The 72,089-nt window shown below is 40.9% G+C and overlaps 1 protein-coding gene, 1 long non-coding RNA gene and 2 pseudogenes across 2 annotated transcripts; 2 read left to right on the top strand and 2 right to left on the bottom strand.

Moving 5' to 3' along the window:
- Positions 1-16,503: 16,503 nt before the first annotated feature.
- Positions 16,504-17,469, bottom strand: LOC147822073 (olfactory receptor 2G3-like; annotated as a pseudogene).
- A 12,758-nt stretch (positions 17,470-30,227) lies between these two features.
- On the bottom strand, positions 30,228-31,188 carry LOC101699142 (olfactory receptor 2C3-like; annotated as a pseudogene).
- Positions 31,189-41,867: 10,679 nt separating this feature from the next.
- Positions 41,868-43,642, top strand: LOC147822072 (uncharacterized). The gene is made up of 2 exons (XR_015446078.1): positions 41,868-42,952; positions 43,033-43,642. It is a non-coding gene; the product is annotated as an uncharacterized LOC147822072 (long non-coding RNA).
- Positions 43,643-59,375: 15,733 nt separating this feature from the next.
- Positions 59,376-59,729, top strand: LOC147822071 (olfactory receptor 14I1-like). Its single transcript, XM_087197542.1, has one exon. It carries the CDS (start codon positions 59,376-59,378, stop codon positions 59,727-59,729), a length of 354 nt encoding a protein of 117 aa, XP_087053668.1.
- Positions 59,730-72,089: the final 12,360 nt, after the last annotated feature.

The following is a 72,089-nucleotide window of genomic DNA, read 5'->3' as shown; positions in this document are numbered from 1 at the left end:
CCTGGGCTGGAATGGGTGGCATGGTGTAGAGCTGGGGAGTGGCTGAGTACCTCATACCTGGGATTGAATAGTTTTCTGTACCTGTTGGAGAGGCTGGAGATACTTTAACAGGACTAGTTGGAAAATTCTTCTGGTACCTCACTTTTAACCTTTGGGACCAGGGGAAGGGGTCTTCCAAACATAATTTCATGAGGAGTAAACCTGCTTTATAAGGGGTTCATCTAACCCTAAGGACAGCCAAAGACAGCAGGCTGACCCATCCTTCACCAGTTTCCAACATCAGTTTAGTCATAGTAGATTTTAGGGTCCAATTCATCTATTCCACCTGCCTTGAGCTTTGCAGAGGATAGGAACAGAGAAGTTTCCAATTTATATCCAGTGCCTACTGATTAACTGAGTTCTAGAAGCTACAATGATGGTGCCATTCTCAGATCCAATGGACACTGGTAGTCTGAACCTGGGAATTAATTCCTGAAGAAGTTTCTTTGCCATCATAGTGGCAGTCTCCCTCAGAATAGCATAGACCTCTGCCCAACCTGAGAAGGTATCTATGAAAACCAGGAGGTAGCAATAGCCACCTGCTGGTGGTTTGATCTCTGTGAAATCTACTTCCCAGTGTTCTCCAGGATTACTACCCTGCAGTCTGACCCCAAAGAATGCAGATGGCCCCTGGTGGGGATTTACATCTACACAAGTTGGACTCCTAAGAGAGGCCTGGTGGGTCATTTCTTGTAATTTTGTAAAGCAGTATCTTGGAGCTAGAAGCTTGGCCATCTTGGAGCCCTCCAGGTGGTGACTGAATGCAGCTGCTGGATGAGCTGTTATCCTAATGCCTGGGGGAGGTAAATGTGACCATCTGGACAATTCCATCAGCCTTGGGGATCTTTCTTTGCTTGCAGCTGTCTTGCTTCTTTACCTTCCTCTTCATCATAGGAAGGGCTAGCCTGGAGAAAAGGGGGAGGGGGACTCATGATAGGCAGGATGACTAAAGGTTCAGCTGGCTTCAGGGCTGCCTCTCTGGCTGCATAGCCTGCAAGTTGATTTCCCTTAGCCTTGGGTGTATTGTCCTTTTGGTGACCCTGAACACGAATGATGGCCACCTTCTTTTGAAGCCAAACTACCTCTAGGAGAGACAGTATCTCTTCTTTGTTTATGACAGTCTTTCCTTTAGATGCTCGTGTGGACATGTAAAGTAGCAAAGGCATACCTACTGTCAGTGTACACATTTACATTCTTTTCCTTTCCTCATCTCAAGGCCTAGCCCAAGAGTATCAGTTCTGCCTTTTGGGATGAGGTCCCCTTGGGCAGAAGCTTGGCCCAAATGACTTGATTAACTGTAGTTACTGCCTCTCCAGCTCTCCATACCCCACTTCCCACCATTCTTCTTCTCTCTGTGAAGAGGGTGGCATCTGCCTCAGCCAAGTGGGCATCTGCTAATCTGATCAGCCACCCTGGGTCTGTTCCAGCACTTCCTCACTGTTGTGAATTGTGATTTTGGGGTCATCATCTGCATCATTGTAGTCAAATTGAGAACTTGTCCTGGTGAGAAGACTATGGAAGGCTAGTTGAGCAAGAGGCTTTGATAGTGAGTGAGGCCAGCATTTGGCATCCATTTGTTAGTGGCCCCCTTGAGCAGAGTCTCTACTGAATAAGGGGCAGTTAGGACTAGGTCCTGTCCAAGGGTCAACTTATCAGCCTTCTTGAGCAATGAAGCTGTGGCAGCTAATACCTGAAGACATAAAGGCCATCATGAGGTTACAGGATGTAATCTTTCAGAGAGATAGGCCACAGTGTGCTTCCAGGGTTCCAATGACTGTGCTAGGACTCCCTTAGCAATCCTTCTTACCTCATGGATGAATAGATGAAAAGGCTCAGTAACATCGGGTAAGGCCAGAGCCAGAGCTGATACCAAAGCTCTTTTTAGATTCTGGCAGACTTCTTCATCTATTCCCCATTTTAGGGGTTGATTTCCTCCCTTGACAGAATGGAGTAGCCGTGCTCTCTCAGAAAACCCAGTTATCTACAGTCAACAGTACTCAGCTGCACCTAGGAATTCTTGTACCTGTTTCTTGGAAGTTGGTGTGGGTATCTGGAGAGTGGCCCTTTTCCTGGTGTGGAACAAAGCTCTTCTTCCTTCTGAGATTTCATACCCCAGGTACAATACTTTAGAGGCACAGAGTTGTACCTTCTTGGGTGAAACATGGTAGCCTAACTCCTCTAGTAGCTGAAGAAGTTCTCATGTCCCATGCAGCCATTCTAAATAGCTAGTAGTAGCTAATAAGAAGTCATCCACACATTGAAGCAGGGTGAATTTGAGGTGGTAGGATGGAAAACTCACCAAGTCTTTCTGGATTGCCTCACTGAACAGGGCGGGTTCATGTGTGAATCCTTGAGGCAGCCAGGTCCAGGTAAACTGGAAGAAATTGCTGGAAATTGGATTAGTCCACTAAAAAGTGAAGATAGGATGGCTGGCTGGGGCAAGGGGCACACTAAAAAACGCATCCTTTTTATCTAACACAGTATAAACTTGGTGCTCAGGAGGCAGTAAACTCAGGAAGGTATATGAATTTGGGACAGTAGATGCAGAGTTACCATTCACCAGTTAACTTCTCTCAAGTGCTGAACCATCCTGTAATCTGATATCCCTGGTTTCTGTACTGGAAGGTATGGGATGTTCCATGGAGACTTGCAGGGATTTAATATCCCAAAGTCCATCAACCTCTTAAAGTGAGGGCTATCAATTGTCTGACCTTTTGAGAGATGGGGCATTGTTGAGGTCTCACACCAGCAAGGGGAATGAGCAGTCTGGTATCACCAGAAAAGAGTGAGTAACTTGTTTTGATCCCAGGCTCACCAGTCACTCACTAATGAGGGGGCAGTTTTGGACTGCTCCTGTGATGCCCTTGATGGGAATGGTTTATGATGAAAGCTTTCCCAGGGGATTTTTTAACACTGACCTCTTGGCTCCAGTGTCCACCAGGAAATGGACTCATTTGCTTCCTACATCAGTGTTTACCATGGGAACCTTGGGACAAAGAGAGAAGGAGCCCTGGCATCCTCAGTCTGAATCTTCCTTTCCCCTGGGTGTGAGGAGAGATATTACCTTGGCCAAGGGCCTGAGGGGGCATTCATTTTTCCAGTGCCCTTCCTTTGTGCAATAGGCAAGCTGATGCCAGCCCAATGGCATTTGTCCTCCTGGTTTTCTAGGCATCCACCCTTTGGGCTCCCCAGGGATGGGTCCATGGGACCCCCTCTGATGGCTGCTGCCAAGATCTTTGCTTGTTTCTTTGCCAATGCTCAGCCATGGCTGTGGCCAATTTTTGTCTTTCTGAATCCCTATTGTCAAAAACTTTTTGAACTACTTCTAACAGCTGAGGTGTGTTCATTTCTGGGAATCCCTCTAATTTTCATAATTTCTTCCTAATATCAGGTGCAGACTGAGTAACATAAGTCAAATTTATAGCTCTATTGTTCTCTGGAGCAAAAGGGTTGAATGGGGTATAAACCTGGAAGACCTCACTGAGTCTCTCCAGAAATGCACTGGGGGACTTCTCCAGTCCTGTGTCACTTCAGTGGTTTTTGACAGACTTATGGGTTTCAGAGCTGCTGCTTGAATCCCTTTTAACAAGTATTGGTGAAAGGTGAGTAAAGCTACCCTCCCCCATGAAGAATTTGGATCCTATTCAGGCCACTCTCAGGGGAACCCTTGCTTCAGCAATTTTTGGGCCTCCTCTTCTGAGCATCCCCATGATAAGGGCTTTCTAGTTTCAAACCTAATCCTGTCCCATTCCTTAGCAGTGAACAGAATCAATAACAATTGATGACAGTCATCTTAGGTCAGTAGATGAGTCCTACAGATTGACTCTATCAGGGAAATCAGAACCTGGGGCTTCTCAGAGAATGTTGGATTCTGGGTTTTCTGATTGTAGAGGTCAGAAGTGGAAAAGGGAATATATACCAGGAATTGGTGGGTTCCCAGTCCTGCCCCATTGGGAGTACAGGCCTCCCTCAAAGTCAAGAGAATCTGTGGACTGCATTTTCCTGAGGTGTTGACCCACTGCCAGCATCAGAGACACTCTCCTATGGGGGGGAGAGGTAGCAGAGGAAGTAGAGGAAGAAACAAGAGAGTCAGGGGCAGAGGGGTCAGGACAGACAGGAGAGGGAGGTGAACAAGGGTTATATGGAGGTGGACGGGAGAGGACTTCCACAGCATCTGACTGCTTCAGAACTGGTTTCTGTCTCTCCAGAGTTCACTCATGAGAGGGAGAACTGCTTTTGGAAACATGCAGCTTTGAACAGGCTTTTGTAGCACAACTCTTTAGGCATGGAAGAGGGTGCTGCACTAGAGTAAACCAGGAATCAATGTAAAGAAATTGACCATGGTGTCCCAGTGACCTGGTAACAACCTTTCAAACTGCTTGAGCCAAGACAGGGTCCAGGGAGACCTCAGAGGGCCTTCACATACCAATAGAGGGCCACCCAAGCTTGCAAAAAGTGTGCAGTTTATCCTTTGACAATTTCTCTCCATAATCATCAGAAAATCCTGAAGAAAAATATTCTAAGCTTGAAAAAAATAAAAAGAGAAGATGTCCAGACATAGAGAAAAACCTTAGTGTTTATGTGGTGCACCCTTGAATGATGGCTATCATGACAGACAAAGGTAGGGGGTGTTCCTCTGTGGGTGGAACCACTCCGTCAGTTGACTGGCCATGGCCCTCTCAGACACTTTAAGGAGGAATCCATGGAATCACACTACAACCCATCAAGTTCCATAACTCAGAGGGGGAATCCCCCACTTTGACATGGGACACAAATGGAGCAGTCTATTGTTTGCACTGCCCATTACCAGTTATTCGTTCATTCATACAGCAACCATTCAGAGATTAGACATTCCAACCCTATCCCTGGTGATTTACCAGATTGGCTGGAGCACAGCCAGATCAGACCAGCCCAGCCCAGGGGGCCACTTCAGTCAGCATCCTGACTTTATGGAAGGGCGTGGGGAATGCCTTTGTCAAGGACTATTGTTCCCCACCAGAACCAGAAGGATCCTTACCAGACCACATGGGCTCCAGAAGATTTGGAGGGCATCTCAGGTGTCTGCAGTTCCCTCAGTGTCAGCAGTGAGACTATGGGGCCCTGGACCATCTCAGGGGGCACCTCCGCTATAGTTTGCTGCTGCAGGTGGGAGGGATCACAGTGAGGCCAGTTCACCTCGTGTGGCCATCTCGCTGGGCCTCCAGCTGTTGTGGACAAGTGAGTTCAGAAAATAGAGCTGGACCACACACTGTGCCAGATACAAGCCCAGTTATTATAGCCTGTGGGCAAGGGGGCTAGAACCCAGAAAGTTTCCTCAGCAATGTGAAGCAGTTTGATTTCTCCTTTTAAATCATGCTTTCAGTTGGGGAGGGCTCAGGGGAGACCAAGTGGAATCTTACAGAAGCAAAAATATGCCAGGTTCATGGGAGGCACAAGGAAGTTTCATACACACTAGGTGAGCTACAAAACACCTTGCAACTGCAGCAAGTTTACTGCCAAGCAGGATGTGGGGTTTGGGGTGCTTTGTTCATGTGCAAGGACTTTGTTCAAGCACAGGTACAACATGACATTTAGGTATAAGATGGTGTCAGGTTGGCTATCACATTATCTCCCATCTCCTCTCTGCTGTAACTTGGCTCCTGTTTAGTAATCTGTCCTCACTCTGACCACTGCCTCAGGCCAATCTCTGCTGAACACTGTTCTCATCTCTAGTCCTAAGAGCTCCTTCTTTGTAAAATCATTACATGCATGAAGTCATGTGGTATCCCCTTTTCTCTGTCTGGTTTATATCACTTATCATTATGATTTCCAGTTTCATGGAAAAATCCCCAAATCACAGATGGTTTTCTTTTATGTGGCTGTATACTATTTCATTGGGTATTTATCCTGTATTTCTTCATCAATTAATCAAGGAGTGGAAACCTTATGTGGTTCCATAGCCCCTTTCTTGTGTATAGTCTCCATAAATACTCAAGTGCTGGGGTCTTTTTAACGTGCTGAGACCACTAGGTTTTCATCGTGGTGTGAGTGGTGCCTGTGGTGCTAATGGAAGGTGTTGGTGCACTCAGGAGGTTGGGCTCAGGGAAGGAAGCTAGGTCACTGGAGGAGATCCCATGAACACTTTTCTCTTTTGTGCTTCTCATCCACAATGATTCAATTGCTCCATTTTCCCCAGTGATGATGTTCTGTTGCACTAAGGTGTTGGCAGATTGAAACTGCTGAAAAAAATGAGCCAAAATGAACATTTCCATCATTTTAAATTGTTTTTATCAAGAACTATGTCACAGTCATGGAAAACTGACAAGCACGCCTTGGACAAATATCCAGTACTGGTGCTTCTGCACATTCAGTTTTGTGAGCAGCCCTCATACCGTTCTGCACAGTCACTGTACTAACTCATACTCCTAAATATAACAATGGTAACTGTTATGTGTGTACACACTTTCTCATTTTTTCTGCATCCTTCTAGAATTTTCTCTTTTGTGTTCTTCCAAAAAAACATTGTGATTGGGTTGAGAGGATATTGAGTTGTGGTGTTTGTTTTGACTTCCTGTTTGGAGGTACCAGGCTACCAGATTGTGACATATATTGCAAGACTCTAGTAACCAGTGGAGCACTATCCTGTCATAAAGGTAGACACACAAATCCATGGGACAGAGAACCCAGGAGTAAGTGGATGCACCTGCATCCAAATGGTTTCCACAAAGGGGCTGAGAATGTGTGTGTGGGTAAGAGCATACTGTTCAACGAATCATTCTGGGAAAATGGGACTTCACCTCTGTCCTTCACCAATGCAAAATTTTCTAAATCCACTAAAGGCTTAATTGTAAAATGCACAACTAAAAAACTATGAGAAGAAACCATTAAGGAGACACCCTGTGACAAGAACTGAGTGGAACATGATGCAGGGGCAGCATGGATTTGTGTGGTCACATCACATTCAGAAGCTTGCACAGAGCAAAGGTAAAGTTCAGCAGAGAGGAGAGACACCTGACAGACTGGAAAAAACCAATTGTGTGCTCTCCAGTAAGACTAACATGCAGAAAACATAAAAATCCAAAAGGGATCAACAGAAACAAAACCAAAATTCCCTGGTCAAAAAATAATGGTCAAATGATCTGAACAGCACTCACAAATGAAAATAGAAAAAATGGCAACATATACATGAAAAAGTTTCCATTTTACTTTATATTTTGTAGCTTTATACAGAATAATTGTATAACAAATTATGTCCATATTTAAAGTGTAGAATGTGGTGTGTGACATTACAACACCTGGTAAGACGATTACCATAATAAAGGTAATTAGAATATCTGACATCTCATGTATTGTTTTGTAGTGAGAATACCAAAGATACACTTTCTTAGTGAACTTCAGGTATGGAGTACAGCATTGCTTATAATCCTTACAATGCTCCACTTTAGGTCTCCAGTACTTATTCGCCATGCATATGTATCCTTTGACCTCCCCATTTCCACCATTTCTGCCTCACAGCGATCATTCTGTCTTCCTCTGTGAATATGAGGTTTAAGATTCCTTCTGGAAGTAACATCATGCAATATTTGTCACTCTGTGCTCCATATGTTTCCTATGGCACAGTGTCTCCAGGTGCTTCAACACCATTGCCAAGGTATCTGCAACTGTGCATCAGATCTCTTTCTCCACCTGTCCACAGACTTATGCTGTTTTATCTTAATTATTACAGAAAATATAAGAAAGATGTAATGTCTGTGTTTCTTTTCTAAATCCTTATTTTATTTTCTTTTAAAATATGACTAACTTTTTTGTATTTCCCAATATCTTGCCTCCATTTTACTTCTTATTTACTCTTGGATTTCTCATACAAGTGAAACAATGAAATATTTAAACTTGTATGTCTGATTTATTTCACTTAAGATTATGGTCTTGAGATGCATCCATTTACCTAAAAATGACTCAAATGTATCCTTTTATGGCACAGTAGTACTCCATTGCACATAATGTCATATTTTCTTTATCTATTCATGGTCATATAGGCTGTTCTTAGGATTTAACTATTATAAATTGTGCTGCGAATCCAAAATGGAAAGAGAAACAAAGGAAGAGAGAAGAAGAAGGGAAGGAAGAAAGGGGAAAAGGATTTTTAAAAGAGTGAGAATGAAAGGAAAAAATGGAAACAGAGCTTTTGTAAATGGGGAGGAGAAGAAGGTTTGAAGGGAGGGGAGAGAAGTGCAAAAAAATAAAAGAATTAGGATATATTATGTACAGGTAAAAATTCCCCATATTGTATGTTGTCATTATGTATGGAAAATATGTAATCCTAAAAAAAATGTCCAGTGGTGGGTCCGGAGTGTCTTTGGGCAGTTCTATTTTTAAGTTTTGAGGGATCTCTAGTGTTTTCATAATGGTTCCACAAATGTGTTTTCTCGTCAACAGTTTTTAATTCCCTTTACTCCACATGGCAAGTATTACTACTTTTCTCTCTTTTTTTGGTAATAATAATTCTAACAATTATAAGATGGTGTTTCATCATGACCTTGAATTGCTTTTGCCTGATAATTAGTAATATTGAGCATATTATGCCTGGCCATTGAAATGTTTAGTTTTGAAAATATCCAGGTTTTTACATCACTATTTAATCAGAGTTTTCTCTTGCTATTGGTTTTTCAGTGTCTCTTTTATGATCTGTGTATTAAACTGTTATCAGAGAGTGGGATGTGAGAATGTCTTCTTAACATGAAAGTCACCTCTTCTCTGGTGATCACTTCCCTTGCTGATTAGAAACCATTAAGTTTAATGTAATCTTCTGTGCATTTTTACCAATTCTTTCATCTTAAATGAAACAATTTTGGAAAGTGCCAATGTCTGATAACACTTATCACATAGAAATCAAGAGACCATGATGAAAGGATACTGTGGAATGGTGTCCTTCAGCCTCCACCCACAGTCTTTCCTCACATAACTGTCTGAAATCCAGGGACTACTGCCAGTTTCCTTCCCCACAACCTTCCCACTATCTTTCACTTTTCACTTATAATAAATTTACATTCCTTTCATCCATGCCAAATATGGCCAGGAGGATTTCCTCTCTGGAACAAAAATCCTCATCAATACAGGATTCTTAACTGCACCATTTATCCCAGAGTGCTGTGAAAGAGTAGAGAGGGCACAGGGAGGATATGTTGAAGGTAGCACCACCTGCTTCCCTTGGGGACAAACATGGTGAAGCTTGGATGCCTCCCTCCCACCCTACCCTGTCTATGGATCTGCTTGGTTAACTTCACTCTATTTCTCTTCTCTTTGTTAATATCTATTTTAGAATTATATTCCATAATTGAGAAATGTGTTGAAGGGAACATTTTTTCACAGATTTATTTAATAAAAATATAGATGATTTTAGATCAAAGGTAAGTCTTATCAACCTGATTAACTTGGAAATTAATTCTGAATATACCCATGCAGCTAGTTGCAGAGAGAATTCCAGAAACTGAACATACCAAACATTCAGCTCTAGACTTCTATGAAAATATACTTAAAACAAACACAGGATGTGTAGTAGATACTTTAAAAAGCTCTAAACTAATTTTTCCAGCTAAGTGAATCTCTTTACTCTTTTAATTTTGTCTTCTCATTTCACTCAATCTCCAGTCTCTGGCAACCAAAACTGTAATCCTGTCAGTGGAATGGCTTTAGTCCACACAGGAGGGACAATACTCAGTGTTTCTCCCTCTATGTTTAATTTATTTCACTTGGTACAGTGTTCTCCAAATCCATCCCATTTGTGGCAAATGAAAAAAAAAATCTTATTTAAGGGATCAATAGCATTCTACTAAGTATATAAAGTGCATTTTCTTAACCATTGACTCACTATGGACAATTAGTTTTATTCCATACCTTGGCTGTTGTGAATGGTGTCACAGTGACTCTGTGTGCAGAGCTCTCTCCAACACAGTGAGCTTAAGTCTTTCTGCAGAGACACACAGCTCACAATTGCTGGGAGGGTGGGTCTTGAAAATTCTCCTTATGAAGACATCATGTGTTCAAGATGCTAGATGAGCTCATTGACTTGATTTGTATTTAAAAATTACAACTTCACTTTGCGCCCCATCAACATGTACTACTATAGTTTGAAACATTCATTAAATGTTAAAGAATCATATGAAAATGTCTACTCGAACATATTCCTTTTAAACTGTCCTATTTTAAAAATATTTGCTGAAGCTAATCTAAAAATGATCAAGGAAGTACAATAAAATCTTGGATTGTGAGTAAATTGTTTTGAGTATTCTGCAAGATGAGTAATTATTTCTAATAAATTATACTTGATAAATGAGTGTAGTCTTGCAATACAAGTAGTACATGACACTGAATGTCACATGACCACAACTGAGCCATTATGGTCCATTAGGTTTCTCTCTCTCTCTCCCTCTTCACTGGGATTGTGGGCCATCATCTCTTAACAGTAACAACTTAGGGAGGAGATCTCATCTACAGAGGAGGAGAAGAAAAAGAAAGGCAGAGGAATTGCTCACTTCCAATGAGATAAGGGAGAGGTTTAAAATGTGGGAAACAGTACAAAATTGTGTAGAAAAGTACCACCCAAATAAGGCTGTAGTAGTGTGAGAAATCAATCTGTTTAACGACAATGAAACATCACATTTCTGCAAAATCCTCAAAAGGAGGCAAAAGGGTCACTGAATAGATTTCTTGTTAAAGTTGCATGAAAAGAAAAAGATTCCCTTGAGTCAATAGCAGTGATTCTCTTAGTGATAGTGAAAGTCATCCTACACAATAAACCTCCTCTCTCTTGTCGCCCTCACACCAGGTATGAAGGTTTTCAGAGTTAAGTGCAGGTTAATTTATTTATTTTTATTTTCTTTACTATTTTTGTTATATGACAGTATTATAATCATTTTATATGAATATTTTTGGGTTGTGGAATGAATTACCTGCATTTCCATTATTTCTTATGGGGAAATTTGCTTTGATATACAAATACTTTGTATTACAAGCATGTTTCTGGAACAAATTATGCTCCTAAACCAAGATTTTACTGTATGTACTTTTGTGAATTCTTTTAGCAGAAGTTTTTTAAAAAGCACTCAGGAAACCTGTCCTTTTACTCTTTTCTGGGATCCTTTATTCCCATAAAATAATTATCTTTATAAGGAATTATCTGGCCTTCTGTTTCCTAGATGGTATTTCTATCTAGGTTACAATTTTTTCTACTATTCAAAAATGCTAGGTCTATATTTAGGTATGGGCATTTATTTACATTGAATAGAAAGGCATTCCACCATCCACCCTGCATATACTTAGATCTTATATCTTCCACTGTTTCTGAAAATTCATGGATTAGGTTTCTCACAAGTTTTTAGACAATCTGGATTTTTTGTTTTCTTTCCATTCTAGGTCCATGTACATGTTCTTTATTCTCCGAAAATATTTTTTCTACTTCTTTAGTCACTGATTTCTGGACAGCTCCACTCTCATTACTGTTATTTAGTGTAGCACTGGAAACTTTAGCCTGAGCAATTATATGAGAGAGGGAAGTAAAAGGGACACAAGCAGGAAATGACAAGGTCAAATTATCCCAGATTGCAGATAACATGATTCTATCGCTAAAAACTGTTGAGCCCACCGAATGTCTTTTAAATGTATAAATTTACAATGTAATAGGAAACAGTGTCGATATACAAAATGTATCCGTTTCTAATATATTAATTACAAATTTACTGAGAAAGAAAATAGTCAAAAATTTCACTCACAGTAGACACACGCATGCAGGCACACACACATATGCACACATACACTAAAATACTAAGAATAAATTTACCAAATGATGTTAAATGTCTCTCTAGTGACAATTATAAATCACTGAAAAAAGAAGTTGAAGAAGATATAGGAGTGGAAAGAACTCTCATGTGCTTGGATTAGGACATTTATTATTTTTTGTTTTTTCCCCTTCTCAACTCCCAAATCTTGATCCTCTTGCCCATTTGTGCATGTTTGCAGTACATAATGTTTACTTACCTTGTTTGGAGTTGTTACATGTTTATAACACACCCCAATTCTGCTTTTCATCCCCTGTGACTCCCCTACCTCTCTTCTCTCTCCATTTCTAACCCATGTCCCCTCTTGGAAAGATTTATCTCTCTACTTCCTATTATCTCTATTTTTACTCTGGGTTTCTCATATAAGAGAAACAATGAGATATTTGAGCTTGTGTGTCTGATTTATTTAAATTGACATTATGCACTTAAGGTACATCCATTTTCTTATAAATGAGCCAGTTTCTTTATAGTAGAGCAGTACTAAATTGTGTACAAATACTATACTTTCTAAATCCATTCATCTGTTAGTGGACATATAGGCTGCTTCGAATATTTAGCTATCATGAATTGTGCTGCTATAAACATGGATATTTCTGTATTACTGTAGAATAATGAATATAATTCTTTTAAGAAGATATCTAGCAGTGGAACAGCTTGGCCAAATGAATTTTCTGCAGTGATTTCCATAGCGGTTGTACTAGTATACATATACTAGTAACAATGTTCCTATTTAATATGATTTTGGCAGTATATTTGTCATCAATAGCTTTGATCAGGTTGAGATAATGTCCTTTTATACTGGTATGAAGCACTGCTTACTAGGGAAATGGATTTTGGGCAAGATATAAAGGTATATAAGAATTTACAAGCTTGGCTTACAATGGCCACCCACAGAGTCAGGTGTGGAAGAGTGCTAAAGGGCCTTCTGCATGCTGGAGACTTGAAGGATCCCTTCAAAGGCTGGAGCTCATTGGAATGTCCCATGGGAATCTATATCAGGGAAGAAATGGGTCTGTGATGGAGGCTGAAAAGGCTGCACTGAAAGCCAGGAGTTGTCATCCAAGGTAAAGGCAAAGACTAGAGCTCCTGTTTCACTTTTAAATCATTCTGGTGATAATCCTCCCTAGGGTGAGTCTTTCACACCCAGAACTATGCTGAGCCAATGTAGTTGAGTGTTTCTTACTCAAGTGGACACACTCAGTTAACTATCACCATAGCTATTTTCTCCAGTGTTTTTAATCATAAAAGGCTGTATTTTGTTAAAGACTTTTTAATGTGCGTATTGAGATGATCACATGATTTTTATCCTTGTCTGTGTTTATGAGGTGGATCACATTTATTGGTCAACATGTATATGTTGAACCATCCATTTATCTCTGGGATGAAGCCTACTCTTTTTGATGATTCATTGCATTTAGTTTCCCAGTATCTTGTTGAGGATTTTTGCAGTTCTATTCACTAATGATATGGGAATACAATCCTCTTTTTGGTTGAATCCCTGTCTGGTTTTGGAATCAGGGTAATGATACCTCCCAGGAATGACTTTGTGTTACACTTACCTTTCAATTTCATTAAAAATCTTGAGGAATATTGGTATTAGAACTTCCCTGAAGTTTTTGTCAATTCAGCAGTAAACCTAACTGTAATTGGTATTTTCTTGGTGGATTATTTATTACTGCTTTAATTTTATTTTTAATTTTTGTCTAATTTTATTGCTTTAATTTTACTGGGTTATTCAGGGCTTCTAAAACATATTGGTTTAATTTTGGAAATTTGTATGTATCTTGGTAACTATCCATTCCTTCTGAATTCTCCAGTTTGTTGGTGTATACGTTTGTGAACTAGATGTTAATAATGTTTTTGTTGTTGTTATTGTTTTGCAGTGTCCATTGTGATTTCACCCATTTCATTTATGATTGTGTTAATTTGGGTCTTTTCTCTTTTTTTGGTTAGATTGCCTAAGGGTTTGTCTATTGTTGCTTTTGTTTTTGAAGAACCAGTTCTTTAATGCATTAATTCTTTTTATTTTTTTCAGCCCAATTTCACTGATCTCTTTCTGGTCTTTATAATTTCATTCCTTGTATTAGCATTAAGTTTGGATTGCTCTTGATTTTCTAGAATCTTGAGGTCCATAATTAGGTTATTTTGGGGGCCTCACTCTGTTTTTGTGATGTGGACATTCACAGCTATAAACTTCCCTCTTGGGACTACTTTTGTTGTGTCTCATAAGTTCTGGAATGGTATACATGCATTATCATTTAGTTCTGGGAAATGTCTTTTTCTTCTTTAATTTCTTTTGTGACCCATTTTTTAGTTCAGAGTATATTGTTTAGTTTCCTTACATTTGCATAATTTCTGTGTTTTCTTTTGTTGTTTATTTCTAACTTCACTCTGCTATGGTCTGATAATATGCACGGTATAATTTCCATTCATTTACATTTACTTGAGGTTGATTTATTTTAACCCTTACACATTGCTGGTGGGAATGTAAACTACACAGCCACTATGTAATCAGTATGGAGATTCCTCTAAAAACAAAAAACTGAAAATAGAGGATACATAAGTTGTAGTATATCATTCCATGTTAAATTATCCAAAGTAATTAAAGTCAGAATACAATACAAATACTTAAATACCAATATTTATTGTGCTGTTAGTCACAGTAGCAAAGTTATGAAATCAACACAGAAGCACATCACTGGATGAAGGATAAAGAAAAAGTTATATATATATTATGTATATACTATATATTATATATATATACAATGAAATATTATTCAATGACAAAGGAAAGCAAACTCTTGTCATTTTCAGGAAAATTCATGGACTTGAAGATCATTATTCTAAGAAAATCAAGACAGACACTGAAAGCCAAACATGACATTTCTTGTCATACATAGAATCAAGGTGGGGAAGATAACATGATAGAAGAGGGACTATTAGGGAAGGCAAAGGTGCCCATATGAATTCTAAGCAGGAGGAATATGGAGGATGGATGTGACTTATGCAATAACATGCATCAAGGAAGAGTCACAATGAAAACTATAATTGTGTGCAACTAGTACATGGAAATAATTATGATGAAAGGAAGGATTTTTGTTGTTATTGTTGTTGTTGTTGTTTTTGGTGCCAGGGATCAAATTCGGGTCCTTGTGCTTGGGCAGCAGGCAGAGAAACCACTGAGCTAAATCTCTGGCCCAAAAGAAACCACCAAGAGAACTAACAACCTACAATATTGGAAAAAAAATTTAGCAGCTGTACCTCAGACAAAGAACTACTATTTAGAATATATAAAGAATAGAAAAAAATCAGACCCCTCAAATTCAAAGACCCAATTCAAAAATGGGCATCTGAAATGAACAGACATTTCTCAGACAAAGAAGTAAAAGCAGAAAACAAATATATGAAAAAATGTTCAACATCACTGGTCATTTGAGACATGCAGATGAAAACAACACTGAGATTTCACCTCACCCCACAAAGAATGGCTGCTATCAAGAAATCAACCAATAACAAATGCTGGTGGGGATGTTGGGAGAAAGGAACCCTCCTCCATTGCTGGTGGGAGTGTAGACTGGTTCAACCACTGTGGAAATCAATATGGAGATACCTCAAAAAACTAGATCTACAGGTCCCATTTGACCCAGCTATTCCCCTGCTGGATATCCTCCCAAAATATTTAAAAGAATCATAACACAGTGATATATGTGCACCCATGTTCATAGTAGCACAGTTTGTAATAGCTAAAGCTTGGAAGCAGCCCAAGTGCCCATCAACTGGAAACTGGATAAAGAAAATGTGGGTTTTTAATAAAATGGAGTACTACTTAGCCATAAAGAATGAAAAACTAGAGTCATTTATAGCTAAATGGATGCATATCGAGGCCATACTCTTAAGTGAAATAAATAGGACACACATGTGTAAATACCATGTAGTTTCTCTAGTGTGAGAAACTGATAGTGTAAACAAGGGTTAAAATTATTAAAATGAATAATTTATAATTTGAAATAGGAAAAAAGGTCCAAAGATGAAGGGGTGAAGGGAGGGGAAGAGGAAAGGAAAGGTGGGAAAGGAAATACTATGAGAAAAGAAAAAAATGGAAATGATGTCTATGTAAATAGGGAAGTTTGGAGGGGGTGAAGGGTGCACAGGTAAATGGGGAAAAACAAGAACCAAGCTATATCATGTACAGGTACAAACACCCAATGATAAATGTAAATGAATTGTATACCTAAAATGTACCAATAAAAGAACAAAACAAAAAAGAAAGGAAGGATGGAAAGAAAGAAACAGAGAAATAAAGAGAGAAATGTAGAAAGAAAGAAAGAAAGAAATGAGAGAAAGAAAGGAAGAAAGAAAGAAAGAAAGAAAGAAAGAAAGAAAGAAAGAAAGAATTTTTTACTAACCAGCCAAAGATGTATGAACTATGTTGCACATTCTCTCTATAGAGACCAGACACATATAAAGGGTTTAGTAAAGGATCGTGGTTGTCTATGAGATGAAATAAGATAAAATATACTGATCCCGGGAGTTTTTCCAGTCATTGAGGTGACTGACATTGAAAACTGGGAACTCTTTCTTGAAGCTCATGAATGTTCTTTTGGAAAAGCAGGAGTAATAGTTCTGCTTACTTATGTGTGCCTATGATTGCTCAGGAGATAAACAGAGATCCTCTGACTTTTAAAGACTTCACTCTGCCCAGGGATTTCAGGATCCTTTTCCATGGTGTCTGCACATTCTTGTTTCTCAGGATGTAGATGAGTGGGTTGAGCAGTGGCGTGATAATGCAGCAGAAAAAGGACATGAACTTGGCTTGGGAAGTCTTGGATGAAGGCTGGAGGTACATGTACATGCCAGGTGCAAAGTACAGAGTTACGAACAGCAAGCGGGAACTTCAGGTGCTGAGTGTCTTTCGCCTTCCTTCAGCTGAAGGTAGCTTAAGTACAGCCCTAGCAATGAAGGTGTAGGAGATGACCATCATCAGCAGAGCCACCATTCCAAATGGAATGGTTGCAAACGTGATGGCCTGCTCATTAGCAGAGGTGTCCCCACAGGCCAGCTTGATGAGAACAGGCACCTCACAGAAGAAGTGGTCCAGGGTGTGGTGCCCACAGAAGGGGAGCGGGAGCATGAGTGTGGCTTGGAGGAGAGCATTGGCCAGGCCACTGGACCAGGAGGCAGCTGCCATCTGCACACACACCCAGGGATGCATGATGAGAGTGTACTGGAAGGGCCAGCAGATGGCCACATAGCGGTCAATGGCCATCATGGCCAACAGGACACATTCAGTGCTGGCTGCTAAGCAGAATAGATAGCTCTGTGTGATGCAGCCCCAGGAAGTAATGGTCTTTTCTGGTCTCCACAGGTTGGCCAGCAGCTGGGGCACAGTGGTGCAGGTGATACATAGGTCCAGCAAAGAGAGGTTGTCCAGGAAGAAGTACATGGGTGTCTGGAGTCTGGGGTCCACCAGGGAGAGGAGGAGGATGGAGCTGTTCCCCACAAGACTGAGGAGGTAGGAGATCAGGACCACTGCAAAGAGGGGCCTCTCTGGCCATGGAAACTCTGAGAAGCCCAGTAGGACAAAAATGTTGGGAAAGCTCATGTTTCCCCTTCCCATGGCAGCTGTCTCTATTATATGGCTGGAAGGAAATGGACATGTTTTGAGAATAAATATGAGTTTTGTTTTCTTTTCTTTCTTCACTGGTATTATTTTTATATGCTTTTATACATAATAGGTTCATTTGACTCTATGAACTATTTTATTTTTGTCCAGAAGATGGCATATAATAGAGATTATTTAAGGCAGACCTCTCTCTTTTTCTTTTTTTCTATTTTACTTATGGTAATATCCACAATACATAAAATTTATTATATTACCTATGCAGTTACCTTATTACTTGCCAATTTAGTTCAGTGCAATTAAGTACAGTGATAATTTTGTAACACCATCTCTACCACCCATTATCTGAATCTTTTCACCTTGTTAACCTATCTCGTACCTATTAAATATCTCCTTTCCCTCTCCACCATGGAGAGCCCATTCTACTCTCTCTCAGTGTGATTTTCATTACACTAAAGTAGAATCACATGACATTTGTAATGTGGTGAATGACTTTTTTTCCCCTTACATCATACCCCAAATTTCCTCAACACTGATGAATACACTAAAAATATTTTTAAGGCTTATAGTTAGATATATTAAAAGTCTGTTTATGCGTTCATCTCCCAGGTGATGCACGCATTGTCTTCTTGCTTTTGGTACTGTGATTAATGCTGCTATATACCCTGGTTGGAGTACCTCTGAGACCCTGCTTTCCACTTCTTTGTGTGTACACTCAAAAGTGACCTCTTTGCCTCCTAAGGTAAATGTAGGATAATTCTGGGGTAAAAGTTGTGCTTGGCCAACAGCTGCCTTGTTTTCCTTCCTCCTCTAGTGCATGAGGGCTGCAGCTGTCCACATGCTGAGCAGCTCTGCTCTTCCTGCTGTGCTGCTTTGACATCCACCTGCCCATTGCTATGAAGTTGTATCTGTGTTTCCTGGGTTTCCCACACTGTACCTTTTGTAAGGGTTTTTATGTAGCCATAGCAGACCAAGGCACCTTCACTGTGCTGTCTCTTCCTGACACATATTTCCATCATTTTCATCTTCATCTTTACAAAGCTCTTCATTATAAAAAAGTTCCATACAATACAAGTATTGTCATGTATGCCACATTTTAAAGAACAGTTTTTATCTCATAAGTGGGTGCAATATGCTGAATTAGTTTCAAAAACAAATACCAGAATTTGAAACATAAAGACTGAAAAAAATGAACTGATATGTTATAAAATGCTATGAACAATATTGTTTTTCTTTACTTTTGAAAAAATCATTGAAAATAGAATCACAGTGACATAACTAAATTTAGTCAATTGTATGGAGGAAAGTTATCTCTACTACAGCTCCCAAAGGCCACACACTGGGAACAGCCCATGTTATCACATGCAATAAATTGTGAAGAGTCAGATGCTACAGGTCCAGATTTGGAGTCCACCTGCAGATGTATAGGCACTGGCATTCTGGAAAACCAGAAAGAGATCATCACCTATGCAGACCAAATATTATCCAAAGTTTCAGAAAGAGAGACAAGAATCTCAGGATAAAATGCTCAATTTGATGATAAGTGAGGGGTAAATGAGAGAAAAGTACTAAATAAATCATGAGCATCCTACAATAGAAACTGTGGTCCTCAGTGTCAAATGCAGGTGAATTCTAACCAACAGGAACAGTAACCCCCTGTGGAGAGAGAGGCCTGGATGTCTGGTGTGGGCACCTTGTGTATTGGGTGCCTTCCACTGTGGGGTGCTGGGCACAGCCTTTGCATTTAAAGTTATCATCTCTGAATCCACATCTGCTGGCCTGGCCCTGTGACCATTGAGTTGGGGCAGAGCATGTCACCACACTGACTTCTAGCCTTCTTGCTCTAAAATGCAGGAAGTGATGTTCACTGTTTATCTTTGGAAAAGATTCAGTGGACTGACAGCATGTTCAAGAGCAGAAGTCACATGGAAACTGGTGATTTCTGCATTCTAAAAATTGTTTTTTAAAAACTAATAAAATAACAAACAACAACTCCCTCAATGATCTGCAGTAGCACATAAGATTCTATGTGGGGGGCTGGGAATTTAGCTCAGTGGTTCTGTCACTTGCCTTGCAAGCGCAAGGACCCGAGTTCGATCTCTGGTACCAAAAAAAAAAAAAAAAAGATTCTATGTGGGTGGAGAGAAGCTGTATTTCTGGGCATCCACTGCCACTTCCACATCCCCTGTCTAAGGAGTCTGCACCTCAGTGAGGTCCCAGTGGAAAGGAACAGCCATTTCATCATCTCCAAAGCAAGGGCAGTCAATTTGCACTTGATCATGGCAGCTAAACCTGTGTAGTGAATGCAGAGCATGGTGGAGCAGAGACACTGGGCCATGCACCAGAAATAGCAAAGCCTCAGCAGGACAGAGCCAGAGTCCCCTGAGGCCAGAGCCTGGACCTTTCCCTGTCCCTGATGGAGAATGTGGCAATCTGGAGACAGAGCTGTAGAGACAGAGAAACACTCCAGGCTGTGCAGTGTCAGAGAGGACACTGTGGTAGGATTCTGCTTCACATGCAGCTCTCCTCACAGAAGAGGGCACTTGGTTCTGAAAACAAACCCATGAAAGATTCTGAGGGCTTTCTTTGATCACACTCTTGAAACAAACAGAATACAAGGGAAATTATGAGAAAACCTAAGCATTGGCTTTCTTAATGGAAACACTGTCTAGTTTATGAAAATCTAAGAAAACAGGTGGGTTGCAAAGGCAGGCACTACTTTCACTGAAGAGGCTGCCTTGGAGTCTGGGGACTGGGCCCAGCATGAGTGGGGGGCTAGCGCCCCTGTAATGATGCTGTTATGGTATTATGCTGGTGTCTTGATCCTTCTGTGAGCTCATGCTGGGAGGAGAGGGAAGCACACTCTGAGTATTTCCAGTATGAAAGCACATCAAAAAGATATGGAGGGTCAGTTTTGAATAAATAAATGTTATGCTTTTTAATTCATTTATTTCTTTTAAGAGCATAGATACATTTGTGTATCATGTGCAACACAATATTCTGAAGTATATGCCTATTATGGTATGGCTGCATTTAGATAATTGGAATGTATGTTATCCAAACCATAATCTTTTTTGGGATGAAAGCATTAACATTCACTCTTATAGTTTGCTAAGAATTCAAAATGGAACTCCCGACTTTTCCTCCCTTCTTTCTCTATGTTAGTGTCCATTGCTCAACACCATCCCCTCCACAGCTTCCCACTCTATTCACTACTGCTCTACTGTCTGCTTCAGGAAGATCAATTTTTTCAGACTCTAAATCCCAGTGAGACCCTGTGCAGTTGTCCTTCCCATCCCCATTGTTGGAACAAATGATGTAGAAAAGACAATGAGAAAAAATGTGGGTAGTGGCATAGGGAGGGAACCCAGGACTGCGGGTGGGGTGTGCATCAGGGCAGCCATTGTGGAAAACAATGTGAATCAAACTGGGACTCCCACCATGGGACCAGTCATGCCCACTGTTGCTAATGTAACCATGGAAATGCGGCAGGGTGTCGATGAACTATCTGTGCTCCATTGCAGCATTATTCAAAATAGTCAAGATGGAGAACTGACCTGAGTGTGTGTCCGTAGAAGAAAGATGAAGAGAACATGGGGTGTACATCCAGTACAACAGCATTCAGCCTGGAAAAGACAGGAAACCCTGTCATTTGGGACAGGTGGTTAAGCCTGGGGGCCTTGATAGTCAATAAAATGTGCCAGGCACTTTCTCTGTGCAAAAACACTGCAGGAAGTATTCGGTTTAGCTGGGCCACCAGCTTTTGGGGGTACCAGAAAATTCTCAGGAATGAGTGAAATATTCCACTGGCTTCTCATATTGCCCTCAAGTCAGACATGATAGATACCACAGGGATGATTGGTTTTCCAGAGATGCCCAGCAGTCCATCCCTCATGCTGCCCTGCAGAAACTACAGTCCCATTTTTTCATCACCATCCACACACCCACATGACCCCTGAGGCCACCCTGGCCTGGCCCTACACTGTCCCACCTCCCCAGCCCAGGCTCTACCTGGCTGGCCCTCCACTCCTCTGAGAGTCCCCAAGCCTGGTCCTACACAGCCCAGCTTCTCCTCTGGCTCCACCTGCCCCATGGGAGGACATGTGTCATGTGACACCGAAACCAGCATCAGGATCTCTGCGAATCCCAGGCCTCCCTTCTCTGTCTCCATGTGTTACCAGGAGTTCTTCTTTTTCCGTTTTCATTAGTAAATGTCTGCTGTGTGTGATGTTTGCATTTTTCACTGGCAGTTGGTGCATGAACAAAACACATCTTATTCTTTCTTCATCCTCTCCTCTCCCCCTATCTCTCTTCCCTGCTGACACCCATTTCCTGTTACCTAACTGACACTGCTGCTGTCACCTCTCCCCTGCCTTCTGCCTGTGTGCTCACTGGGAGTGTGACACATGTTTAAGTTTTTTAAAAAATTATTTAGTGTTGAGGATATAGTTCAGTGGACGAGATTTTCTCTAGCCTTTCATTTCTCTAGCACAGTGGTGATGAACCTATGGCAGCCAGCTGTTGGTTATCACTGAAAGCTCAAAAAGGCTCCCATCACTGCCCTAGGGTATACCAGGCCTTGAGGTAAATCCTCAGCACCACAATAACAAATAGACAACATATAAATAAAATACATAAAAACTTGTTTTTACATTTTTATTCATTTAATAATTTTCACATATTTATGTTGTCTTGTGTTCCTATTGTACACATATATGCAGCGTGAAATGGTCACCTCAATTGCCAGCTTTTCTGTTTACAACCCTTAAATTTGTCTTCCCTGTGCATGCCGGCCTCTAGCAACTACTTCACACTTGCATAAAATAAATAAATAAGTAGATTCCAGGTTACTCATTTCCTTCCACACTGGAGGGAGCTCCCTCTCCATTGTGACCCTAAGAAGTGCCCATGCTTGTTGCTCTGCTCCACTTCCTCACAGCTCCCTTACACTCAGCCACCCCAACTCACCTGAAAATGGGGTTTCTCTCTATATCAGACAGGCTTCTTACTCCTTGTCCTAGACTCTGCCCAATGCTCTAGACTTCTTTGAAATTTTATTTTATCTTAAGCCATTTGTTTCTAACATCATGTGAGATATTGAATGACAGAGATTTTCTGTTTTCCTGCTGATTTTGCCTAACACCTGGCTTAGCCCCAGTCCTCACTGGAGGCTCAGTGTGTGCTGGGTGATATGATTTCCCATTCCTGCACTTCGTCTTCCTTTGGCTACTACTTCCATTGTTTGCAACTTCCAGAATTACATACATCTTTTTAATCTCAGTCTTTTCTTCGACTTGAAAAGTACTGTGAGGAGGGTGAAAGGAGCTCAGCATCAGGTTGAAGAAAATTCTCTCCTCAGTGCTCATTTTGCTTTCCAAGGTTTTCCTTCTGCTGCCTAGAATAACCACCCCTACCTTGGCTGAGAGAATCTCCCTCATAGCCCTTTGTGGGACTCCCTGCAGGAGAAAGGAAGGTCAGCACACATGCTCACAAATAACTGGGTCTCCCCTCATTTACCTTGACAGTGAAGAGGCAAAGGTATAGAGAGTGAGGAGCCAGCAGTGGGAAAGTTGGGGCCTGGGTCAGGGATGTAGCTTCCTTCCAGGGTCTCAGGTTCCAGCCACAGAGAGGTGCAGTGCCCTGAATCCAGCCAGGAGAGGGATTTGTTGAGTGGAGGCCTCCTGAGATTCCTGGCTGGATGCTCTGAGACCTGAGCTGCTCCAGTACATAATTCGCTCCAGGGCTGAGATTGTAGAAAGAAGTTGTCCAGATGGATTTGCACTTCTTCTACTTTATTGTCTTTGGAATCATCTTTTCCCAGGGTGTCTGCTTGAGTAGGCCAGACCCTGATAAAATAAAGTTGTCATTTATAGGATTGAAATGAACTTTGTGTCCACAGTGCATTTTCTTCATGGCTCCGTAGGAAAGGTGGTGCCCAGAGTCAGCCTGATGCCACACATGGGAATTCTCTTCAGATCTTTAATGGTTTCCCATCCAAGTTCTATCCAGTCCATCCTTTCTGAGCTTCTGAGCCCAGATGAATTCCAGTGTATTGAGTAATATGAGTGGAGAGAGATTTCATGGCTAATTACACCTGAAGCCATGTACTTCAAAAATAGGCAAATAACTTCAGCAGAACAGTGAGACTCTTTAGCTGCATAGACCTTTACATTGTAGTCCATGGCATCTTTATGCTGTGTAGTGTTTTCCATACTGTTTTTCTTGGAATGTATTTTTACCACATTGAAAAACCCTCATATTGTTCCAGATTCCATTATTTCTGTCAACTCTCCTCCTTAGAGTGAGCTGGAGATGACACTGCCTGGCATAGCCACCATTACTCTTCCTCAGAGGGGAGTGGAGATGAGCTGGTCAAGCCAAGCACAGAAAGATGCATCACAAGACATGGATGGTTAAGGCTCAACCCTGGTGGATGTTGTCTCCACCAGCCTCCTGCTGTGCCCACCCCTTTTCAGGAAAGGTAACACAGATGTAACCCACAGGAGAGGCCACAGGTCCCCACCACCTGCCCAGCATCCTCTGGACTGGAACCAGGTAGTTGGGTGTGGAGAAGCTGAGTCTCCAGTTTCACATGGAGTGAAGTCTGGGTCCCCAGGGAGATCAGTGTGACAGTGGGACACCCATGGGGAAGGAGGAGCAGGAACAAGAATGAGGAGGACACAAGGAGGTGGGCAGAGGGAGAGGAGGAGAAGGGAACATCAGTGACCAATGCATCTCCGCTGCAGACAGAATCCTTGCAGCAGCAACAAGAAGAAAAGCAACTTCATTTTCCTCTGTTATTTTCAATGCTCTGTTGTTTTGCTAATTAACCTTGGTTTTAGGATGGCTGAGGGCTAAATTTAGATTTTGTAGAATCACCAGTATTCTATATCCTCAAGTCAAAATGGCCATGAAAGGGAAAAGTTTTAAATTAATTTAGAACATTAAGACTGACACTATAGCCCCACTAATGACTCTCAGGAAAGAGGACTCAAGAGTTGCTTCCTGGTGTGGCAAGGATGATGGGATGAGTGTGTTTGAAGTGAGGGGAGGGATTGCAGGGCCATTCATGGCAATGTGTCTTTTTTTTTAAGACAAAGTCTTGCTATGTATCCCAGGCTGGCCTTGAACTCATTGTGATCCTCCTGCTTCAGCCTGCAGAGTGCTGGGATTTCAGGTGTGTGCCACTCTACCTGGCTATATATTTTCCTGTAAGGTGCTTGTGGTGTGGGGTCTCTGGCTAGAACCTGCTGCTCTGTGACCTTGCTGAAGCTGCACACATTCTGCTAGCTCATGTCCTTTGAGGGCATCAGTCACATGGTTAATTTGGAACTTGGAGCCCTCCACAGGGACCTCATTTTGGCCTAAACACATCATTCATCTTTCCCTAGCTCTGCACGGTTACTTTCTCTGGTCCCTGGCAGTAAAGCTGTCAGCATATGATTCCAGGGAGGCAGGGTCATTACATAACGGGTGTGTCAGTCCATGTTGATGTGCAAGAATGCTCGCCTTTTGGGAATCTTGCTGCCTTCCTTACTGTTTGAAGGACACATATTATTCCTGGGGTGACACTGTGGATATATTTTTCTCCTTTAAAGGTTTGAACTTTTTTTATTAGTGTCAGTTTGCGCTGCATGATGCTTACTTTCCTCTCAGGCAGGGTCTAGTGTTCTGAGGGCATCTGGGTTCTCTTGATCCCCTTCCCTCCCCACCTGCCCCCCATCTTCAGGTCGCCTTTCCCCATTATTACTATTACTACTACTATTTTAGTGGATGTTTGTGACATACAAAGATTACATTCACTGTAAGTAGTTGGTACATACACATGACACATCGTAAACACTTCCAAGTCCCCTTCTCCTCTTCCCCTCCTCTTCTCCTTCCCTTACCATCAGTCTCTTAGTTGCCTTCATATTTGCAAAAGATCCATCACCTTGTTTCATTTTTATCAAACTTTTATTTCCCTTTTATTTGTACTTTGGATCACTCAAATGACAGAACTAGTACAGTATTTAGGTTTGTGTGCCTATTTATTTCACTTAACATTACATTTTCAAGGTACTTCCATTTTCCTACAAATGTGTCAAGTTTATCCTTCCTTATAGCTGAGGAGTATTCCATTATGTATAGATACCACATTTTTTTTACCCACTCCTCTGTTGTTGGACATACAAGCTGCTTCCAAGATCTAGCTATTGTGAGATCTGCTGCTATAGACCATGGGTACATGAGTTTCTCTGTAATGTGATGTCCTCAGGTCTTTTGGGAAGATACCTAGAAGAGGAATAGCAGAGCCAAGAAGAATTTCTAACTTCAGTTTTCTGAGAAATCTCCATACTTATTTCCATAGTGGTTGCACCAGTTTACATTCCCACCAACAGTGTAGAAGTGTTCCTTTTTAAGACAGTCTTGCCAGCATTTATTATTATTTGAATCTTTTTTAAAATTAACTTTATTGGTACATTTATGGTATATAATATAATGAACTTCATCATTGGAAATTTGCACCTTTGCAAAATCCATTTTGGTTCTTATTTTCTCCCCATTCCCCTGCCCTCCCTTCAACCCCTCTAATCTTCCTTATCTACAAAGACTTTGTTTTCATTTTTTTCTTTTTCTCATATCAATTCCATTTCCTTTTTTCCTTTTGCCTACCCCTCCCACTTCCCCTTCCTCTTTGCACATTTTCTTCCTATTTCACATTATCTATTATACCTTTCAGTCCTTATTTACACTTTTAGTTTCTCACACTAGAAAAACTATTTGGTATTAACACATGTGTCCTATTTATTGGATTTCTTGATGGTGGCCATTCTTCCTGGTGTAAGAGGAAATCTTACTGTAGTTTCAATTTGCTTTCCTCTGATTCCCAAGATGATGAACATTCTTTCATATATTTATTGAACATTTGTACTTCTGAGAAGTGGCTATTAATTTCACTTGCTCATTTTTGACTGGGTTTTTATTTTGGAGGTTCTAATGTTTATGTTCTTCATATTTCCTAGATATCAGTCCTCTGAGGAATAACTTGCAATTTTTTTCTGATTCTGTAGGTTGTCTCTTCACTCTGTTGGTTATTTCCTCTGTTGTGCAGAAGCCGCTTAACTTGGTATAATCCCATTTGTTTATTCTTGCTGTTACATCTTATTCAATTCAAGTTCTGTTTAGAAAGTCCTTGCCTACACCTATGACTTCAAGAGGTTTACCCATTTTATTTTCAGCAGGTTTGTATTTCTGTTTTAATACTTAGATCTTTCATCTATTTTCATTTTAGTTTAGTACATGGTGAGGTATATGGGCCTAGGTTCAATTTTCTGCACTCATTTAAAAATTATTGTTAAGGTATGAGATGATAGGTTGGCTTTGTTTTTCCAAATGACACACTGTTTATAAAGCATCATTGCTTTATTATTTCTTGGTGCCTTTCCTTGCTCTGAAGCCTGCTTTACCTTATATTAATATAGCTACTCATCTTTCTTTTGACTTATGTTTGTATTATATACTGTATAACATGCTTGAATCATATATAACTTTTGACTACATTTGGATACATATTATGCATTACGTATATATATATATGTCAGCTGCTATAGTTATATTTGAAGTGAGCTTCTTTGAGGCAGAATACAGCTGAGTGAGACTGCTTCTTAAACTGTTTATTTTGAGATAATTTTACAAAAACATGGCCAGAGTAGTACAAAACTCCCATTTAACTTTCACCCTGATCCTCTAATTTAAATTTTAACATTATACTGCATTTCAATTATTCTCTATTTCTCCCTCACACATATGCAAAATTGTGAAAAACAATTCGTAATCAGGACAAAGAATGTTGCCTCACTAATCCTTAACACTTTGGTGTGTTTTCCCTAAATAAGAATAACCTATATACATACAACTAAATCATAGCCTTATGATTTTAAGAAGACTGAAGCACACATCTGTCAAGCAGGGTGAAATTAATATTGAAGCAATTCTACCATGTGACCTGCAGGCCACATTCCAGTTTTGTCCTCAGAAAGCCCTTTAGATTTGCAAGTCTATTCTAGACTTGCAAGGATTCTATTCAGCACTGTATGCTGTGCTCTATTGTCCACTAGCTTTAATCTCCTTCACTCTTGAACAGTTCCTCAATTTCTCTTTTCTCATGACCTTGCTTCATTGTACAGAATGGAGGCAGTTAATGGGAAGCATCCTGAGGTGCCTCTGTTTGTGAGTCCTAACGGTCAGCAGTCAATCCAGAGGGCATGAAGCCCATGTGTTCTAATCCTGGTGATGTTAATGTGTAAATCTGGAATCACAGACTTCATTATAAGGTTAGAAAGGTTTCTGAGCTCATAAAATATGACTAGTAAATAACTTGTGAAGAGGCACACTGAAAGTATATAAATAGTTTGTTCACCAGACCTTCACTCTAGTCTCAGCATCCATTGATGATTCATTATTCAAATTATATATTAGTTTGATGTTTAGTATATAATTTTTTAGTGCTACCTTTTCTTCTGTATTTATTATTGGCATCCTATCGTAAGATAGAACTTTCCATTTTCTATGTACTCATTTTTATTTTTATTACTATGTAGCCACTATTGTTCACTTTATTTGATGAGTTATAATCTATTACTCTACTTTATACTCAAACTTTCCAACCTTTTACCAGCAGAGCTAATCTGATCTGATCTCTCTGCAGATGGACCCATTATTATTTCCTCATCTCCCTGTTTGCTCCAGGCTCAAAGCTGCAGCCCTTTTCCCCAACAACTTCTTTTTAACTGGGGATAGGTTTGGAACCAAATTAAGAGTACTAGGTATTTTCCTTGTTCTGGGGCTGTTACTTCTTCTAGGTGCCCTCAGCAAAGAGCTAGGACACATGCACACACTCCTATCTATATTGTCTCTGTATTTATTTTAAATCCATGAATATATTCTGATATTTCCAATAAAAATCCCTTTCCTTATATGGAATTCTCTTTTCTATAGTGAAAATTGAGGCCCCCAGTATCATTAACATTCTTTCCTATTTGCTCAAGCCCTCTGTATCTGGCTTATCTCTGGCAATATTAGCTTTGTCTGCAGCCCTGACCAAGCTGGCTGTGACCCTATGTCTGTTCCCTCATGCTCTGTTCTGGACCATGCTGCTTTGTGCCTACAGCCCCAGCCCCAACACAGGAGGACCCCAGGGAGCCAGCGCCAACTTCTTGGGAGACTACAAGGCTAGAAAAAAACATAGGAAAAGTGTTCTTAAACAGAACACCAAAAGCATCTTCCACAAAGGAAGCCATCAATAAAGTGGGCCATGCTAAAAATTAAGTACTACTCTGAAAGTCAACATTATGAGCCCAGGGGAGGAACAAAATTAGAAAAAGTGCTCTTGATTGCACAAACTGATGACAGAGGGCTGAGAGCCACAATCTATGAAACATTCCTAAGGATAGATCAGAAAAAATGTAACAATCCAAAAGAAAAATTAAGGTGGCTGTATTATATGATTTGTCAAAATGATAAAACTAGTAAGATGCAAAGTTGGGATGGAAGCCCAGGTTTGTCTTCTCACTGAGGCACACCACCTATGTGAGCTGAGATCACTGAGGGGTTTAGCTCTGTCCTCACCTCTCTCCCCACAGACCCCGTGTACTGTGGCTCCCTGGGTTTCTGGTCACCCTCTTTCTCCACAGAGCAGGTTCCCAGGGTGCTTGTTTCATGATGCAGGTCCTTCCTGGTGAGATAGAATTTTGACTGCATGATTGATAAAAAAGTTCATTCTATACCCAAGAACAATGACACAGAAACCCCTCCTGGAGAAAGAAATTTTGCATTACATCCTGAGCCAACTTAGACCTTTGTTTCCTAGAACCATGAAAGTGTTACCAACATTGTGAGTCCATTTAAAGGGAGCTCTAGGTGTGAAGACATGTGCGCCTAGGCCAGTGGTCTTTCATCTTGATGTGCCTGAGCATTAGCAGGTGGCTGACTCAGACAGCCACTGCTGGACACCCCATCCTCCATAGGCTCCTGTGTCAGCAGCTCTAGGGTAGGGAAGGCCCTAAGAATTTGTAGTCCTAACCCAGGAAGGTGATCCCCACCTGCTGGCCCCAGGACCACTCTATGACCTGATGTCCTGAATGTTGGAATAGACCAGGATTCAGGGACTTTTTATGTGTAAGAGGAGACTCTGTCTCTGCCCTCTGGCAGGTATAGGCTTTCACGAGTTCTGTGCCCAAACTGGGACCAAGTATGTGATTCTTACTACAGCCCAGGGGGTTGGGTAAAATGTACCCACATCGACAGACAGATGTGGACTTAAATCTCAGTCCAGGGCTAACTGCTCCTGCAGTTACCTGATCTCCACAGAGTTGTGAATGTGAATCTCATGGACTCATTGTGCACATTGGAGAAATATAAAATGCTTTCCACAGCTCAGGCACCCTGCATGACAGAGATTATTATGAACAACTAAGAAAGTCATATGAAATTAAGATATAGATATATAGATATATATATCACAGATATGACAGTATTAAGATGACAATAACCTATATGTGACATGTACAACAATAAAAATAATTTAGCAAGATTTGCATAATTAATGAGAAGTGAAAACAAAGCATGTTCTCTGCACCTTGGACTGACATGGTGCATGCACACCAGTGCCAGTTTCCCCTGGACTCCACCATGGCCCAGCTGGGGTCCTGCCATCCAGAGTCACTGTTGGTGTCTAGCCTTGCTAATCCCTTCAGCAGTGGCCAGCATCTCTTCTATTCTCTAGCCCCACATCCTGAAGTGCTGCAAGGCCCTAGCAACAGGTGGCCCAGTGCCACATGCAAGTCCTTGTTCCTCAGGCTGTAGATAAGCAGGTTCAGTGCGGGCATGAACACTGTGTAGAAGGGCACCGTGAACTTGACCTGCTTATGGGAGCAGCTCTTGGCTGTCTGCAGGTACATGAAGATGATGCTCCCATAGAAAAGGGACCAGGGACAACACAGCCATGTGGGACAAGCAAGTGTTGAAGGCCTTTCTCCTCCCCTCTGCCAACCTCATGATCAACACTGCCCTGGAGATGTGGCTGTAAGACGGGAGGATCAGCCTCAGGGGGAGCACCATGAAGATGAAACTGGCCAGGTACATCTCCAGCTCATCCAGTCTTGTATCCATGCAGGCCAGCTGCATGATGAGGGGTATCTCACAGAAGAAGTGGTCAATGGAGTTGTTCCCACACAGGGGCAGCAGCATGGTGAGTGTGAAGCCCACCAGGCTTCTGGTGAGACTGCAGAGCCAGGCAGCACAGGCTAGGCCCATGCAGAGTCTTGGGTGCATGAGGACCGCATAGTGCAGCAGTCTACAGACCACATCATAGTGGTCATAGGACATGAGGGCCAGGAGGACGCACTCGGTGATGCCCAGCCAGTGCAAGATGTAGAACTGGGCCATGCACCCCCATAGTTGCTGGTTTTCCAAATCCACAGAGTTTGGCCAGGAGCTGGGGGATGATGCTTGTGGTGAAACTCACCTCCAGAAAGGAAAGGTTGGCTAGGAAGAAGTAAATCAGTGTGTGCAGATGCAAGTCCATACAGGAGACCAGAGCAATGACCACATTACCCATGAGGAACACCCCATAGAACCCTGCCAGACCACAAAGAGCACAGGCTCCAGTGCTGGCCTGGCGGAGAAGCCCTGGAGCACAAACATGTCCCAAGAGCTTCTGTTGGCAATGTCCATCTTGACCCCAGCCAGGCAGGAAGCATGGGTCCACCGGTGGGCACGGGGCATGGAGTTGAGGTGTCACATCACCCAGTGACTGGGAAACATGTTCACAGCAGTGGTGTCCATGAGTACACTGCCTTCCCAATGGCCAGCTGGAGACATGGCTGAGGCCATGGGGACAGCTCCGCCTGGGGAAAGAGGGAGAAGCGTACTGCATGACTCAGCACAGGGCTGGAATTGCCATCTTACTCCTAACAGCAACATCTGGCTTTGCCTAAACACTTAGTGATGGCCAGACAGAGAGGGGCTCATGGAATCAACCACTGCATGGGCAGTGAATGTGTCCCCTTGAGTCCCATGGTCACCAGGGAATTTCTGCTTCCTCGTTAAGTGCATCCTGAATACAGAACTTCCCATTTTGCCTGTGTGACCACGGGCTGTCTGCAGTCCACCGGGGCTGCCATTTGGATTTTGATTCACTGGGCTCATCCTCTCCAGGTGGTCCTTCCTGGCCCCTGCATATTCTAATCAGGCAGTTGAGTGTCCAGTGTCTCAGAATATGACCTTGTGGCTCTGCTGACCCACACCCCACCATGTAGTGCTAAGCCATGGTGATGGTGTCCCCTGTCTGCAGACAGCCACACACACATTTCTCTTCCTTCAGGTCATTTTCCAGCCACCTTCTAATTCAGCACTCCCCCCCTGAGTTATATGACATCACACCCAGCTTCCTTACCTCCCTCTCCTGGGTCATTTTTAATAACCACCACCTTCCAGTCCATTATTATGTGGTCCTGTCTCCCTTTGCTAGACTCAGGTCCAGGCCATAGTTTCCTCTTTGTTTTGTTTACTTTTCGGTCTGCAGTGCTGAGCCCAGGTCCTGGCAGGGGGAACTCACACTGCCCAGGGTCAGGGTGTGCAGTCCTGGAGGTGTTGGTGCAATGCTCTACTGTAATGGGGCCTGGGGCTGGAGCAGCAGATGCCTGGGGACAGCACTCAGCACCTCACACACACAGCCAGGGAAGACTCATGGGACCTCAGATACATCCAGAGGCCCAGGATGTCCTCTGCTCTTCCGCAGATGGAGGGGATCAAGCCCTCTGAGGGCTGAGCAGGGCAAGATATGAAGTCAGAGGCTGACAGGAAAGTGGGGAAGCTCAGCTTCATATGTCCCTGAAGACTTCCAGGGCCCATGTTTGAAAAAACATTATTTATCCAGTCCTGTATCTCAGAAATAAGGATGAGTTCATGATATTTAAGGTTTACCCCATTTGGGGAACTGAGCAGCCATACACTTAATCCTAAAGTATTTCAATAACTTAGATGTCCCTGTAACACAAAACAAGCATAACCCTTATGTACACACATTGTGTTTAAGATGCATTTAACTGTGTGTCTCACACATAAGTGGAATCCAGAAGGCCTGATGTCACAGAAGCTAGACAGCTGGAATGGGGGCTGCTCTAGACAGGCCTGGGCAAGCAGGTGGCCTGGCATCAGAGCTGCTGTGTGATTGGGGGTCCATTTTGGAACAGGCACAGCAGGGGTGGACAATGACAACAGTGCAGTGCAGGAAGGAGGATTTCCTCATGAGAAGAACTGGTAATGTCTGGGGACATGCTGATTACCCCAAGTGGATCCATGCCCAGTGTGCAGACGAACCAACCATCACACAGCACCTGCTCTACGTGTGTAAATATTCTATGTCAATAGAAATTAAAAGTAAAATACTCCCTGATGCCTTCCATTGCACCTGTGTAGGAAAGCACAAAGCACTCCAGGCATAGCAGCCCTCTGACTGATCCTCCAGATCAGGGTGCTGCTGAGACCCACAGAACACAGTGGCATCATGAGGAGCAGGGGACAGGAGGTGAGTGAGGGTGGCTGGCTGGGATTGAGGTGCCACATAAGTTGGGTCACACAGAGGAAGGGACAGAGGAGGCTGATGTGACACCTGTGAGTAAATCCCTTGTGGAGATGGGAACTGTGCTGATGCCATGTTTGGAAGACACATGGGTGTCACAGCAGGTGAGCATGGGACACAGTTCAATGGGCTGCAGAGCAGTGCTGAGCTGCATGCCACATCCAGATTCTGAGACCGGAACCAACACCTGACTAGTGGATGTAGGCTGTTCCATCTCAGAGACTCACCTGAAGCATCACTCTTCAGCCTGTGACCCATGATGATGAGAAAGATGGCACATGACAGTCAGGGAAATGTCCACCAAGTTAACTGAGGTCACAAACATGTGCCAGCATGGAGGTGGCTGCTAAAAACCAAAGGCTGAGGAAGAGAAATGGGTGAGTTAAGGTGCCCTCCACCTCCCCTGGAAGTACCAGAGTCTGTGGCTGTAGAACTCACAGAGAACCACCCAGAGCCAGGGTGTCACTCACTGAGCACTTTCCGGGACCCTGGGGGAGTGCAGAGACTTGGGCAGTGCTTTGCTTTAGGACCCTCTCACTAGCTAATTCAGTGCAGAGGGCACAGAAGACAGGAGATCACAAGTGCCTTACAGCCCAGACCCAATCTCATCTCCAGATCAGAGTGGCAGGGGCTGCATTCTACTTGCTGTGTGTCTGGAAGTCCTCTTCTTACATCCTTAAGTAGGATGCACTGGATGAGAAAAAGTATGTGATTTTTCTGAGAAGACTCATGGTCCACAGAGTGAGACTGCTGCATGTGTCTCCAGGAGGAGAAAAGGAGGGTTCTCCTCCAAGGGTGAAGGGGACCCAGAGCCTCCCTGCAGGAGCAGCCTCTCTTCTCCCTGGGGTGTGGTGGACAGGAGGCTGGCAGGGGTAGAACTGGGGGAAGAAGCTTGGGGATGTTCTCCCTGTGGGATAATTATAGTTTCATTATAATGTACATAGTCTATTTTGTTTATTCTCTTGAATACTGGCCTCGGATCTGTTAATTCTTTATATTGTCTTTTTAGCTTCAATTTTACTGTTTTCTGCTCTGATCTTTATGTTTTCCCTCTTTGTACTAGGTTTGGGTTTGGACGGTCTCATTATTCTTGAGTTACCCTCATCACCACCTAGTTCCAGAACTTTTTCATGAACCCACATGGAAAAATCTATCTGCATGGGACAGCCACTCCCATTGGCCAGCTCTCCTCAGCCCCCAGAACCCCTCTCTGCTTTCTCCTTCTGTGGATTTCTCCACTTTGGATATTCCACATAGAGGGAACCACATCACATGTGGCTTTGGTTTCTGATTTCATTCTCTCCACATACTGTTTTCCAGATTCTGCATGGTATGGTCCATGTCAGGGGTTTGCTGTGACTTACATCTGAGCATTTTACACTGAACAACTCTGCCTCCTTCTGTTTGTTCCCTTGTTTGTGGGTATCATGCTGTTCCCACATTTCTGCCTCTGTACATGCAGCTACTCTGAATGGTCCCCTGCCCAACATGGCTTGAGTGCTTCTCTTTAGTGGTTTAGTGCACACCCTGGGCAGAGAAGCTGGGCTGTGCTGTCCTGAGGCCTGTTACCGGGTGCCTTCCACATTTTCCTCTGCAGTGGCACCATTTACCCTCCACAGGCCATGTGTGATCCCCTTCTCCACATCGCCACCAGCACTTGGGAATTCCTGTTTTAATTTTCTCTCATGGCCATTGAAGCAGGTGTGAAGTGAGTTCTTGGGTAGTTTTGATTATCATTTCCTAAGGACTACTAAGGCTGTGTGTTGGTCACGTGCTGATCTTCAAAGAAATGTGTACTTAGTCCTTTGCCCATTTTTAATTTTTTATCTCTTTGTTGTTGAGATGTAAGAATTATTTATATATTCTGAACACTAGACTCTCATGAGATATGTGATTTAGAGAGATTTTCTTTCACACTTTCTAAATATTGTCTTTTTACTCTTGGTAGACAAAAAGTTTCAATTTTTTATTAACACCATTATTTGGAGTACATACTGATCACATTCATCATTCATCATGGGGAGTTTGTCCTTGTACATAATGCATCTTAATTCTATTTTCCCCTCCCTCCCCCCAAACCCCTCTTTTCCCTTCCTTTGCAGAGGTCTTCCATTTCACCCAGCTATTCCCCTGCTAGGGGTCTTCCCGAAAGTGTTAAAGTCCTCATACCACAAAGTTTCAATTTCAATGAAGTTCAGCTCATTGATTTCATTTCTTTTGTTGCTTTCTTTTTACTGCCATGTTTAAGAACCCATTGACTAATCCAAATAATGAATATCTGCTACTATGTTTTATGTATGAGTTTTGTATAAATTTAGGTCTCTAACCTATATGAATTGTTTTGTATGTGGGTTAATAAAGGGAATCAGTCTTTATTCTCTAGAAGATATACTTCCAGTGGTGACTTTTCCAACTGATACTTTGTCAAAACTCAATCTATATAGACATATAGATTTACATATGTGCCCCAATTCTCTTACATTTATCTAGTTTTATATTACTAACTTTAGAGTATGCTTTGAAATTTGGAAGTGTAAGCCATTAAACTTTGTTGTTGTAGTTCATTTTTAAAATTATTTTGGCTAGTCAGGTTCAAATGAATTTGAGAATTAAATTTTACATTTAAAAATAGCCATTGGGATATCATATACATGCTATACATAATGGAGGACTACTCACTCATAAAGAGGATAGAGATATTTGTGGGAAAAATGATGGACTTTAAGACCATAAAGCTAATGAAATACATTCTACACAGGAGGTTAAATATCATACGGTCTCTCTAATATGAGAAATTTAAAATGTAAACAATTTTAAGAGTCAAATAAAAGAGAGGTAGCAGGAAACAAGGAGGTAGACTCAGTAGAGATAGGAAGGGATCTGGGGAGGAAGAAGAGGGGAGAGGAAGGGGGAGTAAAATATTCAATATGTGGCATAGATATATACCCATTATTTGATGGCTTTGCTGAAAAGACTAAGTTCTCCTTGACTGAGGTTTAAAGAAAGCAAGCTGATCTGTACTCAAGGAAGTGGGGTTCTGTGTCTCATATCCAGTGCTACTTCTTTCCCTGAGAAACTTTCCTTTGAGTTCATCCATACAGATCATCATCTCATGGTCAACACCACAGACACACTTAGAAGCACCCTGTCTCAGCCACTTTCCCAACAGTGGGACAAAATACCTGCTGCCTGCAACCTAAAGGAAGAGGCTTTTTTGTGGCTCATGGTTTCAGTGGGGTCAATCCATGGTTAGTTGGCTTCTAGGCAGAAATGGCCTGGTGGGAAAAGCCTGTTCCCATCACAGTTGGCAGAAGCGAAGGGAGAAGGGAGGTGCCAGTGTCAGCCCCAGTGACCACTGCAACAGCCCCCCCCAATGGCTCATTCAGCCAGGAACTCATCAAGGGATCCCTCCAGGGTGGGTACACCGCTCATGAGGATCTTTGATGGAAATCATGAGACACCTCTGCATCAGACCAATCACTATGCTGGATGGGCTGCCAGGAGCGACTCTGTGAATAGTGAATTGTGTCTGTGGGACTCAGCTCAGGGGTTGAGTCTCCTGCCCCAGGGTGAGGAGGTGCTGAGTGCCCCACTGGCTGAGCTCCCTGTCTGTGATTTACTGTCCTTTGCCCTGGACACCATCACTGTGTTTAATGCTTCCCCAAGGGCACCATGAGAGGCACAGGGCGTGGGCTTCCCCAAGGGAGATTGTACTTGCCAGTGGATAAAGCAGGAAGGAAAACAGGCATGTTCAAACAGTTCAAGGACATGGTCAAAGTCAAGAGCAAGCCCATCATATTCTCCACCTGTCTGTGGTGAAAGATTCCACCTCCTCATCTGTCGGGAGCAATGCTACATAATTTTAGGGTAAAATCATTTGATTGGCCTAATTCTTCTGCCTACAGCCCAGCTATGAAATTTTGAAACAGAATTCCATTTTGGCCTCCGGTCACAACTGAGACCTCAATGATCCGGTGATGCTGTGATTCTCAAGGACAAGATTACACCAGCTGAAGACATCCTGGGAGGAACAAACATCTACTCAGTTCCTCATTTTTCTTGGATTGTTACATCCTGTTTACAGTGATGTACTGAACTCTCTGCAAGTCATTTGTTACATTTGTTTCTCCTGATGTACTGAATAAAAGGTATGGTAAGCTGGCGGCTTTTGTCTTTGCCACCCAGAGCACCACTGATCAAACCCAAAGCTCAGCTTCTTCTCTGTCTCATTTTTCTAGATTTCCTGTAATTTTCCTTGTGCTGCCATGTCTCGCTGGAGACTAGGACTTACTGCAGAGGTTCTAGTAATGTCCTCTTTCCCTGTTCCCTACATTGGCACCCAACTTGGATGTGAATCAGATCCAGGGGTGAACTCGCCTGTGAGACAAACTTGGAGAAAAGACAGCACAGGGATCTCCCAGGATGATTTCCGAACTCGGATGTGGGACACTGGTGGTAAGTGTGTCCAGCTGGGTGTAATTTTCTATCTTTGCTGAGTTACAAATATGGGTCAGTCTCTGTCATTGGAGCATCATAACTTTGCCAAATTACTTAATTTGCTGTTAAAGCAAGCTATGTACCCAGTACCTAAGGATGCTGTGATAGATTTGTTAAAAGACATACAAATGTACTTCCCATTTTTTCCCCAGGAAGGGACAACTAACATGGGGAATGTGTAGGTACCATTCTCCATGAGGTCTGGCAAAGGGGTGATCGTCTCTCCCCCTGAACACTCCCCACTTGGGCCTTAGTCCACTTTGCTCTCAAATTGTCTCAGTCAGTTCAAAAAACCTTGGCTACCCTTCACTTCACCAACCCTTCTGTGTAGGCTTCCCCTTGTTCGGCTTCTTCTCCCATTAACTTTCATCTCACTGTGGCTTCTGCTCCACCACCGCAGCGTGCTGAGGAGGACCCTAATTCTCTAGGTCCTCAGCCATCTCACAAAGGTCTAGCTGCCCCTCTTGTGAAGCCCACTTCTGGGGCCACTCCCTATCACCATACCCTGCAAAAGGCTGTGACATCGAACAGGGCAGTGGGAGACCCTTTGGGCTTTCCTATCTCAGTTTTGCCTGATCCTGAAACTCAGGGGTGGACATGTATATTCATGCCTTGTTTGATTTTAACATCCTAAAGGACCTCAGGCAGAGCATGCTAACTAATGGCGTCCAAAGCCCCTATACAGTGGGTTTGTTGGACAATGTACTTCAGACTTATTCTCTGGTTCCTCATGATGTTTTTCACCTTGTGAAAATGTCCCTATAACGTGCTCAATATCTCCACTTTGAGGTGGAACTGCATTCTTTAACCAGGGAACAGGCTCATAAGAATGCTCAGGGAGATGCTCAGTTGGGAGAAGTTACTATTGACATGTTATCAGGCACAGGTGACTTTTTGGATTTAAGCAGGCAGGCCTGTTGCTCAGTGTTACTCTTTCACCAGCTAGAGGACCTCCTGTGGAGGGCTTTGGCTTCTGTGCCTGTTGATGGTGTGGTCTGATGAAATCTTTTACTCAAATCATGCAAGGGCCATTAGAAACTTACACAGAATTTGTAGCAAGATTACAACAAACTATTAGGAGACAGATTTCTAATTCCCAGGCAGCAGACATCCTGATCTTACAGCTAGCCTATGAAAATGCTAATATGGATTGCAAACAGGCAATAAATCCTGTTCCCTCCTCTAAAGATCTTGGAGCATATATTAAGGCATGCCCGAATATTGGGTCTCCTTTATACAATTCGGCTCTAATGGCCCAAGCCATCTCCCAACATTTACACGGTACACACAGTGATTTAAAATGTTTTAACTGTGGGAAAACGGGGCATCTCAGAAAAAGCTGCAAAATGAAAGTGGCTTTACAAGCTGACCCAGAGCCACTGAGTCAGGGATCCAGAGAAAATAAGTTACTGCCTGGCCTTGGCCCTCGATGCCAAAAAAGGCATTCACTGGGCTGAAGATTGCCACCCCAAATATGATAGGGATGGTGCACTGCTGCTGGAAAATGGAAACTGAGCCCTTCCTCAGGCTCAGGAAACAATAGGGGATCAGGGCCAGGGGCCTCCAGTCCCCCTGGGTCAGTGGTACCCAGTTCAGACCTGTGCACAAGTACAAAATCAGACAGCATTGGTGTCTGGAGGAACATTTCCCTCACCAGGGGAACACTGGGGAGCTCAGGAATAGATCTTCCTGCTGCTCAGAGTTCACCTGCTGGGAGGTGAGACTCCGGTATCTGTCTCCACAAGAATTCATGGAACCCCACCCCCCAGAACCATTGGTTTGATACTTGGAAAATTCTCTCTACCTTTGAAAGGCATTACTGTTATTCCTGCTATTGTTGATTCTAATTGTATCTCTGAATTGTGTGTTCCTGTTAGCTCCACAGGACTCTGGGTAATAGAACAAGGAGATTATATTGCACAATTGTTGCTTTTCCCTAAACCAAAAATAAGTAATGTTAGCTTTAAAAATTCCTGAGAGGATCCTCAGCCAGAAATTCCTCAAGAAGAGGTTTATTTCATCCAAGAGATTTCCAAAAACTGGTCCATGTGCAAAATTAAATTGAATGGCAAATTCTTTACAGGATTGGTAGACACAGGCACAGATGTGTCCATGATTGGCACATGTTTTTGGCCATCATCTTGGGGGAAAAAGCCAACTAAAACATTTCTGGTAGGCCTTGGTGCCCCCCAACAAATTTTGCAAAGCTCCATTCCTCTGCCTTATGAAGGGCCTGATGGTCAACTGGGACATATTTGTCCTTACATAGCTCCCATACCTGTAAATTTATGGGGCAGATATTTATTGAAAGAATGGAGAGTCATAGTGACTACTTTGCCCCCTGAAACTTCACTGGGCCAACAGATGATGTCTAAAATGGAATGTGAACTGGAAAAAGGATTAGGCAAGCAACTTCAGAGAACAACATAGCCTATAGAACAGAAACAAAAAAAAATAATCACTTTGGAATTGGATATGATCAAAAATTTTTGTTGGGGCTATTGAAGAAGTTTCTCCACCCAAGGCAGCCTTGCCATTACAATGGAAATCTAATGATCCCATTTGGGTTAATCACTGGCCTCTACCACAGGAGAAACTAACCATTCTACAACAACTCATATTAGAACAACTTAACAAGGGGCACTTAGAACCATCTGTGAGCCCTTGGAACACGCCTATCTTTGTTATTCCTAAAAGGTCAGGCAAATGACGTTTGCTTCAGGACTTATGTGCAGTCAATGCAAGCCTCATCCCAAGGGGGCCATTGCAACCTGGCTTACCAAATCCAGTGGCAATCCCCCAGAAGTGGCCACTTATAATTATAGGTTTAAAAGACTGCTTCTTTAACATTCCTTTGTGGCCAAGTGACCGACCTCAGTTTGCCTTTTTGGTACCTAGCATGAATTTTAAAGAACCGATGAAGTGCTTTCAGTGGACTGTATTGCCTCAAGGAATGGGTAACAGCCCCACATTGTGTTTGCTTTTTGTAGCATAGGCTTTTCAAGCTACTTGCAAATTATTTCCTACTGCATATTTAATGCATTATATGGATGAAATATTAATCTCTGCGAATACACAACAACTACTTTTACAGGCCTTTGCTGTTGCAAAGAAGGATTTAGTGCATTTTGGATTATGCATAGCACCCAAAAAGGTTCAACTATCTGTGCCTTATATTTACCTAGGTACCTTGTGAGCAGAGAAATCGGTTAGGCCGCACAAGATACAATTTAGGACAGACAAATTAAAAATGTTAAATGATTTTCAAAAATTATTAGGTGATATTAATTGGATTAGGCCTAAAACAGGGATAGCAACTTTTCAATTGCAGAATTTGTGTGAAATATTACAGGGAGATTCTGATCTTATTTCCCCTTGAACATTAACTCGAGAGGCACAAAAGGAGTTATGATTAATAGAACAAAGCATACATAACCATCAGGTTTTTTGTATAAATTCTAATTATCTGGTTCATTTCTTTGTGCTTAACACCCCCACTCACCTACAGGTTTAATCGGGCAATGGTATGAGAAACAGGTCTTTCCCACGGAATGGTTGTTTTTATCTAAACAGTGAAATCTCTACAATTATATCTAGAGCAAGTTGCAAAAATAGTTTCCTTGGGACTTAGTCATACCCGAAAATTTTTTGGTGCTGACCCTCATTTCATCATTATCACAATTGGTAAGGATCAAATGCAGTTGCTGCTACAAACTGCTTTATATTGGCAAGTAGCCTTTGCAGATTTCATTGGACAGAGAGATGATCATTAAACTAGTGATTCACTGTTTCAGCTTTTTTCACTACAAGAGTTTATTCTCCCCAAGATTACTCAATTTTGGCCATTGCAAGGTGCCTCAAACTATTTCACCAATGGCTCCTCTAAGGCCCAAGCAGCAATTTGGAGCTCTTCCTTTAGTTATGTGTTGCCTACACCTGGTCTCTCTGCTCAGAGGCCAGAGTTGCTAGCCATTTTATTTGTGATTGAAATCTTTCCCTCCCAATCTCTTAATATTTTCAGTGATTCCTTTTATGCAGTTTGACTCAAAGACTGGAAGGAGCTATGGTCCACTCTACCTTAGAACCTAAATCATTGAATGTGGAGAGCAGTGTTAGCCATAGAGGATCCATGTTTAATCTTATCCTCCATAATATAGAGCAAGGAGACAATGTTATGAGGAACCACATACTTGCCGAATTAGATTGCCCTGGAACATGATGAACTGAACGTTCTGTAAGCCCGAGAAACAAGGAAGCACATGAGGGTGGGGAATTCCCAAAGAACTGGTAAACAACGAAGCAGGTGTTTTGGATAAAGGTCATGGTTAATGACCTAACTCACTGAGTGTATAAAAGAGAGGTGAAAATAAACTTGCTTGCTCAGTCTTGGGAGCCCTCCCGACTCTATCTCTGTGTCTTTCTCCTTAAGCTCGGTCTTGGGAGCCCTCCCAACTCTGTCTCTTTGTCTTATTTTCTCAGTCCTCCTTTCCCCCATTCAGGAACCTTTCGACTGGTGATGGCTGGTCCGTCACAATTGAACTTGTTTTTAAGATTACAAAAGGCTATATGTCAAAGAACTGCTCCCTTTTATATTGGATATATTCAATCACATACAAATCTTCCTGGACCACTTTCTGTGGCAATGCACAAGCAGATAAGCTTATAGAAAACCTTTCTCCTTTTGACCAGGCTAAGGAATCACATAGTTATTTCCATCAGAACTCCAAGGCACTACAACATAATTTTCAGCTATCTCAAGCTTAGGCATGACAAATTATGGCCTGTCCTAGTTGCCAGCAGATTCCACGGCCCATTCCCCCTGAGGGAACTAACCCTTGAGGCCTAGCTGCCAATATGATTTGGCAGATGGATGTGATACATGTCCCCTCTTTCAGAAAGTCTCGATTTGTACATGTCTCTATAGATACATTTTCACACATGATACATGCCACATGTCACTCTGGTGAGAAAGGTCACCATGTTCAACAACACTGCTTGTCTGCCTTTGCTGCCACGGGAGTGCCCAAAAATATTAAAACTGACAATGGTCCATCATATGTTAATAAATTTATCCAAAAATTCTTTCTTATTTGGCATGTTAAGCATAGTTCTGGTATCCCGTATAATCCACAAGGACAAGCCATAGTAGAAAGGGCCCATGCCACCCTCAAACATCAATTGCTTAATCACAAGGAAATCAGCTGCCTCCACAAGCCCATTTAGATCTACCTGTTTTTGTACTTAATTTTTTGAATCCTGCAGCAGGCTTCACACAACCACCTGCTATGCTCCACTGACATACAGATGCCATGGCTAAGACTCAGAAACCACAAGTCCTTTGGAAAGATGTCCAAATAGGTAAGTGCCTTAATAACTTGGGAGAGAGGTTTTGCCTGTGTCCTAACAGATAATGATGAAATCTTGTGGCTTCCCTCCAGGAATGTGAGAACATGGGTCACACTGGTGGAACCACCAACGTCTTGGAGAATGGGTGATAGCACCCCAGCTGAGAGCAATGAGCCAGCTGCACCTGAGAGACCCACATCACCAGCAACAACTAATAAATCCACAGCGTGGTCCAGGATTGCCATGATGTCCCCAGAGGAAGAATCAATATAGATTTTTTTAAAAGGGGGGAACAACTTGAAAATGTTCTTTTTACATTCATAGGTATAAAAGCACTTGCATTCCTCCTGATTCTATTCTCAAGAGACCTCTGTTAATTGACTACAAAAGTTTTTGACCAGTCTTATAAACAATTATAAAAGTAAAAATCATAAAAGGGATATTACAATTCGATTTGGCCAAATATATTTGAGTGCACTCTAGTATTATAAATTGTCTTTTATGTTTGTCTGTTGCCTGTTTGTCAGTTTGCACAGTTGAGCTCAAATTTTTTCCCCCTCTTTTTCTTTTGACCTTTTGAAAAAAAAATTTTTTCCTTAAAAGATATTCATGTATTATTGAATTGGCTTACAGATAAATGTTATTAAATTAAAGGCATGCCCTTCTTCCCCAGGTTGCTAACTGATCAAAGTGCCATAAAGATTTATTTATCAAAGCACATAGAGACTGTGGGTACTCCCTTTGGTGAATAAAGACGCGGCTGTCCAGAAAATAATTATTATGGTCTTAATTCACTAAAGGGACCCTTCATAATCTTATGGGAGACACAACGCAATAAATATTATCTCACTATGTTATTATAAATTGATTACATTGGTTATCATTGAAATTTAAGTTCTAAATATGTTATTATAAAATGTTCATATTGGTTAAGTTCTAACAATGTTATTGTGATATGTCTACATTGGTCATCTTCAAAGATTAATTTCTGTGGCATAAATAAGAGTGTTATTAGAAAGATGCTTTTGGTACCAAACTACATTGAAGAACATAAAGTTTTATTTAATTGTGATATTTACTACTGCTCCTTTTCTGGTGTACAAAATGTATTCATGCCCTCTAATTGTATGGATCTTTCAAAATATTGTTTATGGTAATAACATTTTGATTCAGATATTTGCCTTTCTCTTAAGCTCCAGACACCTATGATAATAAGCACACTTATAGGCTGATTTATTTTCCTTAGATTACATCCTATAAAAAGATAGCTATTTAGGGATCCAACCACAAGAACAGCCATAATTGGCAATAATAACAGTTTAACTATATTTTTATAACAAAATGCTTAATATCCAGGTAAAATTATAATAGTTGAGTTCACTACTCCTCTTACAATGCTAATATTATTGATCTTCCCTTCTGGGTGTTCAACAACCACAGTTTAGAGAACAAAACTGAAGAGGTATCTGGGCTAAGAAGGCAGCCAATATTTGGGCCATGGCCCTCCAAGGTCAACAACAATAGCAAAAAAGATCCAGGTCATGAGGGAACCTTCTCCAAGATCCTGCATTTTTGGTGAGTCACCCAACCTCCTGAGCAGGGAGGTTGCTTAACACCAAAACAGTAAAGATACAACAAAAAGTGTGCCAAAGGAATGTCACCTGGAGGAAAAAGTCTCCCATGCTTTCACAGAAGGCAACATGGTCAAGTAAGGCCATGACATATCCTGACGGCTGACACTAACAGAGGAGTGAATGGTTCCAAGACAGTGCCTGAGACTCAACTGACCTTGTTAGATAGCAAGAGGTTGATTTCATTTAATATAGGTCTCACCATAACTTCATCTTAAACACCCAGTATAAAAGTATAACTAAAGACAATAATTATTTGAGTTCAACAAAGTTTTAAGATTTTTAGCCAACAATGTTTAAAAAATTAGATTTTTAATCATTTTACAGCCCCAATTAAGAGAAATTATGCTTATTATAGACAGGTAAACCAGTCAAACACACTATAGATCCTCACAATATATAGGGACAAGCCATTGTTGGGTGTGCTTGCTTTACCTAAAACTACCTTCACATAAAACAAAAAGAAAGGGAGATATGTCGGGAGCAGTGCTGCATCATTTTAAGGTAAAATCATTTGGTTAGCCTAATTCTTCTGCCTACAGTCCAGCTATGAAATTCTGAGACAGAATTCCATTTTGGCCTCCGGTCACAACTGAGACCTCAATGATCCAGTGATGCTGTGATTCTCCAGGACAAGATTAGACCAGCTGAAGACATCCTGGGAGGAACAAACATCTACTCAGTTCATCATTGTTCTTGGATTGTTACATCTTGTTTACAGGGATGTACTGAACTCTCTGCAAGTCATTTGTTATATTTGTTTCTCCTGATGTACTAAATAAAAGGTGTAGTAAGCTGGCAGCTTTCATCTTTGCCGACCAGAGCAGCACTGATAAGACCCAAAGCTCAGCTTCTTCTCAGTCTCATTTTTCTAGCTTTCTTGTAATTCACCTTGTGCTGCCATGTCTTGCAGGAGACTAGGACTTACTGCAGAGGTTCTAGTAATGTCCCCTTTCCCTGTTCCCTACACTCACACCTTGCTTCTCGACATAGCCATCACATTGTTGTCCATCATGTTGTCCAATCTGACAGTCCAGACCCTGGGACTCCCTCCTGTGTCTAAGGGCAGTGCTGTTCCCCTGCCTCATGCTCTTTCCCCATCTCATCCATCCTCCTCAGCTGCTGGTGACCATTTTATCTCAGTTTCTATAAGGTCAAATTTCACTATGACATCTCAATCAAATACAACATTAAATTTTTTTTAAAAAAAGGAGTTTTGCACACTTGCAAAATAAGTTTTGCGTACTTCTTTTGAAAAGAACATGGATGGAAAGGCCAGGGATTCAGCTCAGTGGCACGGTGCCTGCCTTGGAAGTGCAAGGTCCTGAGTTCGATCCCCAGTACTGGAAAAAAAAGAAAAAAGAACATGGAGACATTACTGCATGTGAAGTGGGTGGTACTAATGAGGCTGGGTATTTACAGCACTTTAATTCTGTGTCAAAATTGCCTACTCTGGAAACTGAGCCAAATTAATGACTGAGCTTGATCCAATCAGAGGTGAAGGCACCCCCAGGCCTTTCTTACAATGTCATGTCCACTTAGTAAATTTGTCATTTTTTACATGATTTGATTTTTATGTAATACAAGTAGATATTAAGAAAGAAAATATACAAATCACTATTTTTACTTCTATGAAAAATAAAATTTCATAGAAACATAATTAAAGAGTAAGTGGTTAATACAGTGCTTGCCGATGAGAAGTGAACACATCCTGGTCTCACAGTAGTGGAGTACATCCTATTGATGCTTACATGTGTGAAAAACTAAAAACCAAATACAATTTAACTCAATTCACATATTTACTACAAGCGCTTCCTAAGCAGTGTATATTGAGTACAAAACTATTTCCAAGGTGCAGCCCTGCTGACAGGAGGGCACCCTGTGAGCTCCAGGGAAGGGCAGGTCCTGAGGTGCCAGGGTGGCCCAGGCAGGCTCACAGCTGGTGCCAGTGACCGGGAAACAGGACAGAGGGAAGGGTGACCTCAGGCCTACCCAGACCCTGTCTTCAGCTGGAAGTGTCCATGTGCACAGAGTGGGCCAGGTCTCTTGCTTGGGGCAGTGCAGGGTGTTAAACCCTGGGCTGGCCAAGCATCCAGCACCAGCTACAGGCCAGGCTTCAGTGTCACAGGGAGCTGGTTGGAAAGGTCATTGATTTATCAGCACTGCATTAATTACTGAGAATAACATAAGAGAAAAGAGCAGGTTTTGACAATATTCGAATGATAGGAACTTCCATAGTCACTTCAGAGAAGAACACCAAATTAAGATTACTAAACTCCATAGGAATTAATTTTTCTACTTATGGTTGAATTGAAACCACCAGCTTCTCTACCACTATAAGTTGTAATAACTTGTCAGTTTCAGCCTGTCAACCTTCAATCTTACTAGCATGTTGTTATGATTTATGTCCAATTAAATTGAATTAATCTTTAACAGACACAATAAACCCTACATATTTGTAGAGTACAGTGTGATACTGCAATGGATAGAATGGACTGATCCTTGTCACTGATAGCACTTATCGTTTCTGTGTGGTAACAACATTCAGAATCCTGTCTTCTGGCTATTTTGAAACATAAAAAATCACCATTCTAGGCAAACTCTGTGTGCAGCAGGACACCACACTCAGCCCCCTGACCTCAGTGAGCATGGTACCCACTTGTCATCTCCCTGCCCTGTCCCCAGCTGCTGGGACCCCCACTGTCTCCTGAGTGTATGACATTGACTTCTGGGTTCCATACACGAGTGACACCATGTGGATCCGGATCTGTCCTTCCATGTCTTGCATGTCCCAATTCATGCAATGCCCTCCGGTGTGGATTTCCCTGGTGACAGTGACATCCAGCATCTTTTACTGCACTGTTGAGGTTTCAATGACTTCCTGTAGCAGCATCCTTTCAAGTCCTTTCTCATTTCAAAAACTGAGATTTATTTATGTATTGAGATATTGGGTTATATGTTTTTGTTTTGTTTTGTTTTGTTTTTGCATATTTTGGAAATTAGCCCCTTGTCTGAGGCATGGCTCCTAAACATTTTCTCCTGTCCTGTAAGTTGCCTTTTTGCTGCATGGTGTATGCAGTTCATAAAGAATGATGCATTTACCATTTGTAAAGGGTGCACATCTCTTCTTAAATTTATTGCCAAAAGTGAATGCAAAAAGACAGGCAGAAGAAGGCAGTTGGAAGTGATGGGTGTGTGTATTACCCGGATGTGGGGACATCAGCAAGAGTGTGTGCATACGTGCATACTCACTGGACTGCGCACATTAACTGCAGCATCTTCAAAGCCCCAATTATACCTCACTGAGTCCCGGCAAAAAAAGAAAGTGGTCCTTGAAAACATCTTTAACATGTGGAAGGACATGTGTGCAAGGGGCAAACTCCCTTTGGCACTTTTGTAAGCCAAAGGGCACATGTAGGATTCTGGTGTTTAAAATATTTTTATTTTTCTTATTTTCATTCTCTAGATTTTTCTCCTCCAAGCACAGAATAGTCTTAACAAGCCAAAGCGCATGCTGTCAGACATTGTGTACTGGGGGGAGGGGGAGCCAAGTGGGCTTGATTATCAGGGTAAATGCAAAGTGCTCTGCTTCCCAGGCTGACCAGGCTGAACTTGCCCAGGCAGGAGGAGGAGGAGGAGAAGGGGCAGAGAAGGCCCTGCGGGAGGAAGGACCTAAGCCACCCAGGTCTGCATGGGCCCAGCAGCCTCCTCCTCTGTGGTCTGGGCCACTATCGATGTCCCTCAGGAGGAGCAGGTTTCAGCTCTGCTCTGTGGGCAGTGCGGGCCAGAGCTCGCCCCTGGGGACCAGCAGCTCCCAGGACAGCCAAGCTGCGCAGCCCCAGGCACTGCAGGGAGGCGTCGGTTCTGGCTCATCCAGTCCCTGCCACCCGTGGGCCCAGGCGCCTTATCAGGGCGCCCAGCTTGACTGCCCCCGGGTGGGAGACAGGGGGCGCCGGGCCATGGGCTTCCTCCCCACAGCCACCTGGGTGGACGCAGGACAGTGCTGCCTCCCCACTGGAGGCCCAGACCTCTGGCTGCCTCTTCCTTTCCCTCTCATGCCAGGAAGCCAGACCTCCAGGAGGAGGACACTGCGAGATTTGATTGCATGGCCAGAGCTGCGGAAACAGTTATTGTTGGTTCTGTCTTTTCCTGAGAAGAAGCTCTGTGTCCATCTGAAAAGGAACAGTGTGCCAGGAAGTTCAGCCCTCCGAATCCCGAGAAGCAGGGTGCCCCACCGGCCAGCCTTGCAGTCCCGGGAGTGCCTAAGCATCCTCCTGTCTAGGCCTGCTTTTCCCCACTTTGTGCAGGCTCACAAGCCCGTCCCTCCCCTCAGGGCCGCCCGCCCCTGCCTCTGACCCACGCAGGCTTGGGGCTGTGGGGCACAGCCGCGCTCAAAGGCAGACCTGAACGGGGTAGGGAGACCATGGGCAAAGCGCTGCTGCGGGCACTCAGGAGAGCCCGAGCAGGGCGCAGCGGGGCGGGCCTGATGGGTACGGAGGTGAGGCCTTGGGTGCCGCCTTCCCCTCCAGACATCTACAAGGCCATTGGCTGTGCTGCCGCCCCTGGCTGCATCCCAGCTCTCGCTCTGAGATGGCCTGCAAGGGGGAGCAGTGCTCCTGAGATCCCCAGACCCCGGGAGCATCTGCAGAACGGGGCTCTGAACACGCGTGTCTGGTGGTGGGGAGAAGCCGGGAGCTCGGACAAAATGGTTGGTCTGGAGCACTGGAATTCGAGGACCTCCATCTTCCCTTTTCTCCCTCTCTGTGTATTAGAACTGCTCCTGTTTACACCAGTGACCACCTTCTGCCATTATTGACATAGAACAGCTACAGACTTCTCTTTTCTGTAGATTTTAAAAATTGTTATTAGAACGTTTGCAGTACATAAGGAGTGTGTTCACCATGGGGAGTAGGTACCTGTACGTGAGAATGTTGATTTATTAGAATGAATAATCGATAATGCAAAATAGGAAGAAAAGGTCCAAAGGGGTAGGGGTAGTGGGAGGGGCAGAGGAAAGGAAAGATGGGAAAAGAAAAATGATGAGAAATGGAAAAAATGGAAATAAAGTCTTTGTAAATAGGGAAGGGTGGAGGGCATGAAGGGAGGGCTAGGAATGGGGAAAAAATAAGAATCAAGATGCATTATGTAAAGGTACAATTCCCAATGAGAAATGTAATTGTGTTGTATACCTACAATGTACCAATAAAATAATTTAATTAAAAAAAGATATGTTATATAAAGGTACAAATTTCCAATGATTAATGTCATTATATTGTATAGCTAAATTGTACCAATAAAATTAATTTAAAAAAAAAATTAGGGAGGCAAGAAGACATATTCAGCCCATCCTCCTGGGGAGTGGAGACCTGTGGCCAGGGAGTCTGGCATCATGTCATGTGGCCGGCCTCCATGGCTGCAGACTCCTTCTCCTTCACTTGGCTGCACCTTGTATTCATGCTTCCAGGCCGAGCTCTTTCCAGCACACAGGAAGCCTGCAGGGGCCGGCGGCCTCTCTCTTTACTTTTTATTTTTCATTCGTCCATGTGTGCAGTACATCACTGCTACGGTCTGGGTCTGGATGTCCCCCAAAGCCTCCTGTGATCACAGGCTGGATCTGGAGTGTGTGAAGCTGGAATTAATTCCTAAAGCAATGCTGGGCTCAAGGCATGGGGATTAAGGGTGTGAGTGCTGCTGCCCTAAGTAATCTGAATAAGATAAAAGGAGCAATTTCCTTAAAGCTGGAAGAAAGTAAAGCCACTTTGTCTTCTAATCTAAGCATCCCAGCTCCAGACTGGTACAAAGATTTTGTTATAGATGCTGATGCTGAAGTTGTAGAGCACTCTGGAAAAATGGTACTTCTCTTTGAATGACAGAAGAAATTGGGGATAAAGCTCTTGTTTTTAGCCAGTCCCTCATACCTCTGGACTTGATTGAAGATTTTTTTGAATTGACCAGTAGGGAGAAAACAGAAGATAAAGATAAACCTCTCATTTATAAAGATGAAGGGAAGTGGCTCTGAATCATTGACTACTACCATTTAGATGGTTCTACTGATGCACAGTCAAGGAAGAAGTGGGCTGAAGAATTTAATGATGAAACTAATGTGAGGGGGAGATTGTTTATCATTTCTACCAAAGCAGGATCTCTTGGAATTAATCTGGTAGCTGCTGAGTAATCATATTTAATGCTTCTTGGAATCCATCTTATGATATTCAGAGTATATTCAGAGTTTATTGCTTTGGACAAACTAAGCCTGTGTGTATGTACAGGTTCTTAGCTCAGGGAACCATGGAAGATAAAATTTTTGATCGTAAAATAGCTAGGCAGTCATTATCTTTTTGAGTTGTTGATCAACAGCAGGTTGAGCATCATTTATTATGAATGAGCTTACTGAACTTTATACTTTGGAGCCAGACTTACTAGAGGACCCCAACTTGGGAAAAAAGAAATGGGATACTCCCATGCTGTCAAAGTATACTGTACTTGCAGAACTTCTTTAAATACATAAAAAACACATTGTAGGATATCATGAACATGATTCTCTTTTGGATTACAAAGAGGAAGAAAAGTTAACTGAAGAAGAAAGAAAAGCAGCTTAGGTAGAATTGAAGCAGGAAAGAAGGGACTGACCATGCATTTCAACATACCAACTGGGGCCAATTTAGCCCCTGTCACTTTCAGCTCTCAAACTCCTTATATTCCTTTCAATTTGGGAGCCCTGTCAGCAATGAGTAATCAATAGCTAGAGGACCTCATTAATCAAAGAAGAGAAAAAGTTGCAGAAGCAACAAATAGTGCAGTGAGGATTCAGCCTCTTGAAGATATGATTTTAGCTTTATGGAAGAAAAACATGAATCTCTCAGAGGCCCAAGTTCAGGCATTAGCATTAATTAGACAAGCCAGCCAGGAGCTTGATGTTAAACAAAGAGAAGCAATCTACAATGATGTACTGACAAAACAACAGATGCTAATCAGCTGTGTTCAGTGAATACTTATGAGCAGAAGGCTCCAGCAGCAGTACAAGAAGCAGCAACAGCAATGAATGCTTACCAACAAGTGACCCTGGGTCACCTCATGATGCCAAAGCCTCCAAATTTAATTATGAGACCTTCTAACTACCAGCAGATTGATATGAAAGGAATATATCAGTCAGTGGCTGGCAGTATGCAGCCACCACCATTACAACGTGCACCATCCCCAATGAGAAGTAAAAATCCAGGACCTTCCCAAGGGAAATCAATGTGATTTTGCACTAAAAGCTGAAAGGATTGTTAAAATCATAGAAAGATCTTTTATTTTTTTAGGAATCAATGACTTAACAAAACTCAACTGGGTAAATAGTTTGGTCCCTTAAATGCTAATCTTCCATATTAGTTTTAAATTTTTTTAAATAGGGCATAGCTTTTCTACCTGACATTTGTCAGTGATGTTGCCTAGAATCTTGTTACACACATTGAGTAGAGAAGATATTTCAAATTGTTTCAGTGAAAACAAATCCTTTCATAACAGTAAAAGCTCACAGATTTCCTCTCTAAATTTTTTTTTTTTTTTTTGTGCTGGGGATCTAACTCAGGACCTTATGCTTGTGAGGCAGGCACCGGAACCACTGAGCTAAATCCCTGGGCCTCTCTAAATTTTTATGACTGCTTTTTGCAACTATAAAATTGTCATAAAATTAATGAATTTAGGAAAGAATAAAGATTTATATATCCATTCTTTACATGTAAAAATGCACAGCTGAGTTCTTAGAGTTGATCCCTCAATTTATGAAATATATTATACTTAATTCACTTCTTGATTAGAGCGATTGAAATGGTCTTAATGTTCTTTTGACTGCAGTCTGAATTTGGACTGCTATATTGTTTCTTATGATTGAAAGTCAGAAACTAAGGGTTATCTTTGACACAGAATTGTGTGCAATATTCTTAAATACTACTGCTCTAAAGTTGGAGTCTTGCAGTTATCTTAGCAATGTATAAACAGCCTTAAGTACAGCCTAAGAAGAGAATTGCTTTTTCTTCTTTAGTCTGACACTTTTTATTTTCAGTTATATGTGCTGAAATGATTACTGGAGAAATTTCAGGGTTGTGGATTATCTTTTATCTCTCCTGGTACTAATATAAAGCACATCTCTTAACTGCATGGTGCCAGTGCTAGTGCTTCAACCTGTTGCTGGCAGTGGGATGGGGACTGAAAAAAATCCAGTTCTAGCATTTTAGGAAGTTAATGCTGAAATTGTTGTTAGGTTCACACCCTGTTTTCTAAAATCAAAATGGCAGAACTGTTGTTGACTTGAAGTTTACATAAGGAATGTGCTTTAACAATTTCCAGTACTGTCAGTATTGTGAAGTAATTCCTCTTAAAGATGAGGATCACTGGCTTCTGTACTCTCATTACCATGTTCTCCTCACCAGGACCCCACCCCACCCCCTTTTCCTTACATTTTTCTTTGTTTTAAAGTTTGATTTTTTCCCCCCAGTTTAGATCTGAGGCAATTTTCTGATCCAAATTACTTTTAACACTCTTTTTTGAAGTTTTACTAAAAATCATTACATTTCTTTTTCTTAATCCAGGTGTGTAAAAGTGAACTATAATTTTATTCGTGTTCAAATTGGTTGTTTGAATTTCTTTCTTTTTTATTTTTGGTACTAAGGATTGAACTTGGGTCCTTGTGGGGCAGGCAGCAGAACCACTGAGCTAAATCCCCAGCCCTTGCTTGAATTTCTTGAAGAAAAAGGTTGTTTTTGACTATGGGAGTCAACATAGTAAGACCATTTTGAGATGATGACATAACAGTAGAAAAGCTAAAGAACTCCTATAAAAAGAAAGCAGGGTGGAGGATTTACTCTAGATATCACTGGATTAGAATAACTTTAGCATTAGCTATAACTGTTTTGAGTTTTTTGGATAATAAAGAGATTTCCATTTTTATCCCAGAAGAACTATTGGTAAAATATCCAAGAGCACTAGGTTTATGATACATAATTTATGAGGTTCCTGGATCCACCTCCCACTTTCTCATGATAAAATATCATAACAAATTCCATATATTTGGATACTATGCCAGCTATATAATCAGATTTATTTAATTTGAGTGTGAGGAAAATGTGTTTACTTTAGAAAAAGTGAAAAAGACAAGATTTATAAGATAAATATCTGAAGGCAGTACACTCTGGCCAACTGTTATCAGTTGCTATTTCTGCAAATCCAGAGTACTTTAAACCTGATTTACTAGACCTGGGAATTTTCAACATGGTCTCTAATTACTAACTCAGAGACATAGATGTAAAAACATTAGGCAACTTTTTAAACTTTTTTCACAATGGATGAAATAGTAAATCAGAGTTTGAAATAAAACTTGGACCACTTTGCATACAGTCTTCTCACTTGATATTTTAGCTACATAGTATACACTTTGACTATAACATCAAATTTTAACAAATACTTAAAGTCAAAAATCACATCAGTAAAATACTAAAGAGCTCATTTTTATATTTGTTTTAGATATTTTAAATAGTTGCAATGGCTTAAAAATGACAATTTAAAATCTTGCTTGCAATACAGTTTTGCCTGTTGAATTCTCCTCTTTTTTAACCTGCTTTATTTCTTTGGGTGTAAAGCATTTTTGCTCAGTATTGTGATATTGTATATGTTTTGTCCCAGCAGTACAGTAATGTTTCAGTTCATCATCCAGCTTTGGCTGCTGAAATCATACAGCTGTGAAGACTTGCCTTTGTTTCAGTTAGACTGCTTTTCAATTCTGTATTTAGTATCTTAAATACTGTAGAAAGGATGTCACTTCTTCCTTTAAGGCTGTTTTGTAAGGCTGGAATTGTGTTTTTAAAGAAAAACACTCAAGTATGACAATATACTACCTGTATTTTCACCATTCAAAGTGCTGTTCAGTAGTTGAAATTTAAACTATTTAATGTCATTTAATAAAGTGACCAAAATGTAAAAAAAAAAAAAAAAAGACTATGAAAATCCAGAAAACATAGCAGGGGAATAGCATCAGAGAAGAAGGAACCAGGGACCATATATGGACTGTAAGGACACACCTCCATGACTCAGCCAGATACACAGAAGTGAGATTAACTAATTACACAGGTGGCTCTCAACCAAGTCAAGTTGACACTTAAGCTTAATGACAGTCAGGTCCTCATTTTGGAAAGATTGTACAAATATGCAAGCATTGATGACATTTTCTATCACCATTATAATTTACATATTTGATTCTAGTTTGAAATTTACAATTGATGATGTTAAATTAGCTGTATGATTCTTTATGTTCTTATTTTCATCTTTATCATAAACATAATGAGACCACCTGACATGTAACAGATGTCTCTATATAAGCATGCAACATTCTAATGAGACACAGCACACAAAGCAGACAATTAGAATGTCTAGAGTGAAGGCAATTACTAAGCAACTGAACCAACTCATCCAGAGCATTCATAAATCAACAAAGCAAAGGGAAATACACCCTAAATGAGACAGAAGAAGGACTTGCATAGTTGACAAAGTAGCTGGGGTATTGGTTTATTTCAGCAGAGATTCTACCACACCAGATGTATTTATCCAACTATAGCACCACCCCATTCTGCCCTATTCACCCAAAAGACAGTGCAAAAACATCATGTTATCTAAAACAAATGTCTCAAGAGAATTAAAGTTTTCTATGCAACCGTAGGATCTGCAATAGGTTGTTAGGCTATAGTAGCCAATGTTTGAGATAGATTTCTTATTACAATTATATTTTATATATTATACAATTATATTTATTATAATTTTATTTACATTTATGCAAAGTGAACTTATGGGCATTTTGCAAAAAGATGCCCATTTAGATGGGTTTATATCTGAGGCCAAATTCTTCTTCACACTCTACTGCAATTTAAGAGTTGTACACTAATGTTCATGTTGAATTAGCTATAGAGAGAAAATGGAACTAATCAAATCTCTTTCCACTTATTGCAATATGAACTTAGCCACATCTATGGTGGATCATTAAATCCTTCACAGTTCAAATGTATCCTGGAGATCCACAGTAGAGAGCTTCCTGTGGAATGCTTAGGGCATTTGTTTCCACCATTAGGGAAGCACTAGTTATGTACATGTCTGAGGCTCCTTTATAAAAATGTTAGATAAACTTGAATGCTACTGAAAAACCACAAGATCAGGAGCATGAATTTGTCTAATGTTCCATTATCTGTCATTTTGGTTTTTTATTCTGTTTGTGGCATAAGTTAATTATAAAACTCCCAATGTAGATTTTGCCTAGTGCTAAGTTAAAACCAGCAATTTGAAGGTGTGAGCATAAATGTCTAATAATAAAGGATCAAATACTACACTTGATACATCAATGAAATCTGTTAATAGATAAATCAGACAGTTTAGCTCAGTGATGCCACAACCTGCCTTGCAAGTACAAGCTCCTGAGTTTGATTCCCAGTACAAAAAAATAAAGATGAATCAGAGAACAGAGAACCTTTAATATGAAAATACTTAATTCCCCAATGTAGGAGTAACAAGAGATGATAAAACCTTAAGAAGTGCAGTGTGTTGAGAGGTCAGGGAATTATGGAGTAAAATCCTGAGAAAAGATTAATTTACTTCTCACAGCAATGAACTGTTTAGCAAAGGAGGAGGTTCCTTCAAAAGACCAAGCTGCTGGGACTAGGATCCACCTTCCCACTCCACTCTTTTCCTTTATCTTTAGTCACATTATTCATTTTCTCTCTGTATGTGTGTCTCTGTCTCTGTCTCTCTCTTTCCTTCTCTGTGTGATACTTTCTGTCATAGCTGCTCACCAATTCCTGTGCCATTCCTGTGGGCCTTCAAAACTGTTTGTTAAAAAATATATTTAAAAAATAAAGTAATTTGCTGTGTTAAGCAAAAAGCATACCAAGACACTGTGCATGTAGTGTTCACCTAAGCTTCCTGAAGAAGCTAGTCATTACACAGTTCCAGCTAAGCAGTATCTTTCCATGTACAAATCTAAAAACTACACAGAGGACCGAGGAGCTCTGTGACAATAGAGGAGAGGGGCCTCGGTCCATGAGCTTGTGCATGCTGTGGAGGAGTCATCTGCTTCTGAGGAGAAAGCTCCTGGCCAGAGCAGTCAATGAGTTTGGATGAACAACAAGAAAAATACTGCTTTGCATTGATATAGGATTAGAAAGGGGAGGAGTTTCACCATACACTCATTTAATCCTCATATTCATAATTTATTCTACAATGATAAAAAATAACTTATAATTTCCTAAAGAATAATTGAATGTAAGGAACTGAAGCCCTATAAATGAATTTATCACACCCTGATTTTAATTTTTCTAGCCCTTGGTATGAGTCATGCATGATTCTGTAATATCATGCAATGGTTCTTTGGAAAACTTCAACCCACAGTGCCATCCCTCTTCCAGTCACAGCATGCTGACTACAAGGCCAACATTTTATGGATTTATTATAATATAAGCAAGTTAATTTTATAATAAGTTGTGAACTGGAATATTCACTGAATATGTTGCAACATACAAATCATATCTGAATGCTTCCTCTTTATTGTGTCACCTGAATAAACTACTACTGAAAACTCTATTTGAAATGTCATTATTCTCCATGGTGTGGCCAGGAAAGCTCCCCAGTTAGAGGCTGGAGGAAACATGGGATCACCAGGTCCCCAGAGCTCATCAGATGTGTGACCTCCACGTGTCCTTGGTGAAGACTCGCCAGGCTCACAGGTATTTCAGAAGCAGGGCTGCCCACACAGTCCACACTGGGAGTCTCACTGAGAAGTCAGTCTACTATAACTCACTGAAGATGCAGGAGCAAGGTTCCCAATTAAGTCTCAATACTGAACACAAGCAACATTCGTGTTAGTGAGGTTAGACTCATTAATGCACTGCTCAGGTAATTTTGTACATGTTAATTTCTGTTAACATTAGTAATGTATAAAACACATACAAGTATACTTCAAAATCTTAAGCTAATGTAACAATTTCAGCCACATCTGAGATATGTGTACAATAAAATAGATAGATTGTTTGAGATTCTACAGTTTGTCTTTAGCAGTTACTTTTTCAAATGATCCAGGAGGAGCTGTGTCATACAGTATTAAAATGATAATGCTGCTTGTTTAGATAAAATGTGATATTTCACCCATTTAATAACTTACGGGGAATGAACTGCCTCACTCACTCTGCTGTTCACATTTTTAAGTTGTGGCCAAATAATTTCAACACATCAGGATCAGTGTGCACTGTGCAGACCAGAAAGGTAAGGTGAATTCACCTCAGGAAATCTTGAGAAATTGTTTGCACTGAGAGGAAGGACGTGTAGAAAGAAGAGATGGAGAATGAAACTAATTGATGATGATGATCCCAATCTGTCATTTTGAGAAAGAAAATACAATAGCCATAGTGTGGTTTGTATCTGTGATCCACAACCTGTCAGCAGTAGCAGCTTCATCAATTAATTTCCTTTAGATCATGACATTCTGTGCTCAAATGATTGTCTATTTATTACAAATACAGCTAAGAGAAAAAAGCACATGTAAGTCAAAGAATTACCAGACAAAACAATTCCAATAAAATATTTCTGTAAAGCACTCAAAAGCCATATGAATGTAACCCTGTAGGCAAATCATTATTATTATACAAATACAAGGCAGAAAAATGGTAAATGTTTTTTGTGGCAAAATAATTATCTACAAAATATTACAAATGCCAAATAAATTGTTTTCAATTTCATAATAATTCAATTCTCATTTTACCAATGGAAATAAAATAAATGAAGATGAGATCACTCAGTATGACTAATTTAAATACTGAAAACAAAATTAGTAAGCAATTTTTTTATTATTTGAATGCTTCAAAACAAGCAGAGGTAAATGAATTAAGGTTAAACTAATTTTAGAATAAAGAGATTTTAGAAAAGCTATAAAATCAAGCAAATGGGAGGTCTGCAGAGAAAGTTGTCACCTCATTAAATATTAGAATCCATATCCAGTGGAAGGTTGCATGTAGGAGGAGTAATTCAATTTTTAAGTAAAATATGCAGACAAGGACATATATGAATGAAATAGGAAATATACTGCCAGTAGGAAAATAAAACTTTTGCATCCAGTAAGACATCACTCCTTGCATAAGTAACAGTTCAAAGGGGGAAAAAAAGGGATCACACACTAGACTTGAAGAGCATCTGAAGAGAAAAATGTGCAGTATGACCAGCCTGGTGTCCTTTAGATCAAAGTCATTGTCAAAGGAGGCTCCGGTTCATGCATTAGATCTATTAGGGAAAACTGAGGAGAGCATCAGCCACAGAAGGGGCACATCTCAGTCATTCTCCACACTAGGACCTAGAGAATGAGGAAAGGATGATGAATTCACAAACCCAATGGCTGACAAGAAAGCTCTCCTACAATAGGTCTGGGATCACCATGCAAAACTGAAGCAAATGGAAAAATATTTGAGATGTCCAGGTAAAATTTAAAGTCATCTTGAAAGAACTGAAAAAATGAAAGATTTCTGGAACTTGATTTCATTTTAAATACTGTATTACATAATTCTCTCATCCTATGAGTATAGAAAGTAAAATGTGTCAGCAGTTTGGGGAAAGAAAATCAAAACAGAAATATTTACATTCACTAGATTTCAAGATACTTTATTTTATCCGCTTATTGTCTCATCATTTCCTGATCAGAAGACACACTGTAGGTCTAATGGGTTCTCAGCATCCTGTTCATAGCATCCTCTGCTCACTTTAACCTCTGACTCTGTGGAGACCATGGCAGGTGGGCAGACATGGACAACCTTGCCATCTTCACAGAATACCTCCTCATGGATGTTGCAGGCTCCTGGGAGCTCCAGGTTGTGCAAGGTGTGCTGTTCTTAGGGATTTATCTGGGAGCACTAACATGGAACCTTGTGACTGTTACTGCCATCATGACAGACACACATCTGCCCTCTCTCTTGTACTTGTTTGTAAGCATCATGGCCCTCCTAGACCTCAGCATCATCTCACTTATTGTTCCCAAGGCCATAGTGAATTCCATGACAGGCAGTAAGACAATATCCCTGACAGAGTGTGGTGCACAGATTTTCCTCTTTATTCTTTTTGCAGAGGTGGAGATTGTCCTCCTGGTGGTCATGTCCTAAGACCACTACATGGCCATTTGCCACCCTCTGCACTAGGGGCTCATCATCACCCTGAGTCTGTGCTCCAGGCCACAGCTGGCTCCTGGTCCTCTGGTCTGGTCTATTCTGCTATCCACACAGGTGCTCTGTTCAAGCTTCCCTTCACCAAGACCAATGTAATCCAGCAATATTTCTGTGATGTTCCTCAAATTCTAAGGATTTTATCTTCAGATGTCTAGTTTTCTGAGTTTATACTCCTTGTTGTGTTAGCCTTGTCTCCATGTCTTTTGCCTTTATGTTAGTGTCATATGTTAATATATTTTCAACTGTGCTTAAGTCCTGTTCAGTGGAACCCCATAATAAAGCCATGTCCACCTGTACCCCACAGCTGGCCATTCTGCTTTTGTTTCTCATCTCTGGGTCAGTGACTGTCTTAGGTCCCACTTCAAAGAAACCATCCCTTTAGAATCTGTTGACTGCCATGTTCTATACCATGGTACCCTCATTAGTGAACACCATCATATTCTGTCTACCCAACAGGGAGATCAGTGCTACTCTGCAAAGAGTGTTCAAGAGATTCCCTGAGCTTTCAGTGAAAAATTTCTTCACAAAAACAAAAACCTCATCTATCTTTGGAAAGTAGTTTTATTCATTAATTATGTGTATTACTAAATTTTTACCTATACCTGTGCACTGTGCATTTTTAGCTGACTCTGTGTATTTTTGTTGTCTGTATGTGTCTGCATATCTTTTTTATGCTGAAGTACAAATGTATATTTCAATTTTCTTGCTCAGTACTTTTATATTTTATATCCCTTTTCTGAAACAGTAGACATCTTGTCTATTTTGACAAAATGTTTTGAAAATATTTTTGATATATGAAGTTAAGAGCAAAGATAGACACCATAATGAACAAGGCGTGAGTAATGTGTTCAACCATAACAGACACCTGTGCTGTTTAGAGAACCTAAGATGGTGAATCCGACCAACCTGGAGAAGTGCACTGAGCGGTCCTGTGAGAAGACCCTGCTGTCTGCACTGTGCTCTTTTCACTCACTGTTCCACTCAGGCTGGGATCAGTAACAAAGAGATTAGACAGGGGGAAAACTCAGGCCTGGGAACAAGGTGGGGTGATCAGCACTGAGATTATCACATGCCTCTTTGCTACGTTTGCTAAAAACTTTTGATTCACTTAGTGAAAAGCAGGAAACAAAGCAACTGAACTTCCCCAATATTTATTTTGGAATTTTTTCTTTCTCCCTGTGTTCTTAATGAATAGATGAACCTCATGCTTTATTTACTCAAATTTGTGCATAAAAGAAAAAATTATCACGTAGCATGGAGACAGATGAACAGATAACTGCTCCTGGGATTTACCTAGGGAATGACAGGTAATGCTTGCATGTGTGGTACATTTTTCTCATCAAATAGTGCATACAAATGCATTGATAACAATGGAAACAGTTTTAATTTTCTGATACCCAAGAGCAGATCCTGTAACCTAGTGTTTAAATTAAGCACAGTATTGGAAATTTTGTGACTCACAACTGAATCACAAATTTGCCTAGATTATTTTCCAGATGCCCTGTCTAGTAAAACCTCAGCATAGAAGTGCTGGTGCCCACTTAGCCCCAGTCCACCCTGGAACAAGAGGCACATCAGGCTCCCTGAGTCTCCATACTTATTGCTACTGACAGAACCTAGTAGTGTTTGGCAGCATGGACCTCCTGTCATCTAGATCTCACACCCTGGTGAAGGTCTGGATGTGTCTCACCCTCCTCTGATGCCTGAGATACATCAATTTTCAATGTTTCATCACAGAGGAGTGTACATCTGTTCTTCTCCAGTTTTATCTATTTATAGGTGACAATTATGTATTTATATGAGGTGCCAGGACTTCCCTGATTTTTAGACTGTATAATACCATTCCAATAGTGTATATGCTGAATTTTTCTGCCCTTATCTTTTAAGGGACACCTAGGTTGCTTCCATGTCAACAGAGCTGCATTGAACAAGAGATGAGAGTATTTCTCCAGTAGATTGATATCTGTGTCTTTCTTACATACCAGGGATGGGCTTGCTGCATTATATGTGCTTTGACTTGTAACTCTTTGTCCTCACAAGGCTCATGATACATAGATGGGGCTTTTTGAAGTTGCTTGAAACTAGGGTGTGTGAATATGGATTTATAGGTGTATGATGACTGGATTATTTTTTGTGGAGAATTTTTGTCCTTAAATTCTTTTATTGGTACATTTTAGGTATTGAGTGCATTTGCATTTATCATTGGGTGCTTGTACCTGTATATGATGTATCTTAGTTCTTATTTTTTTGCCATTATCTGTGTGCACTTCACTCTTTCACCCTTCCCTATTTTCATAGACTTCGTTTCCATGTTTTTCTTTTCTTATAAGTTTTCCTTTCCATTCTTTTCTTTCCCCATCTCCTCCCACCACACCTACCCTTTTGGACCTTTTCCTATTTCAAAGTATCAATTATTAGTTATTAAACCTTGTAATCTTTATTTACACTCTCAGTTACTCACACTAGAGAAACTTTGGTATTTACACATGTGTGTCCTATTTATTTCACTTAAGAGTATGGCCTCAATATGCATCCATTTAGGTATAAATATTTCTAGTTTCTCATTCTTTATGGCTGTGTAGTACTCCATTTTATAAAGAAACACATTCACTTTATCCAGTTTCCAGTTGATGGGTACTTGGGCTTCTTCCAAGCTTTAGCTATTACAAACTGTGCTGCTATAAACATGGGTGCACATATATCTCTGTGTTATGATTCTTTTAATTCTTTTGGAAAAATACCCAGCAGGGGAATAGCTGGATAAAATGGGATCTCCAAGCCTAGTCGTTTGAGGTATCTCTACACTGATTTCCATGGTGGTTGGACCAGTCTTCACTCCCACAAAAAAATGGAGAAGGTTTCCTTTCCCTCCACACCACCTCCAGCATTTGTTATTGGTTGATTTCTTGATAGCAGCCACTCTTCGTGGGGGTGAGGTGGAATCTCAGTGTTGTTTTCATCTGCATTTCTCAAATGACCAGTGCTGTTGAACATTTTCTCATATGTTTATCTGCTGCTTTTACTTCTTTATGTGAGAAATGTCTGTTCATTTCAGATGCCCATTTTTGAATTGGGTCTTTAAATTTGGGGGGTCTGATTTTTTTCAGTTCTTTATATATTCTAGATAGTAGCCCTTTGTTTGAGTTACAGCTGCTAAAATTTTTTCCCACATGGTAGGTTGCCTGTTAGCTCTGTTGGTGGTTTCTCTTGCAGTGCAGAAGCTTTTTAATAAGATGAAATCCCAGTTCTTGATTCTTTCTGCTAGTTTCAGTGCTATTGAGGTTTTATTCACAAAGTCTTTTCCTGTGCCAATATCTTCAATAATTCTACCTATCTTATTGTCTAACAAGTTTATCATTTCTGTACTAATATTTAGATCTGGAATCCAGGTTGATATAAGTTTAGTGCACGGTGATAAATATGGGTCTAGTTTTAATCTGTGGCAGGTTGAAATCCAGTTTTTCCAACAGCATTTATTAAATAGGCTATCTTTCTTCCAAAGAGTTGTTGGCTCCTTTGTCAAAGATGAGGTGGCTGAGTATGTCTGAAGTTGTTTCTGCATCTTCTAATCTATTCCACTGATCCTCAGGTCTGTTTCTTTGCCAGTACCATGCTGTTTTTATCACAGTAGCTTTGTAGTATAGTTTCAAGTTGGGTATTGTGATACCCCGGCCATGTCTCTGTTGCCTAGAATTGCTTTTGATATTCTAAGTCTCTTTTGGTTTCAAATGAATTTTTGGATTGTTTTCTCTAGTTCTGTGAAGTATATTGTTGGAATTTCAATTGACATTGCATTAAATCTATATAGTAGTTTTGGAAGTATGACAATTTTCACTTTATGGGTTCTTCCTACCCAGGAACAAGGAATGTTTCTCCATTTTCTTATATCATTCTCTATCTCCTTTTAAAGGGTGCTGTAGTTTTCAGTGTCAAAATCTTTTGCTTCCTTTGTTAGATTGATTCCTAGATATTTCATTTTATTGTATGCTACTGCAAATGGAATTGTTTCCCTAATTTCTCTCTCAGTGAGTCTGCTATTTGTGTATAAGAAGGGTATTGTTTTCTGAGTGTTGACCTTATATACAGCTACTCTACTGAATCTGTCAATTAAGTCTAGAAGTCTTTTGGTAGAGTTTTTTGGGTCTCCTATGTAAAGTAGCATAGTGTCAGCAAATAATGACAGTTTAACTTTTTCCTTCCCTATCTCTATTCATTTTATGTCTTTATTTTTTCTAATTGCTGTGGCTAATGTTTCCAGAACTATATTGAACAGGAGTGTTGATAGTGGGCATCCTTGTTTGTTTCTGATTTTAGCATGAAAGTTTTCAGTTTTTGAACATTAAGTATTATGTTGGCTGTTGGTTTTTCATAGATAGCCTTAATTAGGTTGAGATAAGGACCTTCTATTCCAATTTTCTGTAGCGTTTTTATCATGAATGGTTGTTGGATTTTGTCAAATGCCTTTCCTGCATCTATTGAGATGATCATATGGTTTTTGTCCTTGACTCTGTTAGTATAGTGTATTACATTTATTGATTTATGGCTATTGAACCATCCTTGCATCCCTGGGATAAATCCGACTTGGTCAGGATGTATAATCTTCTTAATGACCCTCTGCATTTTGTTTGCCAGTATCTTGTTGAGGATGTTTGCATCTGTGTTCATTAGGGAGATTGACCTGTAGTTCTCTTATTGGGTTGGGTCTTTCCCTGGTTTTGGACTCAAAGTAACACTTGCTTCCAGGAATGAATTCGGAAGCCTTGCTTCCGTTTCAATTTCCTTGATGAGTTTAAAGAGTAATGACATTAGTTCTTCTTTAAATGTCTTGTAGAATTCAGCAGTGAAGCCATCAGGACCTGGGCTTTTCTTTGTTGGTAAATGTTTTATTACGTTTTCAATTTCACTCATTGTAATTCTGGTGTTTACAATTTCTATATCTTCTTCATTTAAATTTGGCAATTCGAATGTATCTAGGAATCTGTCCATTTCTTCTGTGTTTTCCATTTCATTAAAGTATAGGTTCTTGAGTAGGTATTGATGATCCTCTGGATTTCTGCTGGGTCTGTTGTAACTTCTCCTTTTTCATTCTTAATTGCATGGATTTGAGCCTTTTCTTTCCTTTATTGATAAGATTGGCTAAAGGTTTATCAATTTTATTTGTTCTTTCAAGAAACAAACTCTATGATTCATTAATTTTTTGTTTCATTCTCTTAGTCTCCATTGCACTGATTTCTGCTTGTATCTTTATAATTTCCTCTCTTTTGTGAGCTTTGGGCTTGTCATTCTCTTCTTTTTCTAGGATTTTGAAATTCTGTGTTATGTTATTTATCTGAGTTCCCTCTGTTTTCCTGATATGGGCATTCACTGGTATGAATTTCCCACGTAAACTTGCTTTCATTGTGTCCCATAGATTCCTGTACATTGTACTGGCATTATCATTTACTTGTAGAAACTGTCTAATTTCTACTTTAATTTCCTCTATGACCCATTGGTTGTTCAGGAGGGTGTTATTCAATTTCAAGGTGTTTGTGGGAGTTTTGTGGTTTCTCATGTTATTGATCTCCAATTTTATTTCACTATCATCTCATAATATACAGGGGGTAATTTCAATTCTTTTACACTGACTTAGACATGTCCTATGAACTAGCGTGTGGCCTATTTTGGAGAATGACCCATGTGCAGCTGAAAAGAATGTGTATTCTGATTTTGTGGAGTGGAACATTCTATAAATATCTATTAAGTCCATTTGTTCTATAGCTTGGTACAGTTCTTGAATTTTGTTGTTAATTTTTTGTCTAGATGACCTATCTATTTGTGATAGTGGGTTATTGAGGTCCCCCACTACAATTGTATTAGTGCTCATTTGGTTTTTCATGTCCATTAGTATTTGTTTTTTATAGTTGGGGGAATTTGTATTTGGTGCCTATATATTCAGGATTGTCATCCCTTCCTCTTGGATTGTTCCCTTCCCAAGTATGTTGTGAACATCTTTGTCTCTCTTAATTAGTTTTGGTTTGAAATGTACTTTGTCTGCAAATAAGATTGCTACCCCTGTTTTTTTCTGGGTTCCTGTCATGTGGAAAGCTGTTTTCCAACCTTTTTCTTACAGTCTATGAATTTCTTTTTGTGTTAGGTGTGTTTCTTGTATACAGCATATTGCTGGGTTTTGCTTCTTAATCCATTCTGTCAGTCTACTTCTTTTGATTAGTGAATTGAGGCCATTAACATTGATAGTTATAATTGATAGATATTCACTCACCCTTGTCATGATATTTTAATGCTGATGGCTCTTATTTCTTTTTCCCACTTTCCCTTTAGTTTCTTAACTTCTCTGGTGGCTTCCTGGCCCATCCCGCGGGTAAGTCAACGGAGACCCTAGAGGGGGAGCAAGAATGACAAAGGACAGGGGACACGAGAGATGGAGACAAGACAGGTTTCTGATCAAGTCTCGTTTATTGCGGAAGCTGCTACAGCATATATACAGTAGGGCTAGAGGGAGGGAGCAAGGGGAGGGTACTGGGGCTACTTCCTTGTTGCCGGGTAGACTTGCAGCAGGCTTAGACATGCCTGTAAAAGGCACTCAAGAGTTCTAGCGGGGGTGGGGGCAAGGCCCCCCACAGCTTCCCTCTGTTAAGCCTCATGGAGTTGTGACCTTCATTGCCTTTTTCTAGGATATTGCTTAGAATTGTTTGGAATTCTGGTTTGCTGTTCATGAAATTTCTCAGATATTCCTTGTCATGGAAGTATCTAATTTCCCCATCGATTTTGAAAAATAATTTTGCAGGATGCAACACTCTAGGTTGGAAGTTATTTTCTTTTAGGGCTTGAAATAATTGACTCCAGGCTATTCTTGAGTTGAGGGTTTGTTTTTAGAAGTCTGCCATGATTCTAGTGGCCTTTCCTTTGTAGGTGATTTATTTCTTTTCTCTAACTGCCTGTAGGACTTTTTTCTTCTGTTGGGTCTAGCATTTTGACTATCATATGTCTAGGTGTAGATTCATTTTGATCATGGCTAGGTGGAGTTCTATATGTCTCACTTATCTGTATGTTTAATTATTCACCTCTGTCTGGGAAGTTTTCTGCTATTACTTCTGTGAACAGTTTTTTATGTCAATTGTACTTTCTCCTGTTTTTTCATGGATGCCTATCAGTCTTATGTTACTCTTCTTTACATCATATAGCAGCTGCTGAATTGATTTCTCATGGTCCCTTACTATTTTTAAGAGATCTCTGTTTTCATGGTCTTTCACTGCAATCCTGTCTTCTATATCTGATATTCTATCTTCAGATTCCCTTAATCTGCTCGGGATGCTTTCAATGGAGTTTTTAATCTCCTGAATATCTGTTTGTATCTGTTTCTTGGATTCCATTTCTTTCTTATGTTAGGCTATCATGGTTTACATTTTTTTCTTATGCTGGGTATTCATGGCTTCCAACATGATTCTGAGCTCATCTATTTTGTTATCAGTTTCTGTTCCAGAGCTTCTACTCATGTATTTCACTCTGCTCACCATATCTGTAGTTATCTGGGAGATTATTTCTGTTTTTAATTTTTCTAGAGCCTCATTCATCTGTTTTGTTCCTTCCTGTGCTATCAGTTCAGGTTGTCCAAGTGGTTGATTATCAGACTTTTCCACCTCATTTCCCCCAGAATTTGCCTTTTGTGGGAAGTCTGAGTTTGTGACTTGATTAAATGTATCCTCATTTTTGTTTTTGGCACTGTCCTTGGTTTAGTTCCTGTGTTGATAATTTGAAGTTGCTTATTGTAAGTATCTTTGTTGATGTATTTAGAACCGTTATGGCATGATTGATTCTCAGAGGTGTCTTCCAGATATAGCTGATCTTTAGGATTTGAGTCTATAATGGCTCTGAGGCTATCTCCTTTTCATTATACCAGGAAGGTCAACTGAGTAGATCAATCACAACACCATGGTCCAAGTGATACAATCAGCAAAGTCATAGCATCCAGAACATCATAGAAAATGATAATTTGTGGTAGTTGTTAATCTATCACCTTTAAAAATGAAGGGCCTCCTTCTGGTTATGTCTCTGCTGTCACAATAGACAACGTGGGGAGCATTGTGCAGTTATACATCAATGATTCTCAGTAAACTAGTCTCAGACCCATAAGATTCAGGCAGATTTCTGGCTGCAAGTCCCAAGTTGAGCTCCCTGACCACCTGCAGGGTTGCACTCTGCAAGGTTCTATCACATATTTCAGCTGCCTTTTCCCTGAAGAAAGTCCAGGTTCCAATGGGAGCTGATGATCCCTCCAACTTACCAAGCATGGTGGTCTGGTATGCTTTTATTGCAGAGATTTTCTTCACTTTTCCAGTGGACTTGTTTTCATCATGGAGCCTGAGAAAGGCCCTCTCTGTGTTGGGCACTTCTGCACTCAGGACAGTGGCTTTTATGTCCCCCTGTGCCTCTGCAGTGTGGAACCAAGTAGCTGCACAGCCAGAAGGCCAGAGGTGGGGGTGGGGGCAGTTGTTGGAGGCACCTGCTTGGCCAAGCTGGGGCTGGTGAGTGTGCCCAGGGGGGGTCCTCCTTACCCTGTCTTGGTCCCAAGCCTGTCCTGGTTGCAAGCTGGTGGAATAAGCTGGAGGAAGCAGGTCCCAGTCAGTCTGCAACCCCTTAACCCCACTTGGCCACACTTGGCCCACCTTGGCCAAGCTAGGACTGGTGGACATGCCTGGGGGATCATCCTCACCCTGTCTTGGTCCCAAGCGTGTCTTGGTCCCAAGCCTCTCCTAGTCACAAGCCTGTCTTGGTCCCAATCCTGTCCTGGTCACAAGCCTGTCTTGGTCCCAACCCTGTCCTTGTCCCAAGCCTGTCTTTGTCCCAAGCCTGTCCTGGTTGCAAGCCTGTCTTGGTCCCAAGCCTGTCCTGGTCGCAAGCTGGTGGAGCAAGCTGGATGAAGCAGGTACCAGTCAGGCTGCAACCACTCAGCCCCACTCGGCCTTGCTCAGCCCCACCTGGCCTCACTGGGCCAAGTTGGGCCTGTGGAGAATTTTGATGATGAAAGTTTTTTGAATTTTGTCAAATGATTTTCTGCATCTATTGAGATGCTCTATAAATCTCTTTCATCCTGTCGTCCATTGTATCACATATATTGATTTGCAAGCATTCAACTAAATTCACTTCCCATGAGTAACTCCTATGTGATCATGCTAAAACTTACTTTTAATGTGCTGTTGAATTTCTTTTGCCTTTATTTTGTTGGGGATATTAGATGTAGGTTATGAGGAACACTGGCTGACAATTTCTTTTCTTGTTCAGTCCTTTATTTGCTCAAGATACTGCAAGATATGTAACTTGAATTTGAAAGAATTCCCTCCTGAACCTTGGCCCAGTAAGCACAATGTAAGCTCAGAAAGAACCTCTAGCCCCAGTAATAAACAACAGACCAGCAGCAGCACCAAGAAAAACAATGATTCTTGCAAGCTGCAAAGCAGAGAGTATTTTACTCTGAAAGTGACACTTTCAGCATGGTAGGGTAGCTTTGAAGAAGAAACCCACTGCAGTCCTGCCATATTTAGAAGTGGTCTGATCAGAAGCCATTTTGAGAAGTTTATTAGAAAAAATTGAGTTCCTATGGGAATCAAAAGTCAGAACAAACACTTCCATGTCTCTGGTTCATCCTACACCAGTGATGTGACTTGGGATGCTCACAAGAGCTGGTTGTGAAAAGAGGGGGGTACTAACAGATTGCCTGAGAAGCTCAGGGTGCAGAGACCTCAGGTCGTGCAAGATTCAGTTCTGGCAGCAACAGTGCCTTCTGTAGGGAGGACTAAGTCCTGTTACATGGGGTTCTCTGAGGGGGCTGGGTCACAGTTCTGGGCTGATGTTCTCACTCACATAAAGCCCTGTACCTGAAGGGGCTGTCTTCCTTCCCTGGATGCTGACTTCCAGAACTGACCCCAGTGATCTGTTGAAGAGTTGGACTGAGGTTTTCCTCCTTGGTACTACAGAATAAAAAAAAAATATTATCTAATAAATCTTAATTTAAATGAACTCTCATGCTCCAAGTATAATTCAATGATTTTAAAATACTAACTTTTTACATAAAACAATGAATTTTTAGGTATATCTGAGATACTCAACATGCACAAGTGTGACCTTTGGCAACACACACACACACACACACAGTGTGTATTAAATGCAAACTTGGCCATACTTCCAGTGGCTCCTACTCACAGGTTTATGACAACATCAAAAATCCTTTTGTAGTTTAGATCTAAACTGTGCCCCTCAAGCCTCATATGTTTGTATCTTGACTGGATCATATGTGCTGACCTCATTAGTGTGTTCTTCCTGGGGAGTTCAGTAGCTGGCTGCCCTGCTGGGAGGTGGGGCCTGGTTGGAGGTGGTCACTGCAGAAAAACTCTCCTCCCAGTGCCTCCTCTCTTTCTCTGTTTCCTGGCTGCCACAGGGTGAGCACCTCTCCTCTGAGATCATTTCTGTATTACCATTTTTTGGAGCCAGCAAACCATGGACTGAATCATCTCAAATCTAAGCATAAAATAAAATTCTGCACCTCTATCTTGTGGGTGTTGAGTATTTTGTTCCAGCTTGACAATCCCAGCTTTCAAGAATTTTTTTTCCCTTCTCACTAGGTTTCTACTAGAAATAAAATTATTACACATGAATACTGTATATGGGAAACTGTGGTCTGATTGGTCCTGGGAGACAGAAAGGGAGTGACTGGCCTGGTGTGCCAGAGGACTTAGGAACTATGAAGCTCAAAGTTCATAGCTCATTCTAAAAGATATTTTACTTTTTCTATTCCTATTCATTAAAAAGTAAATTTTATGCAATACAAACAACACATCATGGAAAGCTTGATAAATTACATCATTACAGTAAGGAACCATATTCTAGGCTCTGAGAAATCATATTAAAATGATCACTTTAGAAATTTTGGGGATTTGTATAAGAGAAATGCATACATCCCCTTCATTCCTCACCTTTCTCATTTCAACTGAACCTTCTCTATTCAGTAAAAATTAACTTCCTATTTCCCTCTCCAATATTAGAGAAAACAATTAACATGTTAATTTATTTATATTGAACATTTCTGTTTATTAACTGTTCTCATAGTTTATATAAATAAGAATATAGTTTATTAAAGTATCTCACTTTTGAATTGTGGACAACAAGGGAATTTCCCTAAGTAAAACATCAGTTTATATTAATTTATTTTTGAAAATAATTCAATGAGATACATGCAATGTTTTCTGAAGTACTGAAATTTATATGTTTTAGGTAAAATCAGGAGTGCTTTTCTATGCTACTTTTGCCATCTTATAAATAGCAATGCTCATTCATTACAGGATTGATTTTTAAAAGTATTTTACAATCATTTCTTGAAAGAATTTTGAAATTTGGAAAAATATATATTGTTCTTATTTTAGATTTTAAATCACTGAATTACAGGACAACGAAGGGGCTTAAAGGGAATCTTCTAGGTGGAGTTCAGTGCCAATATGAAAATTCCAATTTTTTAATACAATTCTTATTTTAGCTCCTTTTGTCAAAAAGAAATTGTCTCTAAAATTATCATGACATTGTGGAATAATATGGTCAAGAAAGTTACACTATAAGAACAAGAAGAGTTGTCACCAACCTCTGCATGATTCCATGGTCTATAGTATTTGCTATAAAATAACAATGTCAATGAGCTAGCAATATCTTATATCATAGGAATATTCTTCTACTGTGTGATGTACAAAAATTCACTTTCCCAAAGGCAAAGTTTTTGGAATAGATTGATTCATTAAATGATTTAATTAATCCTTTAATTATATAATATTATTATTTTTCTAGCCAATGAAATACAAAACACCTCAAGAAAAAAATCTAGCTATGCTCTGAAGAGTTGCTTCAATTTCCCCTGCTTATATTTCTGTTGATTAGTAATTCTCTAACACCAACTGTTACTTAAGGCCCATGCAATAGTGGGCATGTGTTTGATTCAGCATGTCAGATTTTGGAGAAAATACATTGGAAGAAATTTCACAGAGCCCAGATGCAAACCTTTGTTTTAGATGAAAAGCCTTGAGACCCTCAGTAAACAATGAGCCCTAGATACTATTTATAATAGGAATAGCAAACAAATTAGACATCACTTCTATACATAATAATTGCCAGTTACTTTTTTGGTGCAGTTTCCACTGCCTTTCTTTCTGACTAATGTTCTCATTAAACTCATGGTAAAAAATCCCATGATTAAAAAAAAAAACCTATGAGAAATCATAAATATGTATGATAAATGCTTAATTCTAAAATTCTTACAGT

This window comes from Heterocephalus glaber, unplaced genomic scaffold, assembly GCF_053883595.1.
Source record: "Heterocephalus glaber isolate CG9 unplaced genomic scaffold, H.glaber_assembly_v1.0 deba00001673, whole genome shotgun sequence".
Classification (NCBI taxonomy): domain Eukaryota; kingdom Metazoa; phylum Chordata; class Mammalia; order Rodentia; family Bathyergidae; genus Heterocephalus; species Heterocephalus glaber.
The sequence above is the reverse complement of the archived record's forward strand: the minus strand, read 5'-3'. Positions and strand labels throughout refer to the sequence as shown.

What these genes read in the sequence shown, in the direction of transcription:
- LOC147822071 (XM_087197542.1), top strand. Translation starts at nt 59,376, where the DNA reads ATGGACAACCTTGCCATCTTCACAGAATACCTCCTCATGGATGTTGCA.